The following is a 71663-nucleotide window of genomic DNA, read 5'->3' as shown; positions in this document are numbered from 1 at the left end:
ATTCTGGCCTGTCGGCAGAATTACCTTTTGAGATAGAGAAACTTAGTTTTCTTTTGCAACATCAAATCTGGGTAAACAAATGGATAAAAGAGATTAAACAAATAAATCATGTTAAGTGCCTCAGGAGAAATGTCCATCCATTGGAACAGGAAGAGGGTTAGTTTGATTCTGCACGGGGTGAGGAGATTGATTCAGGGCTGTAGTGGTGGCAGATCTGATGGAGGATATTTTCCCTTTAGAGATGATGTAAACATTGCAGAATTCAAGTGTTTCCTCGGAAATGCAGATCGTTAAATCTGCACTCTTGAATCTTCTGTGCCAGAAATTTATAAAGTATTTTCTTCATTTTTGATAGTGACAATGCTCATAAACTCAAACAGGTAATTACCTAGCAAAGCCACCCCTTGAAGTCGCGGCCATCACCAAATTTGTGATCAAGTTGTGCTTAACATACTCGCAAAGGGCTTTTGCAACGTTAATGTCTTCAAGTCAGACTTCATTAACTTGTATCCGTAGCAAATTTACTCTCAAACTTTCCCGAGTAATATAACTAAGTGAAATCTATTCTTTTTATCAAATGATAGGGGAAGCATCTGATCATTTACAGACAAAATCAAAGAGTACAACTTTGAGAAAGTCGATAGTACTTACATCCTTACGGGTGCAGAAACAATGGAAGGGAAGGAACAATTCCTTGGTTTGACTATCAATTTGGCTGGCCTTATATGATTGTATGTCATCACTGTCCGAAAAAGCAATGCGACTTCCCACTAAATCAATAGAGAATAGATATGTTGATGAGAGTTTGAAGGAGGAATATGCACGAAGCCATATGTGCATGGTTCAATACCACAAAAGTGTTGGCAGATACAATGAAGGATTTTACAGATTTGATTATCAACTACATTAATGTGTTCATCAGGCAAGTTGAGTATTCCATGAGATTTTCACATTTAAATTTTCACATGAGCATGTTGAATGACAATTAAAAGCACAACTTTCACGAACACTAATGTCCATATTAGGCCACCCCAACCCCCAACATAATTGGAAAAACAAGAATCTAAAATGTGTCGAAGTCTAACATGTTTATTATTGACTCATGTTTAACACATGCGATCCAAAGAAACTCATGCGTAATTTTGCATGAAGACACGATACCAAAACATTAGCATGTGTCTTTGGGGTTTATTATTATGATCATTAGCTCAATTTCTTGATTTAGAAGATTAATTTTTCCTTCATTTAAGAAATATCTCCAATGTTTTAGAGGCATTTGAATTGGAGATTTGACAGATTCTTTGTTATTCATAAAATTTAGATAAATATTTTTTTTTCAAAAGCTTGTTAGGTTCATTGTTTTTCCTACAAATGTGGGCTATATGTTGTCAAAAATCATCCAGGTCTTCGCATTTGTTGTCATTTTGGCCTACTTGACTTTGATAATTAGATCATGATTCTATGGTACAATTTTAATTTTTTATATGAAAATTTGAATATAGGAGATTCATCGAAAACAAAATTTGTAATGGGTATAAAAGGGATAGGAGCGGAGCAGGAATTAAAATATTTTATTTTTGTGTGTTTATATGTGTTTTATTTTTTTATTTTTTTAAATTTAAAAACATAAATCACATGAATTGAGTGAGAAAGGACGGGAATGGCTCATTTTGTAATCCATTATTTTTAAGAACTTTCAATAATATGTTCTAATATTTAGATGAATCAAATTTTCAATAAAACTAAACGAAAATATTTGAGTAGTAGCCAATATAATTGTAATTTCAATACTGTGAAATTATTTATGTATAATTTCTTAACAATATTTCACCACTTCACTTACTTGATTCTTCATATCATGAGCACAAATGAAAATATAACGTGTCTCATGTTTGGATCAAATCGAACTTTTCACTCAAATCATTACATAGATCGTGAAATAAGTTTTGATCGTATTTTATTTCTTTCTATTATCTCTTGAATAAAAAAATTTTGAGTTACCATATAAGTACTAAACCTTGCTAGACTTTTAAAAATCAGCCCTTTTACCAAAACTAATAAAAAATCAACTTTTTTAAGTAAAACACGTTTGACAAATACAAATCACTTAAAAGTAAAATTGATCACACTTAATCTAACATATCTAATTCTGTAAAATACCCTCGTTGAAAAGCTTTAAGCTGCTATTTTTTTATTGTCAATTTTTGACAGTAAACAATCAAAAAGATATTTTTGTAGATAGTTCTTATTGTATTTAAAAAACTTTTTGTTTCTCTGTAAATAATTTAATCAATCTGAATTTAGTAAGCAAAAATTTGAATATTGTAACAAGCAATTCTTGGTAACGGGTCAAGGAGTGTATAATTATAGATGTCAAACAATGTTCCTCGTTATGATGAGTTTCAAGAAAATAATTCGAAATTATTGAAGAGTGGGAGTATACCCTGTGCAGTACCAAACCCATGTATGCTAGTATTTTCAGCAAGTTTCTATTTATTTTTTTAGTGTTTTTCAGGTTTTAGGAGACAACCTCGAGCCTCGATAAAATTAGTGAAATAAAGGTGATCACAAGTATCACTAAATCAAGAAATTTAAACAGTACCAGATTATTGAATGCAGATTATAATTCCAATGAAGATATATCATGATCATTCCAATTATAATTAAAGGAAACAAATGTAGAAATTCTTTCCTATTAATTTCAACAGTATTGTTAAATAAGAAATCATCAGACAATCCTCTTGAAGACATCATATCACATTCACTTGTATAGGAAGAATAAAAATCATCATCTGCATCCTTCTCCTTAACTTCCTCAATCTTTTCAACGACCTTTTTTATATCCCACCTCGAATCCAAATCCGCTTCGCAACAATGTAATCCAATCTTCAATAGCTTTATCATTTCGCCTTCGCTATTTTTGGTTCCTGCTATGTCTTTATCGAACACTTTGTCCATGTTATAATCGCTGCTGTCGTCCCTGGCTAGTCAGGACTCGACCCACGTCACCAAATCGGCTTTGCTTTCCTTGCTTGTTGCAAGAAGTTTGATGGGATTTTCCCTGTGAGGATCTCGAGAATTAGTATTCCAAGTGTCCACACGTCGGTTTTTCGCATGGTCTGTTGACTCTGCATGTATTCGGGTGATTTGTATGCTGTTATGTGGTCCTGTGCATGTTGTTGATTGACTACTGGAATCAATGCATAGTCTGTGAGAAGGGGGTTGTAAGATTTGTCAAGAAGCACATTTGAGTTTCAACAATATTGTTAAATAAGAAATCATCAGACAATCCTCTTGAAGACATCATATCACATTCACTTGTATAGGAAGAATAAAAATCATCATCTGCATCCTTCTCCTTAACTTCCTCAATCTTTTCAACGACTTTTTTTATATCCCACCTCGAATCCAAATCCGCTTCGCAACAATGTAATCCAATCTTCAATAGCTTTATCATTTCGCCTTCGCTATTTTTGGTTCCTGCTATGTCTTTATCGAACACTTTTTCCATGTTATAATCGCTGCTGTCGTCCCTGGCTAGTCAGGACTCAACCCACGTCACCGAATCGGCTTCGCTTTCCTTGCCTTGTTGCAAGAAGTTTGATGGGATTTTCCCTCTGAGGATCTCGAGAATTAGTATTCCAAGTGTCCACACGTCGGTTTTTCGCATGGTCTGTTGACTCTGCATGTATTCGGGTGATTTGTATGCTGTTATGTGGTCCTGTGCATGTTGTTGATTGACTACTGGAATCAATGCATAGTCTGTGAGAAGGGGGTTGTAAGATTTGTCAAGAAGCACATTTGAGGACTTTAAGTGACCATGTGATGCCATCAGGCTTGGGAGTTCATTGTGGAGGCACAAAAGGCCTTTAGATACTCCTTTGATAATGTTCAACCATGGTGGCCAGTCGAGGGGTGGATGGCCACGAGTTCGATTACCTAGAACAAAAACTCATTAGTTAGACTAATGGAAGTCAAGATGAAGTACATTTATGACACATTTAGTACGTTGGATTTTACGGGATAGAAGAGATCAACAGACATGTTAAATGACTCTTCCTTAATCCAGTCCAATCCAGAGTCGAGAGAAAAATTTGTTACGTACTAAGATTTGCAAAATGTGATCACGTACCTTAGATGCATGCATGACAAATAACAATGTAATTGTTAAACCACTTCATCTAACAGTTTAAGCTCTTACAGAGGGCTACATATATATCATTTAAATTTTATTTTCAACCTGCCTCCTCATGAGTTAAGTGGAATTCATTTTTTCCTTAGTAGCAAACATGAACCACTTAGTTTAACCGCTTAAACTCTTAGAGAGGGCTCATGTGTTTACTATTTACATTTTATCTTCGACGGTGAGAAGTCTCAAAATACCATGGAGATGGAAAGCTAGGCTAAAATTTTCAACATAATCGAAAACCAAGAGCTTCTACTCTTTCCGATAATAGAAAGCGACAATCAAAAGCAGATTCTAGTGGCTCAACCTGCCTAAGCTTCTCATATGCTCATGGAAATCTGTTTTTCCAATACTATTCATATGCCTAAATCTTTTCACAACTATAACCTGGTCAACATTAAGTGCGGCTTTGTAAGACGACCCAAAAACTCTGTTTCCTAATATCTCTACTGAGGACTTTAGCAGAGATGTCATGTCGAAATGTTCTAGATCTTCCTTCAAGAAAGTGAGCTTCACATTCTGGTCAGATTTCTTGCTGCTTGTAGAGTTTTCTGGTGATGATGACCCTTGTTCCATTTTGTCTAAATCGACAACCGAGGTTAGCTTCCTTTGCACCAGGGAAAGAGTCGCCTCTTCTCGTCCTAATGTTTGTTTATGTCGGGAAAGGATTACGAAGATTACAATTAGTGTTCCAACAGAAAGTTTTGTTGGGGAAGAACTTGATTTTAATGGAGCGCCGCACATATCTTTGTTGCCTGTTAGCACAAAGGAAACTAGTTAAAGCTACAGTTTCAAATGATAATGTTGGAACTGTTGGAAAAAATGAGTGAGCTGCTCAATTTGGCACAATTTTCGATGGGACCCGTTAGTCCAATTTGGAATATCAAAGTTGATATGTGTTCTCCTCTGCGAGAACATCGAAGTCATGTATTTATTTATCAAAAATGAAGTTCGGGTGAATGATAAATTGGAGTTTAAAGTGGACCATTGGAAATGGTCTATGTTGGTGGGAAAAACTTTAGTTAACTTTGTTCCACATAGGAAAAACATGGAAGCCAATACCACTTTATATATGGCTATGCATTGAAATGGTGTGATCATGTGTAGAATAGATGTTTTCTCCACGTGCACGTGCAGGGAGGGTGCAAATCACGGACAGAAATAGCCTTAGGACTTTGAACTTGGGCGCGATCTGCGCACACGAATGTCGGACCGAACGAAGCAAAAACTGGCCAGTTTGGATTGTCTGCGTTTTGCAATTTTTTTTGTGGTTTTTTCAAATGACTTTTGAGTGTCTGAAACTCCAAAAATTCCAATGGTCGAAACCGAAGTGTAACTCCGAAAATTGCAATGATTAATGCAGAAACTAATTGTCAGATTCAGTCTATATAATTTCACTCAATATCCAGCAATTCACACACTGAAATTTTCGTCTGCAATTTCCAACGGTTTAAACTCAGATTCAGTTCTGTTTTCTGTTTTCCTTCCGTCTCCTCCTGTGTCCATTCCAGTAAGGTGATATTGTTCAAACACTCACCCAGTTGGCCGGAGTAGAACCGTGGTGCTCCGATTCTGCTGGTTACCGTTGTATCCTGGGAGACAGACGCTCAAACTAAACCTCTAGCACCACGGTGAGGGAGCGAATTTGTCTTAAGGAAACTGTGTTCGCACTGACATCGGGTTGAGAATTTATCTGCTATTTATTTAGTTTGTATTTTATTTTTGTAGATTTATTTATTTAGCTATTTACACATCTTATATGTTGTTTGTTAAATTTATATTAGAAATAGATTTCTAAAATAAAAATATATATAAAATACACGTTTTTTTTTTTTTTTCAATTCGTTATATGTGTGAAAAATAGATTTTACATATACGGTATTTCTATTTGTAAGTGAAAAAATTTGTGTTGTTTTAGTTAGTGTATGAATAAAAACACTTTATGCAAATTTTGTGCAAATATGATGAGCTTTCTGCAAATAAGGTAGGCAGCATATACGGTAAGTTGCAAAAACGATAAGCTGTCTGGCACATACGGTAAGCTGTCAAATACGGTGAGCTGTCTGGCATATACAGTAAGCTACCATATACAGTGAATTGAACTGCCAAATACGGTAAGCGTGAATTCGGTATCTAAATTACATATACGATATATGAGAACCCGATTCCACTCCATACACTACCAATTAAATATAACAACAAGAACACAAATACTCGTATTAAGGAACTATAATATCATGCACGTGCTAGGTTTGGATGAGAAAAATAAACCCGAGGGGACGTGTATATGTATATATTTAAGAAAACAGACCGTAAAATGTTGTAGCGTTCATCTGAGGTTATTGGGTATTTCACCCTCCAATTGATTGTTAGATACATTGAAAACGAAATTCAAGTACTAAACCTTCAAACTCATTGTCTTAAAACATCAACTCTATCAACTTCAACAATATCGTAAGAGATACCAGAATTTGACCCGAGAACTTATTTTGCGACAAATGAATTTTCTTGAGTGATAATGTGGCATCAAACAAGTTTTCGGGAATTTTCTCGGAAAACTTATTATTCGACAAATAAATGGTTTTCAGGGCACCCAATTTTGCCAAATTTGGCAACGATTCATCGAAATTATTGTTCATCAAGCTAATTGCCCTCAAATTTGTTAATTCGGATAGTGTATCAACATCAATGTTACCCCTTAATCCTATATTCTCAAGCTTGAGTCCCCAAACAATACCATGATCACAAAGAACACCTTCCCAATTCTCTTTATCCCCATTGCATGATGGTTTGCTGGGATCCCAATTGGATAATGCATCATTGTTAATCAAATTGAGAAGTATTTTTGCATCGGACTTACTTGAAGAGGACACAAGATGCAAGAAAATAATGACGAGTAGGAGGAGGTGACAATGAGAGTGCTCAGAACTAGAGAATAGTGGCTTCGTTTACATCAACCATCGTGGCATAGCACTGTGGTGGTGGTGGAGGTACGGTGTGCGCCCAGTCGAGAGACACCTAGAAATGAGAACTAACAGGTTATGTGGGGTAGATCGAGAATGCAGGAGAAATGAAATCAAATCTTGTGGGCATGCAAGGGACACGGGGGCACAAAAGGTTGCCAAGAATAGTGTGCTGTGTAATGAAGGTCCAAAATTTTGACAAATGGTAAGATGTAAAAACAAGTTGACAATGTCATCTCTTTGCTCTCTGCATGGGATGAGGAAATAGTGCTTGAGAAGTTTGTGGTAGGCCTTTGAATTCTCTTACATATACTTGGGTTATATAGACTGGGATGGTAAAAGGCCGAGATGGAGTCGGGTGGAACTTCCCGTTTGCCGTCCCCGTTCAGGACTTTCGGAAGGTCGGAAAGGGATCATGTTCCTTTTAACTATTTTGATTCTCTAATTAATCACCGTCTCATGCAAGTTAGGGCAACACTAGATAGGACGAGATAGGACATGACATGATGATGATCGAACATTTTGCCATCCTTTTTATATATATATAATGGAAAGTTGTCCATGGAAATTGTAAATAATACGTCTAAGTGTATAAGATGCAAACATGACCAAAAATAATTTGTAAATTAATTATAATTCACATAGATAGAGAACCATAAATCTAATTTTCATGTAGACGAGCAACACTTTTCGATCCTTAGATGCTAATAAATTAATAATGCAAGAAAGGAAAGGGTTTCAAAACATGGAATGTGCTATGGGTACAAAAGGTGTCTATTTTGGTGTCCAAAATGAACGCTCGGCGCCTCGGCATTGGTCGAGGCGCCTGTCACGTCGGGGTTCACAGGCGCCTCGACCAATACCGAGGCGTTGGGTGTCCATTTTGGATACCAAAATGGACATCAAAATGCAGGCGCCTCGGCATTGGCCGAGGCGCCGAGCGTCCATTTTGAACACCAAAATGGATATCAAAATGTACCACAAGCATTATTCTTTAAAGCATACAAGAAAATATTATCGTCCTTTTAATGAATTAAATGGATAGATACTAGTGTTTTCCTTGGGCAAAAAGGAAAAATGAACATTTTTGGATGTAATGGTTTAATAAAGCAATTTCTTTCACGCTTGTCATTGTAATTCCTTTTATTTTGGGAAAGCTAGGGTTTGAACTCCCTACCTTTCAATTCTTGCAGTTTTGAGGAGTCGGCCTTCAAATTCTGGTTCTGCGTCTCTACTTATTTAAATCCATTTCACAATCAGAACTTCCCCTTTGAAGATTGCATACCCAAAATCAACCGACCCCTAATTTTCCATTAGAAAATCTCTCTCAAAAATTCAATATTATTATTATTATTATTATTATTATTATTTTCTGTAAAATCCAGAGCTACACCGTTACCTACACATATATATACACACCATACACATCACAGACGAAGGTATTATGCTCATGTAGTCTTATTCTTGAATCGTTTTTCTGTATATCCCTTGATTATATGTACGAAATGCAGTAGGGTTTTGTACCAAATTAGTAACAAGGCAATATTAACTTTTTCAAATATATTTTGCACTGTTTTTTATGGTTTTGATAATCTGTGTTGAAGGAAATAGAAGGAAAAAGTTGACTCATGGGTACTTCGACAACTGAGGCCTTTCCCCAAATTCAGGTACGACTATTTATATATGTAAATTATGTATGTAATAAATCTTTTTTATAATACATGGGCAGTTCCAAATGTTGGAAAAAGGAATCTGATGCTTGTGTCAACAGTTCTTTGAATACAATACGATGGCTGGAATCTCTTTTATATGATACATTCCAGCATAAATCCCTTTTCTAGGAGTATTTTCCACTTATATAGCTTGCTTTTACTATTTAAATTCTCAAGCATAAAAGAGTCAATGTACTGTGCGAAATGTTATTGGACCTAATCTGCTTTGTTAAATATAACTCCTAGGGGAAAATATGGAATACATGCTCGATTGTCATAGAATCTGTTCATTACTTATATAAAGTTGCATATTATGAGCTCACAATCTGGGTATATTAAAACATATGTTATTCCTTTATATTGCTAGTTGCATTTAATAATTTTTTGACACAGAGATAAATGTAGGCCCATTTTGATGAGAAAGGGTTGGAGTTAGTTTCAGTAGATATGAATGGGATGAGTTGGAAAGAGTCATGGTTAATCAGAGATGATGTTGCTTTAAGATAATTGTTGCACTAAGAGATGAATTAATGCTAGTTTAAATATTGGGTTGAAACGGTCTACTGTGCAATCTGATCAAGTTTTCGGTCCATGGGACATTGGGGATCATGGTCAACTTTCAACTCTAAGTAACTATGATGCATTGCACGGAAACTGGTTGTGTGTCTATGTCCGTATCTTACACGTGTTGTGTCGTATATACTACAATTGTTTTTTCTTCTCCATCAGTCTAATATCTAGTTTAAATTATTTTACTCTAACAACTAGCTACTCGACTAATTTTAAATATTTCACGAACAAAAATCAAAACTAGAAAAAGAATTGATTTTATTAAAAGTTAAAAAGTATAAACATGAAGATAGAATAGGTTAATGTAAAAATTTTAATGAATTTAAGTTCCCGACGAGTCTGTATCCTAAACTTTTGAAAAATTACATGGTTTGTCCAAATTGCTTGTCAATGCAACATAGCTGAGTAGCATGAGGAAATTGTCTAGTTTATAGAAGGGATTGTGTGATTTAAGCTATTTATCTAGTCCTTGTGGGGGCTTCGATGTTATTCAATTAGCTACCATGAACTCGGTCTGTGGTGTCTTGATAGATTTTGAGTGGCAATTAGAGTTGGACAACTATGAGAAGAGATATGAGAGCCTTTTTTAATTAAAACCCTAGATTCCGTGGAAAGAATTTTCCGAGGATTGATTTTATTGCTCTATGATTTTTTGGAGGAATAGACGGACATGCTTTTTGGCTAGAGAGATCTTTTGAAGAAGATTGGAGGAAAGTTGTTTTTTGAGATGGCTATTATATTGCGTTGCTTTGGCTTTTATACACAAGGTTGAACTGTTGTGAGGAGAATTAATTTGGCACACTATTATCCCCTGTTTGGTTTGGGGGAAAAACAGATTTTTAGTATATTTTGATAAAAGTTGATGAAATGAGTGGTTGAAAAGTTGGTAAAAGTTGTGGGGCCCATGAAGTATGTGTTGAAAATGAGTGTGGAAAATATTGAGTTTTAGGAAATGGGGCCAAACAGGGGCTTAATCTTATGATTATAAAAGTTTTTTTTTTTTTTTTTTACCAGGGTTCTTATAGAATGGGCTTTGTTCTTGATGGTATTATTTCCCTTATCAGATTTTTTCAGTGGAAGGGAGATAGACAAGAGTGGGCGCGGTCCGGTTCGGTCCGGTTCTAAAAGGAACTGAACCGAACCGAATACCAATGAGAATTTTAGAAATGGAACCATTGGTTCCATTGTTAGCTATGGAACCGAACCGGAACCGAACCAATCGGTTCCGGTTTGATCCGGTTCTTTACATAAAGATGTCAAAATAAAATGTTTACTAATAAAAAATCTAAAGAAACTACCAATGTGATACTTTTAAAAAAAATATAGAAGAACCGAACATATTATACAAAGATTAAAAGAAAACTAAGTATACAAATTTTAAAACAATATGCAAATAATATAAGTTACTATTATCAAACAAATATTAACTTATATAAACCATCTAGTACTTCAATGATTAAACAAACTTTCATCAAAATGAAAACAAAATGAAAGTGTTTGGAGAGTAAGTCATGTATTTTACTGAAAAAATGCTAACTGAAGGGTCCCTTTTTAACATTTTCTTGAGCCTTTAGGTAATCACAATTCAGTATTTTTCTCAATTATTTAATTAAAAAGTGACATATGAACTATATACATAAACATTCGTTTCATTTCCATATGTCACTGCCTTTTGCTTATGTTGTTATACTACAATTTTTTTTTTTTTTTTTATTTTGTTTTACTTTGATGGAAGTTTCTTTTCACTTTAAGAGTAAGTCATATATATTACCAATTTGGTTTCGGGACAAATTGGAGAGTTAAGTCTTATATTTTACCAAAAAAGAAAAAAAATGCCCACTAAAAAAAATTCTATGAGAACCGTTCGGTTCCCCGTGGTTCCCATACTAGAACCAAGAACCGGACCGAAACCGATCGGTTCTTAATAATTTGTCCCGAAATCAAATTATTTTTTAGAAGAACCAGAACCGAACCGGCCGGTTCTAAACGGTTCCGGGAAAAAATGCCCACTCCTAGAGATAGATATTGATGTAGTTTTATTGGTAATAAGGTGGTTGATGACGTCATGTGGTTAGAGACGTAGTTAGCCATAATACTCAATTTTGAGAAAACCTGCCGTAGGCTAAACTGTACATTTTTAGATCGTCTATCAGAAGACAATTGTAAAGATGTTATTCGGCTACTCAGAGAATTCAGGCATGCTCCTCTTTTCCTCTTTTAGTTACTTCAGTATTCAATTTTATTGAGAGGATACTTATGGAGGGAAGTGATGGATACCATCAGTGTGTGGGTAGTGCTAGAGGATAATGGCATTTCTTTCATCCAGATTGTAGATGACATGTTTCTTTCACGCAGGTGTAGTTACTTGTTTAGGAACAACATTTTTTTTTTTTTTTTTTTTTTGGTTTTTTGCAATCATAATTTTGAGTCAATCTCAGGTCCGAGGTTAATATCTTCCAGGTTGAGCTTGCCATTAATAACATGCATGGTTCAAATCTGTCTACGGTGAGATCTCCCATAGATTGGGTCAATAATAATAATTTTTTAATTTAGTATTCCACTTAGAGATGATTATAGGCCACCGTCTTATGTGATCATTTTAATAGCCAAGAAGCTAGATGTTTGTAAAGGTTCTTGCAGTAACTTGGACAAATTGTATTGCATTTAAGATCCTCTCTTTTTAGTAGGCTTGCTTATTATATGCATTTGCCTCTTCTTGTCCGAGTGCTAATTTAAATGAGCTGACGAAGAGGCATTTTTGTAGGAGTAATTGATAGTCAAAAAGATTTTTTGTTGATTTTTAGTAGCCGGTCTATCTAGCTATGTCCGAAGATGTTTAGGCATTGAAAACTTGTGTACCAAACAGTTTCTTTGGCTAAGGTAGTGGTTGTAGCGCTTTCCTTCATCCTTGCTTTTGAGGAATGATGATGTTTGATGAATATATTCTCTTTCTTTTTCCTCCTTTATATTGATCATCCTGGTGAATAACACTTCAATTGGATTTTATGCCTTTTAATTATAGAGGTGGCAAATTGAGCTTATTGAAGTTAATATTCTTACTGATCAAACCTTGTACTTCGCATGGAATTAGATTTTCGTATTTGGGGACATCAGTTGATATAACTTGTGAACCCTTCTTGTGGCGACCCGAATCCTTAAACGATTTGGGTGTCATTAAATCATAAACTAAAACTAATTTAAAGAATATTCAACACAATCATATAAATTATTAAAGCATTTATCAAAATTCAAATAATGTAATAAGGTTAATAAATTAATGTCAAACGAGAAATATCTTAAAATATTTAAAATCAAACGAAATAATAATAGTTTGACAACGTAATATTTCGTTATTGAAACTTTTAACACGATAAGCCATATCCATGCTGACCGTCTCAGTCGTCAATTATCTGAAAAGTAGAGACATAATGAGGTGAGAATAATTCTCAATAAGCGTGGGTAGATAATGAATTCATATATGTATTTCTATGAAAATTTCATAACTTGCATAGGCGGAGACGAAAATTAAACTGAACTTATATGGTGCTAAATTCTTGTGCGTAGCGTTACTAAATTCTGATCCATTCTTAATAAAATATACGTAATATGGACCAAACATAACATAGACGTAGAAATATTACATACATAAACATTAGTCACCATTAACATAAAACACAATTTACCTTTTCACTGAACAATTCAAAATGATAAAAGGAGTTATTGTTGGAAAGAGATCCTTGAGCCGCATGTGGAGTGGGTTATTCACGTGTGATTGTATAAGTGTATGACTATATTTAATATAAATATGACGAGAGAGAGGAAGCGGAGGGACAATTATAGAGGTAGAAAGGGAGTGTGTAAATAGTCGATGAGGGTTAGTTTAGTGTTGGATTTGTCTCCAATTTATAGTGTAAATTCTTAACCATGCGTAGAAAAGTGAAAGGAAATAGCTAGATGTTAGACATGGTCAATGCATAAATGGTCTGATGTCATGAAAATGTTCAAATCAATTCCCATAGCTTAAAATTTGGTGTAAATAATGCATGTGGTCAAATCTTCCTTTATTTACATAGTCAAATCATTTACATTGGCTTGATATGGGGGTGAATAATGCATGTGGTCAATAAATCATCTTTAATCAAGATCAATTGGCATATTTACATATGTTTTACGTATGATTTCATTCAACTTCCAAAATAACTTTCTACTTAGGCCCTTAAATTATTGGTCAATAACTAATAAGGTCATTAGACTAGATCAATAATCAGTAAGGTCATTAAACTTTAATAATAGTGCACTTAAGTCCTAAATTTGAATCTAACTAGTAGTAAAAAATTTGAGACATTACACTTCTTATTTTCCTCATTGACGCTAAAATTTTCCTTTTTTATTTGCTTCACTATGCTAGAGTATACTTAGTTAAATGTTAATACTTGATACCAGTGTCTAAGAAATTTTACAGGTATTAAATGTTTTGCCTCTGTGGGGAACTACAAAAGCCTTGAGATGCTTTGAAGAGATACTAATAAATGAATTAAAAACTTTTTAAAATACAAAATTATTTCTTATAAAGACCGTAAAACCATCTAAAAAATCCATAATAGAACTTTTTAACGAGGTTAATTCTTTTGCAACTAGAAACAAAATTTTTAAATACATGAAGCAGTAGTCATGTAACATGACCACTAATTCACAACTGGGAACCAAACGAAATGAAACGATTAACCCACTATTTGGGATATTTTTTATTTATTTATTAATAATTTTTTTTGGCTTTGACTTCGAAATGAAATATAAGTCAGCCAGAAGAAAGAAATAAACAGTGGCAAAAACAAGTAAAATATAAAGAAGAAGAATCAATATGCGTGTTGCTAGTCATTATCTGCCAATAAAACGTTGCAACTTCACTCGGCAGATCACGTGTCAATTGTGGACTAGAGTGTTGGATTGGGTCAGGTTCTTCAATCATTCTCTTCTCTTATCTCCATTTTTTTTGTTTTTAGTTTTTCAGGGTTGAGATTTGAATAAAACAATCCAAAAATCCTTAAAATGTTTTAGTTTATGATAACTAGATCAAAAAGTTGAGGCTAGCAAAGAAATAACCCAAAAAAGGCAAGATAAAGGAACTCAAAACATAAATATAGGCACATGTGTCACTAAGTGCATGATTGGCAAAGCTTTTGAAGGTTGTAAGCAGGTCAAACATCACCTCTCTTCACACATTTTCTAGGACTCATAACTTTTGTCCACACTTCTATAGGACCCACAAATTATAATCTACAAAAAGATTTACCAAACATACATTAAGTTCATGGCCTAAGCCTAGTCAAACAGAATCCGAAGTGTAATCATTTTGAGTTTCTAATGAGCACCTCATACAAGGTACGCCTCAAGTGGAAGCTCTTGCTCTTTTGAAAATTATATTCTTTACTTGGTTTGAGGTAAGACACGTGTGGTTGCAAGTGCAAAGACTTATCAAGCTATCTTCTTCTGATATGTGCTTCACTACAAGAGTCGTGATCACCTATTTCTCATATAGAGAAGAATTTTTCCTATTACTTGGACATTCTTTGTTGTTTACACTGTGCAACAGGCTATATAAGTTTTGGTAGATTTGGCTCGCTACTCGTTGGTAGGAGCACTGATATAGGATTTTTCTTAACAGTTTTTGGTATGGGGTTTGTGTGTTTGTTGGGGGGTGGGGTTGGTTTCTTTAGTTCATATTATTACCTGAGTTACTTCAATAACATTGAGATGAAGATTACGTGTCAAGTTCTTATATCCTCATTTATTTGTTCAACATATAGATTCTGTTCTATTCCTTTTATTAGGACCTGTGATTAGATCACATTCTGTTCTTATATTGGACAGGAAGTATTGCTGGAGTTTCGTGCAGGGAAAATGCTTATGGAGGGAAACCGTGTTGTCCCTGATTCTCGTAAAGGATTTGTGCGAATAGGAAGGGTATGAGTGATTACAGAAATTGTCTCTGTTAATTTTGTCCTTGTGTTTATGTTTATTTTTTGAGTATTCTCCGTAAATTTTTCCAAGTTGCCTATGTTTGGGTTTGATTTACTTCATATTATAATTGTTGAATTCACATCCTTTTACTGGAACTGTCTCTCTTTGATAGGGAGAAGAAGGGCTAATCCACTTTCAGTGGCTGGATCGATCGGTGAATGTTGTTGAAGATGTATGCTGTTTCATGTCTTTATTAGGACAACGGAAACCTGACGCTTGTTCTTTTCCGTTTATCATTTATCTTGGTTCTGTTACATCTGATATTACTACTCTTATCTACTCTCATTTAGCTGCAACTTATTTCTTAACATAAGCTGTATGCAGGATCAAATTGTCTTCCCAGATGAAGCCTTTTTTGAAAAGGTACAACTTTTTTGGTCTTGTTTGCCCATTGTCGTTAAAAAAATATTTTTCTTCATATGTTCTGTTGATTCTTGATTTATCTGTTTTGTTCAGGTTAATCAATCTTCTGGAAGGGTTTACATCCTGAAGTTTCATACAGATGACAGGAAGTTCTTCTTTTGGATGCAGGTCAGGTCTATGATGTTTGTCTTTAGGCAATATGCAGATGATCTGAGATGCTATCATGCTAACACTTGTTACTTTTGTTGGTTCTAGGATCCCAAATCTGAAAGTGATACGCAGATATGTACCTCTGTCAATTTGTGCCTGAATCAGCCTTTAGGTACTCAAAAACTTGTCTACAATTTAGAAAGTCTGCTTTACATTTTTTGCACGCGTCTTACTGCTGCCTGTTGCATTATATGAACATTGGAAGAATTTAAAAGTTGGGAAATTGAGTTAAATGTGGATTTTGAGTAGCTCATGTTGCATAGAACAATATATATATTGCCCTAAATATATAGTAACAGATCAGAAATCATTTACCGTTTCCTCGCTACCCAAACTTGGAGGTTCGTCAAATGCAGATTCCTGACATGTAATATACATCAGTCACCTGTACAAGATTATTTTGAGTTAGTGTAATAATCATTTAATTTCTTAGTTCTTTGATATTTTATTGTTGTGGCATTCTTCTATCAACTTCGATCTAATTTAAGATTTGGTGGTTATTAGAGTTACCTGATGAAGAGGAGCCTGATGCTTCAGTTCCTGTACCTAGTTTAGAAGATATGGTTGAAGAAGATATTTCATCAAGGTAATATTGACAAAATAGAGAAGCTTGTATGCTTGTATGATGGTGAGCGTGGATAAGATCTTCAAGAGCGAACTTGTAATGCATTTTACCTGTTAACACGGTATTCATGATAATTTATGAATACCTCACTCTGTATTTTCCTTTTATTTTGATTAAAAATTTAGATGACATTGGGAACAAACCTGAAGATACTTCCCTGCTGATTCAATCAATTTCCCTCTCCCCTTCACCTTAGAACACCCAACCAAGAAAAGCAATAAATTAATCAAGTAATGAAGAAGAAGAAAAAACATTGTTCCAGTACCACCACAGACCTCAATGAAGAATGCTGTGATCAATTAGCTGTTTCTACTTTCATAGGGCTGGAAATTTGGTGGGTTCAAGCATGGGTGCTGAAGGAACTAGTGAAGTAACCTCTTCTGGACCTGTAAAGTTGGCGGATCTGCAGAGAATATTAAGTAACATTGGGTCTTCAGGTACTCTCTTTTGAGAACAGGCTGCTGTGTGTACTCTTGTTTTAAACTTGTTCTCAGCTGACAAAATGTTATATTTTTTATTTTAACATAGATGAAGCAGTAGATCCAGAGGCAGGTACGTACATCCATTGTATTATTCTTGATTAATACTGAACTTTTTGTAAAGTTGGTCTATGGGTTACCATATCACAACTACACTTGTAGTGACCTTGTAGCATAAAAATGTAGTTGATCATGTCTGGCATCTATTTGATTTGGCTTGGTAATAGTTCTATGTCAACACATGTATTTTTGAAGGTCTGGTAAATTTTCTGCAACATCAAGATGTTGGAGCTTTAATAATGTTTACATTTTAAGTTTACTCAAATTTTGTGGAGTCTTGTTTGTTTACTAATATTTTTTGTGCTCACTGGATTTCTGCGATTCATGCTATGATAATTTTTATTTACACAATCTTATATCACGCTAAGTTCATAACATAATGGAACCATGGATATAAGGATTCTATTCATCCATTGCATTCCTCTGATATTTCACCTTACACCATCCAACTTGGGTTGGTTTGACAATCACTTCTTTTCTACTGGAAATTGTTAAAGCTTCCTGGTTTTCTAGGCTTGGGATTAGGTGATATTTTGAAGCCAGAGTTTATATTACCACTTATTGATGAACTACCATTGGAACAACAATTGGTGTCATACTTACCCGAGGTAAAAATTTGACATTCATGTTTTTCCTTGAAGTTGTCAATTCTTTATATCTCCTCCAACACATGAGATTCTTGCGAGGTTGCAGGGTCAATGGACTTCTGAGGAGTTTATAGAATTGTTACAAAGCCCTCCATTTCGCCAACAATTAGATTCATTTACATATGTGAGGCTTCAACACCTAGAAATTGAGGCTTTCTTTTGGGCTATATTCTTTGGTGTTTGTTGATTAATCGCATGTATTCCTTTTTACTATAGGTGCTGCGAACTGGACAGGTAGATCTCACTCAGTTCGGAATCGATCCAACCAAATGTAAGTGATGAGGATTTCCATCTTATCCATGGGTTATAACTGCGGCTTCAACCCCTAGCTTTCCCACAAAAGTTTCGTTCGAGCCCTTTCCATTACTTTTGGAGAGTGAACTTTCTTCATATCCCTAGTCTTAACGAAGGAACATCTCTGTATATCCACATTCTTGCACTCGCCCTATAATTACTTCTAACGTGCTAACAACATTGTCGTGTGGACGATGAATATAATTTAGTGCTCTAAGTCCATTTACTTGGAGTTCCATCACTAAGATCATTGTATGCTTGCTGCTTCCAAATTTTTCTTATTTAATTTCAATATATTCCCTTATTGCAGACAAGTTCACCGTGCCTTCATTTCTTGAGGCACTTGAAGATTCTGTTTCCAAAGCATCCGAGTCTGACGAGTCGGGTCAATTGGGCAGTGATCTAAGATCTCGGACATGCAACCGTGGTGATCCAATGGATGAAGGCCAGTAGTACAGAAACTAGTTCAACATGTTTCTACTCATTTATTATACTGGTTCGTGCTCATTTTTACGGAACTATGGAAATTGGCTACAAAAAGTTTTCTTTCTGTATATCTGATTTTATCCGTGTGCTCATACCTGTGGATAAAGGTACTTTGTTGTAAAATCGATTGGTGGACGGTAATACTTTGTGGTATAATTGTTTTCTTTATTCAATCACCAAGATTTCAGATTCATGTTATCATTCATAAAGTTAGAACAAATTGAGAGAGAAACTATAGAATCGTCGAAGGGGAATATTTACAGTAGGATTAACCAGTCTTGAGCATACTACAGAGTCAAGACTTTCGTAGTCCACTAGAGAACGAGAAAAATGATAGCGTGAGCAACATGATATGCACAAAGATATGAGTCGATACTTTTCGTATCGAAAGGGACAAATTGTAGCATTTTATTATAAATTGATCATCAAAAATTTACTACGAGCATATCTTGAAGCTGAATCTTGTACAAATCAACAGGCTGAAGCTTTCAAGAATTCCAAGATTCTCTGGACATGGGATTGCAATGAAATCGGAACAATTGGATATAGGGAACATGTTCACACTTGTTTTGCAGGTGTACAGGCATGAGTTGGGTTGGGAAAACCCGATAAAGTTTATGTTAGTTTGGGTCGGGTTGGTTGGTTTGGGTTTCGGCCCAATTCAAGTTGGATCCGATTATTATTATTATTATTTTGTTGAATTTGGATAAATTTTTAAAGTTTAAAATTACTGGAAAATCTTTGTTTTTTTAAAACTTATTTAAGGATATTTTTTTATTTTTGAAAAATAATGTATAAACAAATTTAAAATTTATTAAAGGTTTTTTTTTCCCCAATGATTTATTCATTTCATCATCATGTTCTTAGTTTTTACTTTATTGTTAAATAACATTTCATTTGTACATAAAGTTCATGTGAATCAATATATATAAAGAAAATGAACGTTTATAAATTATAAGTCCTTATATTTTTACTATTATACTTCAGTTTTTTTTTTTTGGTCTTAGATATTAATTTTCTTAATTCATCTAGCTAGGTTGGATTTTAAATCATAAACCAAAATTCAATCCAACACAATCTCAAATATAATTTTTCAACCCAATTGAACTTAAAAAAACGTTTGGATTCATCAGATTGAACGGTTTGGATTAGATTTTGCCCATCCCTATTGCTTAGTAGCAGACTTCAACACCCAGTAGAGGGCAATACTTCATCTCGAAGATCATGTGAAGGACTGTATTAAAAGCACTTCCTTATTTCACGTTAGTTCTTTTGTTTTTTCAATTACAGTTCTCACTTTATTAGTTTGAATAGAGTAAAATACAGTTCATGGTTACAAATTGTTATTGATGTAATGATGCTTATTCTTTCCTCGTCGAGTACTTCTTACATGCTATAAGTCAAGGTTTTCGGCCCATTAGCATATTCTTTGCACAAGATACGTTTATTAGTTGATAATTACTTCGAAAATAGTATTAGTCAAGAAGGAAAAAAAATCAAATATGGAGGTACCAATGGTAAAATATTTTGTTAAATGAAAGTCAATATGTTATCAAGAAAAAGATAGTCTTGTTATTATTTGTAAATAAAAGAAAAATACGTGTTAGTCAAAAAGAAATGAAAGTCGAAAAGAGAGAAAAAGGGTTCAAATATATCTACGGAAATAAAACTTATTTTTGATATAAACTCAACTCTAATCAATCTAGCTCTAGAGTTGTGTCTCACAAAAAATTGTCAAAATATTTAGTGCTATTTCTGTGCTTTTATTTTAACCTAACGGCGTCCACTTCACCCCAGGCCCAAGCCCAAGACTTCAATCGACAAACGCAGGAAAATTAGGGCAGTACAATACCTTCTTGCAGAAGCTGACGGTGAGAAAAGTGGAATTAAGGAGCTAAGAAAATGGCAGATGAAGCAAACAGAAGCGTGAGTATACAAATTTCCTTTTTTATTCAACTCCCAATTTTATGATTTTCATTTCTATTTCTCGAAATTGAGTTCACATTATTGTTTGATTTTGTAGGCATTTCTTGAAATCCAAGGTCGCATGATCGAGACAACCGGAAAACTGAAGCAGGTTAGTATATGAACTCACGGTTATTGTATTATATAATGATAATTTCTCTTTAGTACTGAGAATTGAATATTTGTGTTATTATTTGGGCATATTTGTGTAGGTTCAGAATCAGATGCGAAATAAAGAAGGAGAAAAGAAAAGAGCGTATTTAACCTTGGAGGAGCTCAAACCATTATCCGATGATACAAATACGTATAAATCCATCGGCCGAACGTGAGTTTTTCGATAACCCATTTGTATTTTGATACGTGGGATGAAATTGTGTAAATTGATGTAAAGTTTATGTGGGGCAGATTTGTTTTGGAACCCAAGTCAGTTTTAGTGGAAGAACAAGAACAAAAGCTCAAGGATAGTGAAGCTGCTCTTGCTTCTTTGCAGGTCTGTTTAGATTTCTTGTTTTGATTATGCAAAGATTTAGTTTTTAGATTTTTTTTTTTTAATAAAAGAACTTAATTAACATAAATATGTTAAGTAATCTAAAACAAACTGGGATTAGCTTGTAAATTCACTTGTCTAATTTATACTAACAAGTCCGATATTATTTAATCAACATCAACATATCAAATTGCAAGTAGTTGTATGTTTTAAGTGAACATTCGTTCGTTGTTGGTTACTCATATTACTTTTAATGATAATGTGATATGTAATTAGGTACTAACTAGAAACAAACTCCAAGGAAGAGTTTCTTTATGTGAAATTGAAGTCCGAAATTTTTTTCATTTTCAAAAATGGGATGCAAATTGTTTTGCAAATCTGATATTATGATTTTTGACAGTTAATTTGAAAAGTCACATTTCAAAGAAATTGATGTGTTAACTGCATGAAAAACAGTGTACAATACAGAGAATGACAACACCCTTAATATTCTCATTGAATAATTATAGCTGCAATTTTTAGTTACAATATCACAGAAAAATTATTTATGATACATGTTCTTTAGATAAATATTATAGAGAGGAACAAATTCGAATTTTGAATTCATTCATAAGCAAGGTTTTGCAAATTACTTTTAAATTTATATTAGTCTTGCTATACATAATTCAACTATATATTGCACACAAACAGTCATTTTTACTTTATTCAGATATGTAATTGATTCAAAATATGTTTTATTGATCCTTTTTTTATTTTTATCAATGACTGCATTGTTTTAATATTTCTCCATATTTTTTATGGTGTATTTTTAAAACTAATTCCTAGTGATAAATATTCAATAGTAAGGTACGTTTATCGATAGATATAGCGTTGATGATTTATTCATGTCTTCAGTTGATGAACATTTTCTTTACTCATCACTTTATCTGCCGATAAATTTAATTATCAATTGAACTTGAGTTATGGACAGATTTATGTGTCATACACCAGTATCTGTCTTTGTAATAGTTGTTTATGACACCTAGACGCATTAGAGAATTAATTCAAAAAGAAATGGATGTGGAAAATCAATTCAGAGAAGTAGGACACCAAGATTTTGGGGACATGTCACTTGGAAAAGTTTAAAATTATGTATTTATAAACTATATAGCTTTATTTTTATACTATTTAATTTCGCTTAGTTATTTTTCAATGAATAACTACTATTTTTTAGCTATGATTTTACATTTTGCAAGTGAAATCTTCTGAGTATGTGGAATGACTGTTTGTTTTACTTGGATAACTTTGGATTGTACTTTTTATTACTGTTGTCAACAATATATAAAGTTCATACAACCAAAAGTGCATATAGTAGATGTAAAACAAAGTTGACATGAAGTTATACATATTTTCTTACATTAGTTTTGACTGTTCACAGAAATGAAAAATGCTTCAATGATTAATTAATTTCCTGAGTGTGTGTGAAAATTGCAATTTGCTACTTGGCGAAAATGAAATTGTGAGGGAATTCTACAAATATGATGAAAGTCTAATGGTAGCTAAGCAGATTTGGTTCTTTTGAAAACCCTTGGACTATTCATTCGCTTCCACTTTGAAACTCTTTATTTCAAGGAAAATTTTAATGGTTACGTCTTTTTGTATGCACATCAAGTTCCTGCCTGTCTGATATGATCAAAAATTGTTACTGTTAACTGTTATTATCTCTATGTATCATTTTTTTTTTAATAAGAAATCAAAATTTATGTTTTCAGTTGCAACCTGAACCGTTTGCCTACAGTTTTATCATATCAAATAACTTGAATCAGACTTTTTCCATTTCACTTACTCCCAATTTTTTTAATCACTCATTATGCTGCTGCTTGTTACTTGGCATGTTCAAGTGAAACTTAAAATTGACAAGGATGGACTCACTTTAGCATTATTTTTACACCATGTGAGTAACAACTTCATCCAGTTTGCCGATGATAAAAATTTGGAACCTGGAGACTGGTAGAACTGGAGATTAGAATACCATTCTATTGCTAGACGAAAAGAAGTGCAACGGGAAGATATATCCTTTTATGCTTATTTAGGCACTATTTTAGCCCCTGTTTATCTATCATTTAAGTAGAAAAATGAGTGTTGGAATGGTGAATTTTTGAAGAATGTATAGGTGAAAAGTAAGAAAAATTTTGGGTTTACTTATAAGATAGTTTGTCGTGAGAAAATGTAGTTGAAAATGAGAGTGAAAAAAAAAAATGGAGTTTTGAAATAAGACAAACGGGGGTTGTTCTGTTTGGTCTTCCCCTTTGGGGTTCTTCGGTTTTAGTAGCAAATTTATATACGTGTTTGTACGAATGATCTGTAATGAGCATTGGTCCCGTTTGGGAACTTACATGTTTTGTTGCCGTTGGACAGACGTCAAAGGAGTACTTAGAGAAGCAGATGGCCGAGGTGGAGACGAACCTGAGGGAGCTTTTACAACAAGATCCCGGACTTGCTCGTCAGATAATGTCCATGTCTGTATAAGCTCTGTGAAATTCTTCGTCTCGTCTGTTTGTATTTGATTTTCACTTCTTTACATTTTAAGGAAATTGTGACGAGTTTTAACTTGGTTTGCAAGTTGGTACCCATTTTCAGTCTTTAAATCCTCCAGAGGATATATGTTCAGTGATTCTATATCATCGTGATTGTGCAGTTCAGACATTAGCAAGGATTCTTGATAATTCTGAAATGTTGAGCATGATTCGTTGCTTTCGATGAACTCCAAAACCCGGTGGAGGAGTCTGCCGGGTTCGAAGTTGATATCAGATGAAACAACTTCCAACACCACACAGGAGAACCAAAAAAAAGAGTGCCGTCTCAGCAGAATGAGACGGTCAAAAGGACCAACGAGTGAGATGGTTGTTAATAGTACTTCCCCCGTCTTTGCTTTGAGTCACAACATCCTACCATCGTACTGATGTCTACTAAAACCTACAGGCTGGTGCTTGTTAGAATCGCAAAATTTACATCTGATTAAAAACCCTCTCGACTAAAGATTAGCACTACATCTGAATAATTGAACAGTTGATAAAAATTGTGAGTTTCATCGAATAACTGATTGAAGCAAGATTTTAATAACTAGTCATCATACTCTAAAGACTTCATCATACTAACAAAAATTGTTGTAAATGCGAAATTACCAATATATCCTTTTGTTTACTATCCCAAGGATTCTCCTGGTCGGCAAAATGGGGCACGAAGGGGTAAATTAGGAAGCGTGGGGTATCATAATATGAATTAAAAGCTAAGGCAGAATTTAGGGTTAGCTGCTTGGGAGTGAAGAACGAGGTTTACGGAGAGAGTGGGAATTCTGTAAGGGTGGTTGCCCCTATCTCTGAAACCGAAGATTTCCACCCAAAAATTGACAACAGCCCTTGAGAAATTAGAAACAGCAAATGTTATCTGTGGAAAATGGAAATATATTTACCCAATTATTCTTGGATTCGATTCCACTATAATTCCAACCACACACACAGAGATGGAGAGAGAGAGAGAGCGATGAGCGAGTTTGGTAATCTTATCGATCTGATTATGCAGAGAGGCTGTGACGATGATTTTGATCCTCCTAAGTTGGAAGAGTCAGGCTTTGAGATGAATGACCCGTATCTTGGTGGGGCAACCCGGATGGCATTTGATTTTATGCAACCGGGGATTATGCAGCCATGGCGCGGTTATATTCTCCTTGCTTGCCTGATCGATCAAACGAATAGATCTGAGCCTCAATTTAATTTCTACGTTTAATTAAGAATTCAACTAATATCTTTTTAGGAGAATAATTTCCCCATTTTTCTTTTCTAATTTTCCGCCCCTACAAGTATTCTTCGTCCCTTTTTTTTTTAAATTTTGTTTTTTAAAAATAAAATGAAAATTAATGAGGATCAAATGAGGACGTAATTATGCTTCTTATTTAATTTTGACTTGATAAAATCATATGTTAAATCATCAATACTGTTAGGATTTAAACACTTATTATATCAATCTTACTTCTGGAGATTTTGAGGGGAGAGATTATTTGGAGGTTTAGAGAAAGGGAACCGAGCATTTCCTTTCCTAACAGAAGTCTTATTATCCCTAACTGTCGGGGTTGGTCCCATATGGGGCAAAAAATAAAAAATTAGGTTGGGACCCATGCATGTGTGTTATCTGGCACGGGTGCACATGCAGCATGCTTGTTAGAGAAAATAGGATGGAGCTTCCTTTTATTGTGGGGAGAAAACATTAACCCACAATATACACTATGGGGATTGGGGTCGTTTGAGCCCCATTACTTGTAGATTATAATGAGATGAATAGTATTTTTTTAAAAAATGAATGGTTAAAAATTTTTTGATTTACGTTTAATATTATTTTATTGAAGATTGTATGATTAAAAATAGGAAAGAGAAAATTTTAATTTGATGTAATAAAAAATAGGAAAATGCTATACAACCATAACACTTGACACAATGCCTGACCAAATGACGTGGAAAGTGGGAAAATTGAATTTTAAAAAAATACCACAATTCCAAATTTAAAACCACACGCAACCCCAACTTCATTTATTACCCCTCACCCATTTCACCCCACCACCAGCGAAAAATCAAAAACCCAGCCCGTCCACAGTATTCTCCCCCCAAATTGCAAGAAACCAATTCAGGAAAAACTTATATCCCTTCAAACGGCAGTGTCAACCTTTCTCCAGCCATTCTTCAGCTCGTATCGTCCAACCTCTGGTCACACATTGGACTACGACCTCCGAGCAAAATAGGTACTGTAAGTTTTGAATGATTTTTTAGAACTTGCGTCTCATGAAGAGAATGATTTTTTCCCTTTCTTTATGAAATCTGTTAAAAATTCCCTTCTTGTTTTGGGCATTTGTTGTTCATAAAAGAAATGCACTTCTCACTAATTGAATGATTTCATTTTCCTTTCTGTACGAAATCTGTAATAATTTTCCTTCTTGTTTTGGGCATTTGTTGTTCAAAAAAGAAATGCACTTGATTGAAATTTTTTTTTGATAATTTCACTAACTACTCCAGAAAGGGAAAGTTGAAATGGGTTGTTGTGAGATGTAGGGTAGAAGAAGATAAGGCTGTGGAAATGTGGATGAAGAATATATTTTCTAATAGGGATAAAATTCAAATTGTAGCAAAAAAGAGGTTTTGTGAACGCTAAATTTTATGCATCGATAAAATTTCAGATTGTAGCCATTTTTTTGAATGCACCGTCCCCAGTTTGAGTTAAAGCTCAAATCAAGTTTTCAGTTTTCCTAGTTTAACCATACCTGTAAAGTTTTTTAGTTGATTAATAATATTTTCATTTGTTCTCTGGCATATTCCAATGGCAGGAAAGTGTAAAGATTTCTTGCATCGTAATGATACGCACTGGAAGAGCTTGTGCAGAAGGGGATAAGAAAGGAAAGGAGTCGGCTTGAGTTATATAGCTTTAGTATGAATTAAAGTCTTAGGCACTTATGTATGAATATGTTCAATAGGTCATAGATCAGGCTACTGCCGAATCTCGCGCAGGCGCTGGGGTATTGTTCCATGAAGAATAGCTTAATTGAAACTCTTTTATAACATAAAAGATGTGTGCGAGAGCCAAGACCCATGATGAGAATTTTCTTTTAGCTTTTTAGTGAGTGTGTAGTGCATTCCCATTTATAGTATGTGCTCTCTGATCTATTCAGTTTTTAAGATTCGGGCTTGTTATTGTCTTTATTGTACTATGTAAGTAAGCAGGATGTAGACTAATATTCAGAGAAATGTCTTGCATGCAATTAGGGTATGGATGACCATTCCAACTTTTTGATTACGCCAATAAATTAAAATGTGGAATCATGGTTTAACTAAACCCAATTGAGGACCACCCCAAGTGGAATCATGCAGTTTTTGTAGGCATCCCCTCAATTGTGTGAGGAACACGCCTCGTAATACTGCCTAAGCTATACACAGATTTTGCAAATCCCTGGAATGCATAAAATGTATAACATACATCTCTTAAGCAAAGAAGAAACTGGATATAGTCTACAAACAAACAAGTTATAAATCATTTCAAAGCCAAGGTAGACACAACACGGTAGAAACTGCAAATTTATAAAATTTTTCGAAGCCAACTTCTCTTGTCATTCTTTTCATCAACTCGTATGGCATTCTTGTTCATCCACTATCATAGATTTTCTCCATCCTTGTCCGGTTCACGTTGAAAATAATACAGCATTGGGTTACATACTGTACATTACGAAATAGATTTAGTACACAAACTACAAAGACTATGGATTACAAATACATATACTCGACCACTTTATTACCTTGAGGATTGAATATAACATTTCTCGAAAACGGATCGATGAAAGTTGGGGATTGTAAGTGTTGCATAAATTGAAGACTTTGGTTTCCACCCTATATGAAATAACAATATTAGGACAACGGTAATGTATCGAGGAAATTAAATAAGGAAAACTTGCTAACCGTTAGGAGTTGAGAATACGATAACGGTATCGGCATGGAATGTTGTGATTGTTGAGTTGCATGAATGATGGGTTCACTGTCCCTTAGATTACTGGGCCGTGCCTTTGCCCCCTTTTCTTTCATTGATTTCGAACCACCCTACATAGAAGATGTCTTATTATCCACTATATAAATTCAATAATAAATGTATTATGTAACAAAAATTTGAGAAATACCTTCCCTTTATTTGAACTCGATTCCAATGCGCTCTTATTACGCAATTTCTTAGGTGGGCCCTTTCGATTCGCACATACAGGATCCCGTATGTTGCTGTTACCACTCCCCTGTGATGTTCCACACTCAGAATCTATTAGAGTAATATGCGGGGATAGGACATTACTCGACATCAATCGCTTTTTACACTGATCTTCGATCCACTCCACTATAGCACCAGACTCAACTTCATCATCCGCAACCATGTTTGCTAATGAGGCAAATGATTGACACATTTTATCATACCTCAACTGTTCAGGAGTACTAACCAACCCATTGTAGTTCACTACGACCCTTGTATAGGCTCTACTCACGTCTCTCCGCCATCTCCGTAATATATAACAATCCGGCAGTGATTGGACATTATTACGAATCAATACTGCGATTGCATGCTTGCAAAGTATTCCTCGAAACTCAAATAAGTGGCAACTGCAAATGATTTCACAATTTTCTCGATGAAATGAGACGGAAAATATTTTTTTCTTAGTACGCTCGTCATATATGATATCCTCGAGTACCTCATACGTCGTCCCGAAACATCCATCAGAAGAAGATATCAGGTCACAATAAACCTTACCAGTGAACTCATCTTGCACTTCCTTAAATTTTGTAATAGTGTAAACTCTCTGGAATTGCTTCTCCATCTTATACCTTGTTGCACACGGTACCATTTGCGAGAAAGACTTGAAATCTGCTTGGAACTCTTTCTCGACCTTACTTCTCAATGCTCGTTCGTATTGTTCAACAAATTGCTTCAATGAGGTTTTTGAATGTACATACCCATCAAAAAATGCATTCATACTCTCACTTCGTTGAGTTGTTGACATGCCCGCCCAAAAAGTAGTCTTCAGGTAGCAAGGAACCCAACGATCTCTATTCTCGTACAATCCAGACAACCATTCATTATCATGCAAATTATATGATTCAATCATCACTCTCCAACCCTGTTCAAAATCTTCAACAACTTGAGAATCATACACCAATCCGTGTATAGTAGAAAAAATTGAATCTTTGTCCTCGTGGTATCCAAACTTTTCTGGCAACTTTTTCAATATGTGCCACAGACACCATCTATGTTTCGTATTGGGAAATACTATCTGAATTGTATTTTGCATTGCCCTGTCTTGATCAGTAATTATCCCATTTGGAGCTTGACCGTGCATGCACTGCAACCATGTCCTAAAGAGCCAGACAAATGTATTTGTATCCTCGTTTGACACCAAACCACATCCAAGAAGTATTGATTGTCCATGATGATTCACCCCAACAAAAGGAGCAAAAGGCATGTCATATTTATTAGTAAGATATGTAGTGTCAAAGGTAACAACATCACCGAACTCCTTATATGCTTGCCTACTCCTATTATCTGCCCAAAAAATATTCTTCAACCGACATTCTTCGTCTAGATCTATATTAAAGTAAAATCCTGAGCCCTGTGCTTGCATATTCGAGAAGTACGATTGTATTGCTGTTGCGTCTCCTTCTCCAAGTCTTAATCGCCTTGTCTTTTCAACATAGTTCCGACAATCCTTTTCCACACAAGTCATATTCTCATATCCTCCTGCTTCAACAACTGCAGAGTTGTAACTTTTGTGCAATAAAATTCCTGCCATATCATTTACTTCAAGTCGTCGTTTAACATGAGCACTCAATTCTCTATTGCATCTATATAGCCTAGACTTTGAAGGACTAATTTTATGGTTGTGGTCGAGATGTACTGTATTAATTCTCCAAATCCCACACATATCTGAACATGCAGTCAACCGGGCATTGCATCCACTCTGAATGGTTGCTTGTGGCTTCAAACAACCACTTGTATTACTAAATCTTTTCCCTTCTTGGCTACAAACAAATGTAACATATCTTAAAACTCCATTATCATCCTTTCCAGAATTCCTTTTTCTAACTGGAAAACCGACACCATATGCATATTTTTTGTAAAATTCGAATATCTCATTCTCATCTTTGAACTTCATGCCTACCTCAGGCACAATCGCACCATCTCCGCCTAACATTACATCACCCTGTAATTTCATATTGTCCGTAACATTCTCATTATCGGACTCCACCAAAATAATGTCGTCCACAGCTTCAATAGTTTCTTTTCCTGCAACAATCCATGATAATGTTAAAACAACTCCCAATGAAATAATTTCATATTTAGTATATAGTACTCAGTCATTGTTAGTTATAAAATTTCATGCACACTCAAACGAATTATGGTTAGAGTATACTTGTTCACACCCACATTGCGAGATGCCATCCAATTTAGCAGTGAATCATAAAGTCACGTCCTTCATAAAAAAATAGATTTCGACCAGTTTAATAAAGGATTGTCATGTCACGATGGTCGCGATTTCGACGACATTTTCCCCTAAAAAATTACCATCCATAAAAGAACCAATATATTTCGAATATTTAACCACGGGCCAGGTGTTGATGAATAAAACAAGCAACATTTCGAATATTCAACTAAGACATTTCTCCTCAAAAGAAATTACCATACACTTTAGAAATTTCACATTGTTAGAAAGATGAATAATACCTTTTCCTGACATTTCTACAACTGAACAACAATGGTCAGGTGTTGATGAACAAATGGGTCGTTAATTTGAGCTAGCAGCCAAAACAAAAATTTTGGGCTTTTTGGTTCGTACAAAATATATCCTTCCTCTGCTCGGAGGTCGTAGTCCAATGTGTGACCGGAAGTTAGACGATGGGAGCCAGAGAAAGGTTGACACAGCCGTTGAAGGGATTTAAGTTTTTTGCTAAATTAGTTTCTTGCAATTTGGGGGAGAATACTGTGGACGAATGGGCGGGTTTTTTATTTTTCGCGGGGATGGGGTGAAATGGCTGAAACCTGAAAGTAATAAATGAAGTCAGACTGTTGCGTGTGGTTTTAAATTTGGATTTGTGGTATTTTTTTAAAAATTCAATTTTCCCACTTTCCACATCATTTGGTCAGGCATTGTGTCAAGTGTTATGGTTGTATAGCATTTTCCTAAAAAATAATGGAGCCAAACAGGGGCTATACAGTGCACGTGAAGTGTACCAGGCCTAACTTTTTTCTAAAGCAAAAAATCTTCTTTTACGCACTGACAGATTGAGGTACTGCAAGCTTTTGTTTGACAATCATTCCTTTTTTCACTAATTAATTTTCAACTATACATAATCATAATAAATATTCTCCACGTAAATCTTTTTTTTTTTTTTTTTAAAACTACAAATTCTACCAAATTTTACTTTTTTTTTTTTTTTTTTAAACTACAAATTCTACCAAATTTTACTATTCAAAAAATAATTTTTTTTCAAAAGAAATTCTGTCACAGGGGAGCTAATACACACGGACAATGTAAAGTAAGTTGGAATCAAAATAGCACCCTCAACCATAAACGGTAAAATGGGAGTCAAATGAAATGAGGGTTAAACTAGAATTTGGGGAGAATAAAAATAACAACCTTCACCAGTGAAATTTGGGTTAAGCTCAGGTGGAAAGAATTGAGGGTAAAGAGAGATTAGGAGTTTCTCAAGTGTTGTTGCCTCTTCCTTTTACCCAATGATTTCATCCTTTAATTAACTCGAAACCTCTTAACAACCCTTAAGTGTGGCATATAGAAAGGAATTCCTGTGGCTACTCTTTTTCGTCAGCTCTTCTTGCTCTCTGTTACACACATGCTGCTTTTGGCGATGCTCTGTTGTTCGAAATGCGAATACATTAAATTAGGCTATTTATAAATTCTTCGCAAACGGAGGCTTGAGCATATGTTTGGCTAAGCTTATATTCTTAAATTAAGTGACTTTTAAGAGTTTGTGAAGGTTAAATCCACCAATGGCCATTCAATTTCATACTTACATTAGCAATCCAATTTAATTTTATTTCATCATAGTCACTTAACTTCATACTTAGTTTTAGTCAAGCCATCTGATAACTTCATTTACAAATGAAATTGGGTAGTCAATATGATACTTTATTGACAAGGCAATAAAGTGTTAGATTATTTGTATCTTGGCGGGGCAACCCAAGTGGCATTTGACTATTGGGATTATTCTTCTTTCTCACTTGCAGCTTGTGATTTTTCAGTCATGGCGCAACCGTCCTCTTGCCTGACACAAAAACATATTGGCGGGGCAACCCAAGTGGCATTTGACTATTGGGATTATTCTTCTTTCTCACTTGCAGCTTGTGATTTTTCAGTCATGGCGCAACCGTCCTCTTGCCTGACACAAAAACATATTCGAGCCTCAATTTTATTTTTTTTACTCATAATAATGGGCTTTTGCTATGTGTCAATAGGGGATATAAGTGTGCCGTGTCAAACCAGCTCCCAACTTAAAACTTGAAGCTTGAGCTCAGCTTGTGCAAAATAGTTAGGGGTTTTTTTTGGCCCAAGCCAAGTTTTTATTCGGCAAAAAAATCTAGATTTAACTTAAACTTTCAGCTCGGATTCTATCGAGCCAAGAAAGCTCACATTCTTTTTTTTTTTTTTAATAATAATGTAGAAGGCAGCGTGTTGTTACCTTTTGCAGGCATCATGCAGCTCTCTGTAGCTTCATTTTTACAATTATTTTAAGAGTCCACTAATCACGAGCTGATCCGTGTGGCTCGAGGCTCCTAGAGGGTTCGAGCTCAGTTCTACAGAGCCTCGAGCCGAACTGAGCCCGAGTCGAGCTGACAAGCCAAATTGAAAACTCTAGTGTCAATTGCCAGTCTGACACCTCGATGTACAGGCCCCTCGTAATAGGGAGGGCCACAATTTTTTTATTTGTTGTGGACACCCCAAATCAGGTGTACAAATAGCAAAATCTAATAATAATAGTAATAATAATAATAATAATAATAATAATAACATTTTTTTTTATTTTTTTTATTTTCGTGCTTTTCGTCATATAGAGTTTTATTTACCATACAAGATCCCCTAATTGCTGGACAGCTGGCAGCAAAAAATGTAATCAGATGGGGGTAAAAAGGTAATCTGGATCTCATTAAGCCCCTGTTTGATTAACATTAAATTAAATTACATTACATTCCATTTTTCTCTCTCTTATTTTCAACCATACAATCTTCTATAAAATAATATTACACGTAAATCGAAAACTTTACCTTCTTTTTCAACCACTCATTTTTCTAAAAAATACTATTCCCCCCATTACCATTTTCAGGTAATGGGGGCCAAACAGGGTGTAAGTAACAAGCCCTTCAGCAGTCAGGCAACAGGTTAAGCTCAGAGGGTAGAATGAGGGGAGAAGATTGGGGATTTGTTAAGGGTTGTTACCCCTTCCTCTTCGCCAATGATTCATCTATCAACAACTCACTAACAACCCTTTAACATACATACATACATATGGAAATCTCAAATCTATGTGTATATAGAGAGAAAGAGACAGAGATTCAGCCATTGTTTGGGTACTATATGTAATGGGTTATGGTTTAGGGTTTTTACAAAACTTTTTCCACATTCCGCTCTTCCAAGTTTGGTGACTGCGAATGAAATTTACCCTTCAAGTATTTTCCCTACTTGGCAAAGCTTTTGAGATTATGAGTTTTGAGTAATGCTATTATTTAGCGGTATGTTTTGAAGTAAATAAAGTGGCTGTGACGATGTTTCTTGATTCCTCTGAGCTTATGAGTCGGACAACGAGACGATCGGCCCCGTAACTTGGCGAGGCAACACGGATGGCATGTGATTTTTCTGATCACATGCAACCGGTGATTTGCAGCCATGGCGGATTGGACTTTCTCTCGTCCGACAATAACAGATCTGAGCCTCAACTTATTTACTACATCAAGACTTACCCACTTCGGCACTGCCGGCAATATCTACATTTAAAAAAAAGAAAATCTGGAAAAATATTATACTGATTGTGTTTGTTGAATTTTTGTGTAGAATTATTTTCGAATTTTATGACTTTTAAGTTCCATGACTTGTCTAATTACTAATTACTTTATATAAAGAATTCAAATTTTTTTCGTTTTCAGTTTTTGGTGGATGTAACTAGTCAGATAAAATTTAAGAAATTTAAATAAAAAATTTGGAACAGTGTTGACCTTGCTGTGTTAATTGGGTTGAGCAGTCGTGGGCTTGGCGACTCAGCTCGTTTGCAATTGACCCATGATTTGCTTGGGCTTATCCAAGGACAGTTTGGCCATGTCCTTAACCCTTAGGATATTATTATTTGGAATTGAGCTACTCAAACAAGTAGTTTTGACAATGAATGTTGACAGATCTGACGTGACGAATTGATAAGTGACTTGAACGTTGAAGTAGACGTGATTGAAAGAGTTGGAGATAAAGTCTATTCAATTTTGCTAGAAAAATAGGCTCATTGACAATGCTTTTTGATAGACATATACTTGACATATTTTCATTGGCTGTTGAAAGAAAAATTAAATAGAGAATTGCCAATCAAAAACTGTCAAATCAAATCCTGGAAAAAGGTCCTGTCATAGAGATGGCAATTTGAACCGTTAAAATCGAAACCGCGGTTAACCGAATCGAATGGGGCGAAAAAATCGAACCGATGGTGTAATGAGGCAGATATGATATTTGATTTTAATGAACTGGTTCATGGCGGTGCGGGTGTGGTATTTATGCCGTCGAACCGAAACCGAACCGAATACCCGTTTGAAAAAAAATATTCTTTTATTAGGGATGACAATATATAGTGATAAGGAAATTGACGAAGATGTACATTTTTTTATTTAAATCTTAGTTAAAACCATTCTGGATTAGATAGTATCGTTATATTCTCTGCTTACATTTCTTATTTACTATATAGGAATCAATTTTGAGTACTAAACTCTGCTAGTAAGGGTTGTGAGGAAGAATGAAGATTAAATACGAGTTAAGGTTGAAACTTTTGAATTATTGAGCATGAATAAAGTATCTATAATGCACAAGAATAAAAAATGAAAGAAAAGTTTAGTATTGTTATATTCATAATATTGTTTATTAAATTTGTATTTTGCAATTGGAATTTGGGATAATATTTGCATTTTCCTTTGGAATACTGTGTTTTTGTTTTCATTGACACTCTTTTCATAAATTGTTTTATATCAATTTGACGAATGGACCTATAAAAAATAATTTCTTTCGTGGTTATTAACTGAACCAAACAGAGTCGAATCGAGATATGAACCGAACCGAACCAATTTACATGGTTATGGTGCGGTTATGGTATGTCAAAAAATTTAACGGTTCGGTGATGATTTTGGCCGAACCGAACCGTTGCCATCCCTACTCATCCTGTTTCTCCTACTTTTTCTAAGTCTATTTATAAAAGTAAAAATGGTTGCCCAATTGCTCACGTGGACGATAAATGAGCTGAGAGTTATTGACAGTTCGAAGATTAACATGTTCTCTTATTTGTATCCAAGAAGCTCATAAATTTTGTAATACCCCAAGGATCATTGCAATTGACATGAGCAATACATATATTGGTTTTTATTTTCAATCTCGATTATTATTTGTTGTCTTGGAACTGATGAATGGAGAGTAATTTATACTGAAAGATTTAAGAACCTCAATAATATTGAGAAAGACTGTTTGTATTCTAAGAATGACTGTTCATCTTTATGACGATTGAATTTTTAAAGTTTCTATGGAGAACTAAAGAGGCCATACTGGTGGTTGAATTAATTTTGATTTTGAAAAAATGTTGAATTATTAGGTCAAGGTATTAACTGGGGTTATTCTTCCTATTCATAAATTTGACTTATTTGACAAATAATAATAAATTTTAATTTAAATCAATTCAACGCTTAATATGAAGTTCACTAAAAGCATGGGAGAATTTGCTATAACTATTCGTAATCCATATATGATATATCATATAATAGTACTATTTATCTTCATCAAAGATAATTATCAATTTATGTGATAGGCGATGTACCCCAGAATAATAAAAATTATAAATTAAGCCTTCGTTTGACCTCCATTAATTTATATTCTTTTACATTTCATTTCTCTCTCTCTTATTTTCGACCACATAATTTCTCATAAAATAATATTATACGTAAATTTTAAATTTTTTCTTCTTTTTCAACCATTTATTTTTTTTTTAAAATATTATTTCACCCATTTTCATTTCCACAAAATGGAGCCAAACAGAAACGATAGTGCTGGACAGAATTTTGAATAGCCAACTCCAAATTAATTTCAAGTCTCAAAAAAGGTCACTGTTAAACAAACACGTCCTCCAATCGGTGTTGTGGACTGAAATCACAGTCACAACTATGTCCTTTTGCAACCATCAAACTGTTGTGTAAGTCAGTAAAATAGCACACGACAAGGGTAAAATTGTAACATTGGGGGCAGTATAAATTGAGAGATAAAGGCCATTGAAGTGTTAGCAGCTTGGAAGGGAAGAATGAGGTTCGCAGAGAGATTGGGAATTCTTCAAGGGTGGTTACCCTTCTCTTCTCTTTATGGCCGATGATTTCGCCCCAGAAACCAAAATTAACAGCCCTCTACAAGAAATATTTGCTTTGGCTTCCTCTTAACAATTCAACCTTGTTACGAGGAGTAGTTTAAGCCCCTGTTTGGTTTGGATAAAAATCAGTTTTTTTTGTAGATCCGTATTTAGCCTCTGTTTGAGAAGAATTTATAAATGATTTACAATACAGAATGAATGGTTACCAGTTTGATCCTCAAATTATAAGGCAGCGATGATGTTTCTTCAATCTTCCGAGCTTAGATCGGACTTTGAGATAATCCGACCCGTATCTTGGCGTGGCAACCCGGACGGTATGTGATTTGGATTTTCCTTTTCATATGCAACCGGTAATCTGCAGCCATGGCGAGGTTTTTTTCTTTTGTCCGATCGAATAACTGATCTGAGCCTGCTTTCCCTATTTTTCTATTTAAACATTTTGTTTTCAAATTCCGATTATTATTATTATTATTATTTCATTAGATTCTAACATTATGCGAGAATGCTATAAAATATACAATAGACTATAAGATGGGTTTCGATCGGGAGGTAATTCCTTGTTTGATAAAGAGTGTGAGGTTTGTGAAGTTCTTCCAATATTAGTCAATGGAATTTTGATTAAAATAAAAATAAATATTAAAAATATTTTAGAGTAAAAATAATGGGTGATTATTTAATGCATGAGTTAATAAAAAACTCCACATTAACGTTGATAAAGAGTGTGAGGTTTGAGAAGTTCTTCAAATATTAGTCAATGGAATTTTGAATAAAATAAAAATAAATATAAAAAATATTTTTAGAATAAAAATAACGAATGGTCATTTAATGCATGAGTCAATAAAAAACTCCACATTAACGTTGATAAAGAGTGTGAGGTTTGAGAAGTTTTTCCAATATTAGTCAATGGAATTTTGAATAAAATAAAAATAAATATAAAAAATATTTTTAGAAAAAAAATAATGGATGGTTATTTAATGCATGAGTCAATAAAAAACTCCACATTAATGTATTAAATAATTGCTTGTGTATAACACGTAGAGTAATTGTTGTAGTAACATTACTCAATTACTTTATTGTGGAATTTTGAAAACTTGATTTCCTTTAATTTTCTCTATTAACATTCATGGCCATTAGAAATGTTAGGTTGATCATAGATTCGATTCATGGCAAATTTTCCAATAAAACATTTTAAAATGGTTTGAAATTTTTTCAAGGGAAGATCACATAAATCCTACATATAAAAATCATATTTCAAACTTAACAAATTTCTTAAATTTTTTCTAAAATCGTAAATGAAATTATTAAATATTTAATAAAAATATAATATAATTAATACCCCACCCCACTCCACCCCTCGCACCCCATCCCGCCAAATTCTAAAATTTAAATTCAAACAATTTTCTCTCTCTCCACCCCATCCTTTCTCTAGCGACTACTGCAGTGACAATTTCGGCGACACACACCCACCTTCGACAACTTCTCCAGTGACTACTCCGGCTCAGGCGAAAATTCCGATGACCCACACCCCATGTCCGGTGACAGTTCCAGTTTCGACGACCACTTCGGCGATAATTTCGACAACCTCCCGACGATTGCTCCGACGATCATTTCAATAACTGACATCATACCTTTTTTTTTAAAGCAATAATCTGTGACTGATTTCATTAAATTTGAGACTTGTGACCAGTTCTATTAAATCTATGACCTATGCATATGATCAATTTCAAAAGTAAGAAATAAATTTTGATCGCACACTATTGAATTAATTTGTATAATTTTATAACAAATTATTGAATTAATTGAATACAAATTATTTTTTGTAACAAATAAAAGATTTATAGGTTACAAATCTAATCAAAAAATTTATATATTTTATTCATTGGTCACAAATTCGAAAAATTTACAGGTCACAGTTTTTTTTTCTTTTATTTCTTTTTCAATGACATCTAACCACTTCTATTAGATCTGTGACATGTGCACATTATAACGTATGAAATTTGACTTTTGACTCGTGAATACCTGTGACTCATAACATAAAATGTGATCTGTAAATTTGATCTGTGACTTTATAAAACGTGACATGTGACCTATTAATATTGATTTGTGACCCTTTATATTGATTTGAGACTATATAAAATGACAGTGACTCGTGAACTCAAATCTGTGACCTTAAGGACCGCTCCAACGTACTTTTTCTTTTTGTTTTTTAATAGGCGATATTTAATATGATTTTTGACCTAAATTGTTATGTGACTTGTAACATAAAATGTGACTGGTAAATTTGATCTGTGACTCCACATAACGTGACCTATTACCTGTCAATTTTAATCTGTGACCCGTTTATATTATTTTGTGACCTATACAAAATAACAGTGACCCGTGACTAGTGAACTACAATTAATTACGATCTATAACCAAGTCACAATTAACACAAGTCTGGTCACAAGCAGTCACAACAACAACAACAAAATACGACCACCATATAACCATCGCCTACACCACACCACTACAACCACCAACATCATTAATAACAAAAAAACAAACACCACACAACTGCTCCCTGCACCACACAACAACAATCACCAACAAAAAAAAAAATTCCACTAGCACACTACCTGTTGCACCACACCATCAAACATCAATAATAGAACAAAGGGGCCTCCGTTGCTTGCAATATAATAAAAAAAAATCACCACCATTGTTGCCTACACCACACTACCGAGAAAACCCACCATCGCCACCTGCACCACACGACCACAACAACCAACGATAAAAACCAACAACAACTGGCACCACTACAACCTTGATGCATCGTCACCGTCATCGCCACTGCCAGCATGGTAACACCTGTACCACAACCACCACCTCCACCACCATCACCACCCACCCATACATCAATCTACAGCCACTGAACAACCCACCATCACCTGCACAGAGGCAAAAAAAAAATGTATGAAGAAAAACATGAATACCAAATCTGAAAAGAGAGAACTACAGCCGAAATGATCACCACTTCACCACCGCTGGAGAGAGAATTACTCGCCGCCACTACTCCATCACTTCTGCCCATTTCCACACCACAACCTCATTTATGGCGTCGAGCGCTTTGAGCAGAAGTAGAGGTGTTGCAACTCGCAAGAGAAACCATTGCTTCTGCAAGCAACGGCGAGTGGCGCTAGAAAAAAGTAGATGGTTGGATGAGAGGGCGACTGTAGAGAAATTGATAGAGAGAGACAGGATAGAGAGAAGGTGAAAGATGGTTAGGGTTTGAAATTGGGAATGAAATGGGGGTGGCGTGGCTGGGTGTTACGTAGAATAGGTTTAATTAATTTTTTATTAATTATAATTATTAAAATCTAATGCACCTGAATGTTGAAATTTAAAATTAATCTCCCTTGGTGTTGAGAAGTGATCTTTAAACCTATGTTTTTACGTAATTATCCCTTTTTTCAAATCAAGTCACGTTAATTTTTTGATCATATAAATCGATTCTTCCAGTTTATTCATTTAAAATCACATTTAGCAAAAAATAATATATATCGAATAAGTTAAATCATAGACGTTAGTTTGTAATTTGTCGTTGGTTTCGCCTGTAAGATGATTCCATCGTTAGCTTTTTTTTCTTTTTTTTTTTTCAACTAGGCAATATTGCCCCTGAAATTACCACTATACCCTGAGAGTATCACCCTACTCTACGACTAATACGCCGGGTTAAAAAAGGCAAACAAGTGCACCTCTTAAAACCGACTATAAATCACAAACCAATTTCCTTGAAATTTCCAAAATCTCATTAGTTTAAGAATGAGGCTACTGGTTTATGCAGCGAGGAAGGGAGTCTTCTAGGGTTGTTACCCCTCAAATGCATCCAGCGGCCGATGATCTTACAACAAAATCTCAACAACCCTTGTCAGTTCATCAAGATCAATACAGATCTCTTCCCAGTGACTTGGATTGGAGACCAATGCTGCAATTTTCCCTTTATTTTGAGGCTGTGATGATTTTTTCAATTAAAAGATCAGATTTCGAGCAAACCTGTATCTTGGCGTGGCGAAATTAGATTATTTATGAGATGGCTCTCATAAATCAAACTGATTTCTGCAGCCATGGCGGGTTAGCCATTTGTCTCTTCTGATGATAAAAGGCGAATCTGAGCCTCCAATTTCTGCTTTCATATGAATTTTTTTATTTTTTATTTTATCATAGATCTTGGATTTACTTCTTTCTAGAGTGAAGGAAATTTTGCTTGTTTAAGCTAAATAATACAGGCACGGATTTTGCAGCTTATCTTTTTGTCTATGTATCTGAAAAGGAATTATATAGTTCCATTACGATAATGGCAAAATAACGTCAATCCATTGACACAGGAAAATAGTAGGAAAATATTACAACTGCCGATAAAAAGGCAAAGAAATAGGAGAAGTAGGATTTCCCAATCTCCCTCTCCCCTTATTCTTCATTTCTGAGCTTGTGATTTTGCGGAATAAGTGAAGAACATTTGTTATTTCCTTTTTATCTTTGTCCTCGTTTGACTTCCTTTAAAATTCATCAATTTAATTTAAAATTTTCTTTTTCCTATTTACAATCATTCAATTTTCAATAAAATAATATTTTATGAAAACAAAAAAAAAAATTCATTTTTTTACAACCATTCATTTTTTTAAAAATATATTAGTCTCTCGTTATAAATCCAAATAATATAGGCAGGCTTTGTTTCACTACTTTTTTTGTTCCTTGCCAATTGTTAAAAAGAGTTGGAATGGAAGGGGTTTTGTAGTAATTCAGAACACTCTTTGACCTGACAAAAATAGGTAATGCTACATGTACAACAATTGCACACTTAAGAGGGAGCACACAATGAATAAAAAAAATTGTGAGCCCCTTCTCATATAATGTAGGGATATTGTCAATAGGGATTATCAATTTCAATTGTACAACTAACAAAATTGAACAAAAATATATCCAATTAAAGGTATCTCTAGGCTTCTATTTGTCAGCAATTAAGCACTCGTTTGGCCTTCATTTTTTCGAATTAAAATGGATTAAATAATATTTCTTTTGAATAATGAGTAGTTGAAAAGGAATAAAAAATTTTAATTTACGTATAATATTATTTTATAGAAAATCGTGTAATTGAAAATAGAAGAATAAAATGAAATTTAGTATTAATGAGGACCAAATAAGGACTAAAATTTAAGTTTTGATCTAAATTAAAGTCAATCATTAAATTTAATTGCATATTTTGTAAAATTCACAGTTTTTTAACCATATTTTTATTAATTTTTGTTAAAATTAATTAAACGAACGGAACAAAATGATACATGTTAAAAGTATTTACTAATCTAGTCAACAAATCAAGTACTGATTCTTATTTGATTTTCTTGATTCAATTTTAATTTTAATTAATTCAAATGTTTAAACGTCTTGTTTTCCTTACATATCCCTACTTTGTTACGTGTAAAAGCTATATATATTACAGCGCAATACAAACTGAAACAATAGAAAAAAGTTAATTATTTTAAACACTATATGCTCTGTTTTTGTATCTTTCAAAAAGGGTTGGGTAAAAGTGATAAATAATTTTAATAAAAAAAAAAAAGTGATAAACATATCCCTTGAAAGAAAAAAGTGATAAATAATTGTGCTAAAAATAGTTTTGAGGCTCAGATCTGTTTAAAGTCGGACATGAGAACGGCGGCCACGCCATGGCTGCAAATCTCCGGTTGCAAGTGCAATAGAGAGTTTAAAAACCCTCAAATCACACGCCATTCGGGTTGCCCAGCCAAGATACGGGTCGGGTCATCTCTTTGCCCGATTCACAAGCTCAGAAGATTGAAGAAATATCATCACAGCCCCCATTATTGAACTCGGAAACATTACCAGTCACTGAAACAAAGAGTGGTTGACACACACTTACGAATAGGTTTGGGACGTTAAGCGCTAATTTCCAATTTTTCATTTTCTCTTTCTCTCTTCGTGCATTTCTAATGTGTATATATATATATAGACAGACAGAAATGCGTCGATTCAAGGGTTGTTAGTGAATTTTTATGGAGAAATCATAGGGTAAAGAGGAAGGCGTAACCACCCTTAAGAAATTCCCAATCTTCCTCTCCCCTCATTCTTCCCTTCTAAGCTCAAGCTTTTAGTCTGTGGCTGAAGCTTTCTTATTTATAGCGACCCGATGTCCTTTTTACCCTCGCTTTGACTACTTTTTTGCAGCCAACCCAACTATCAGGAGAGAGGATGGAAGGGGTATCCTGGTAATTCTCGATATCTTAGTTTTTTTATTTTCTTCTAATTTTTAATTGGGAACAGAGGAGTATGTACTATGTAGGGTGAAAAATGTTTTTTTTAAGTAATTTTTTAAATGAAAAAAAAAAAATCATTGGGTCCCAATCTTCTCCTCTTCCCTCATTCTTCCTTTGAGGGCATTTCCCGACTTAGTCTTTACTAGGGTTCGGCGCAAGTGAACTATAAATAGCAGCCGAATGTATCAATATTCAGTAAGTTTAAGAATGAGGCTAAATCTTAGAGAGGAATGGATTTCTTAAGGGTGGTTACCCCAAAAAAAAAAAAAAAAGATACTGAAAATGTAAAATTGAGATCTGAACATAAGTCTGCTCGTGAATTGATTTTGTGATCAAGGATGTTGGTTTATGATTTGGATTTTACTTGTTCCTTTTATTTTGAACTCGGATTTCTATCTCCCTCATTCTGGGTTTCTTAAATCTGTTCGAAATTAATTATTTATTAACCGATTGATATAAAACAAAATGAAATTTTCTGATCTTAAAATTCAGAATATTTTCTGTACTATGTTTTCCCAAGCTCAAATTAAAACTTTTATTCAGCACATTTAATTTTTATCACACTATAAAAAAAAAAGCTATTTTTTAATCATTTATTGTCAATTAATTTCAACATTTTACCCCTATAAAATAATTATTTTACAAGAAAAAATTAATTATATGTAAAAAAAAAAATGTTTATAATCACAAATGTGGGATGCCAATTTTTGTAAATTGAAACTCAGAAAGTTATTTATTATTTTTCATAGAAAAAAATTCTTAAATTGGCGATAAATTACTAACCTTTTATTTCTGATGTGGCAGCGGTAAAATGTAACAAAAATATTATGATTGCCTAACATGGGCCGGAGATACATTAAAAAACACCAATAATACCCTAATTTCATATCCCATTACCGATCAATCCACCTGGCACACGCCGAAGTCCAAATCCTCTTGTCATTTTTAGCCGGCTATTATTAGGAAAAAAATATATATTTTTGATTAATGATTTTTAAGAAAATGTATAGTAATAAAAAAAAGTTTTGAATATAAATATAAAATATTTTATTGTGTGAATATATGATTGAAAATAAGTATATAGAAAAAATAATTTCAAATAATGGTCGTCAAACAGGAACTCGGTGTTCATGCCGCAAGCATTCAGAAGTAAAAAATTCATGATACTAGATTTTATTGTGACTTTATTTTTATTTTTAAATTGAGAGGGAGAGAGAATATTTTTTATTTATTTATTTTTTATAATCATTGATAAAGTATGAAAACATTTAATAATCAATAACATGAAAGGCTTGTTTGAGCCACATTATTTTTCAAGAGTGCATTTTTTAATAATAAATTAATAGAGAATGTGTGGTTAAAAAATAAAATAAAAAATTTGAATTTACATATAATATTATTTATTGAGGAATGTGTGGTTGCAAAAAAAAAAAAGAGAAAAATGTATTTTGAAAAAATGGAGATCAAATAAGGGCTAAGCCTGTTTGGACGCCATTAATTCAATTAGAATTAATTTTTAAAAAGGTTAAACCCTAACCTTAAGGGTCCACCACCACCCCTACCATGGAGCATCGTGAGGAAGGTAAATCGCAGGTTATGCCTTCAAGGGTACAGGGTGGAAGGCTGCTTGTATACTTGCACTTACCCAAGAGCCAAATCCATATTTCAGGATTCGAACCCTCGACGTAGCAGCCTCAAGCAAAGCTGAATTTCTCCACCCTCCCCTTTTACCACTTGGAGATATGCCCTGGGGACCAATTAGAATTAATTTTTTCCATCACATTAGGTAGGGCCTCCATTGTAAGATTTGAATGAGTGTATTTATTATTTATACATAATTTCCCATTACTACTCTTCACTGTCGATTGTTTTTTAATGATTTTCATGATAAACCTTATTAGGTAATTTTATTTTATTTTTCAATTTTTATAATAAAAATGATGGCAACCCAAATTATAAGTGGGGAATTCTTATCCTCTTCGAGGCTGGTCTCAAGGGATCAAGCCCAACAAGAATTTTTGTCACTTCTAAAGGTATGTTTAATTATCAATATTTTTCATGAAAAATATATTTTTTCACTCAAATTCCTACTTTTATACTGTTTAATTGATATTTTTTACATGAAAAATATTTTTCTATTTTTAACCGTATAATTATATTTTTCTCAAAATCAAAAAAAATAATTTTGTTTTTCAAAAAATTCACTCTCTTTCTATCCCTCATCTTTTCAAACTCTCTTATCTACCCACAAATAAAAATCGAACAAATGTAATATTTTCTATGTTAAAAATTAAATTAATCAAATATATTTAATTAACAATTTTCATACAAATAAATTCGAGACAATTGAATGTATTTTATTTCCATGCAAATTCCATACTTACAATTAAAGGTACCCTAAAGCGTATAAATCGCCATTGAAAGCCGAACCACACTTTTAAATTAAGGTTTGAAAAAATCTTAAACATTTTAAATAATTTGACTAAATCTAAATTTTCCCAAATTATTTTAAACGATTTTGTTTAAAAATCGATTAACCGAACCACTTGCACCCCATTACACTCGAGACATGTATGATATTAATTTTATTATTCACATTTAAAAGTTTTGCACTTTCTAGCAAATTTACAGTATCATCAAACTGGCACATTTGTCCAATTCAACACCGCTAAACAATAAAAATAAATAAATCCTCCACTATTTTCCAGAAGTAAACAAAAGCTGTTTCATTAAATTAAATTGGAAAATCACACAAAAAAAATTACAGCTACCCAATAAAATACTTAAAAATGAAAAAATAAATATGCCGATATCAAAGTAAAAAATAATAATAATAATAATAAAATAATAATAATAATAATAAAGAAAAAAAGAAAAAATAAATTAATTACCATCCATTTCCCAGAAATAGATACTTTGTTTAAATAAATGGGAAAAAGGAACTTGTGAAACCAATTTCACTACAGCTACCCATCGAAATCTGAATCCCTAAAAAAGAATATCTTGTGGCTCAGATCTGTATTTTGATCGGACAAAGAGAAAGGCGTACCCGCCATGGCTGCAAATCATCAGTTGCGTGCGCAAGAGAGAGAGTATAAAAAACCTCAAATCACACGCCGTCCGGATTGCCTCGCCAAGATACGGGTCAGTTTATCTCTTTCCCCGATTCATTAGCTCAGAAGACTTAAAGAAAAATCATCACAGCCTCTTTATTTGCCAACAGTTACTCCAAATATTGCAGTGGAGATTGACAGAGATATCAATAGGTTTGGTACCGCAGTGCAATTTTCCCATCTCTACTCTTTTAGCCCTTGTTTGAGAGAGATTATACATACATATATATATACATTTGAAGGGTTGTTATCGATTTGTTGATGGAGAAATCATTGGGCAAAAGGAAGAGGTAACCACCCTTAAGAAATTCCCAAGCTTCCTCTCCCCTCATTCTTCCTCACTGAGCTTTCTTTTCTAAAAAAAGGTTGAACCCAACACTGAGCTTTTTTTTCTTTTGTTAGGCGGCGAAGTTATGGAGATCCGGATTACCTTTTTCTTTTGTTAGGCGGCGAAGCTTTCAGCTTTGTATTTATGGAGATCCGGATTACCTTTTTACCCTCGTTTGACTTTTCTTTTGCCGACTTGCCCACAGCTAAGTTCACCCACGGGTGAGTGGGATTCGATTTGGACGGTTTGTGCTATATTTTCAATTCAGACCATTTTTAGCGGTTTGAAATTTTTTCAAACCAACTCAAATTATTTAATTATTCAAACCAAATCATAATTTACGGTTTGGTTCGGTTCGGTTTTAATCCACGGTTTGCCTTTCGACATTATAATAATGTATTGAACATAGTTAAATATAAGTGTAAACAAGAACTAATAATGTTAAATATTAAATTATATTCATATTTACTATGAAGCACATGAATAAATTATTTTCAAAATTAATTGCTAAAAGATGTTAATAGAACAAATATATATTTCTTTATTTTTATTTACTCTTTATTATTTGACATTCATATTGTTATATAACGGTTGGTAAATGTAAAGTTAAATTCTATTATTATAGTTTAGTTAAAATTCCTTTTCATTTTGCTAGTGAGATGTAAAGTAAAAGGTAATAGTACTAGTTAGGGAACTTTAACATTTTTCACACAATCAATACGCTTCGTCATTCATTCTTTTCGTATAAAAAAGAAGTTCATTAATCATTTAGACACACAAATAATCATTTTTCTATCTAAACCACAATTTACAAGTGTATAGTAAGTTCAAAAAAATAAATAAAAGAAAGAACAATGGAAAATGGCCTGAATAAAAATCTAATACTAATCGAAAGAGAAGAGAGAAAGAGGCGATTCAGGTAAATATTATTAGATTAAAGGTCAAAGTGACTGGTGATTCGTTTAGCGGTGGTAGATAAGCGTCAAATGTTAGGGAAATGAGAGCTTATGTTAGGATTTCTGAAACTTTGGACGTAATTTACTGATGTAGTTTTGTTAAATTATGATTTGGATTGTTAAATACGTGTTTTTTTTTTTTTTCCATTTCATATGATTTTGGAATAATTTTAGTTTAGTTTATATATCAAACGAGGACATGTATTGTAAACCTATTAAATCATATGTCAATAATAATGAACCTAATTTACTTTCTATAATTATTTCAATAGGTTAGTTGTAATTTGTATTGTTAAATTGGTATTTTTTTTGAAAAGTGAAATCTGTAAAATTTTTAAGATAATAAAATTAATTTTTTAATTAAAAATTTTAAAAACGGTTCGGTTTGATTTTGTGTGATTTTTGAAAATCAAAACCTAAACCAAACCATTTTGAAACGGTTTGGCTCAGTTTGAGGAAAAAGAAATCACGGGTCCACGTGGACCCTAACCAACGGTTTCAACTCAACGATTTCGGTGTGAATTGCGGTTTCGCGATTTTTTTGTGCAGCCCTATCACCCACCATAGTTATTAAACTCGACCCTTAAAAATATTTTAAACAATTTTGTATATAAAATTTTCTCTTTTAGATAAAATTTAAATTTGAAAGTAATTTGTCAATAATTATATTTATATCTTTAATTTTTTTTTTTTAACTCATGTTAGTAATGATGATTACGATTTGATATTATACCCTTGTTGGAGTCACATTATTTTTATAAAAATGTAAATTTGAATAGTGTATTGATGAAAAATGTGTAATTAGAAAAGAAGAAAAAAATTTCAATTTGCATGTAATATTATTTTATTGAAAAATATATTATTAAAATAATATTAAATCACTATTTAAGGATATATTTTTTAAAAGAACGTGAGTCAAACATGGTCTATAATTTTTTTATATTATATTTATAAAAATCATATTATTTAATCTTTTCAATCAAGCCATTTTTTAAAAACAGTTGTATTATGAATTATTGCCCCGTTTAATCCATATTAATGTAAAAATGAGAATGAAAATATAGTCATTACAGATCCTACATAAGAGATAGAAAGTCAAATATAATGACTTGATATGATAAATAAAGATCATATTTTTTATTTTAATTGACAAATAATGAAAGACAAACAGGGCCTATAAATAACTCATTATGTAAAGAGATAATAAAAAGTTGGTCCGATTGGTTTGACACGGGACCTTCTTTGTTGAAAGTTGAAGGTTCAATTCTTTGAAACCTACAAATTTAATTTCAACATTTTGAAATCCAATAAAAAAATCGGTCAATCGGTTTGATTTTTAATAAAAATAGGTCGGTTGACCCAAGCTTTGACAAGTTCACACTTTGATAATATAAACCAACTTGGCCTGCCTATTGGCCAGGTCACGAGTTTCACGGTGGTCGGCCGGGTCGGTTTTTATAAGAATGTTTCCAATCCTATACCAAATTTGTACCAAATTAAAAATTATTTTCAACCCATTACACCAAATTAACAGTGTTTAATTATTTTCTTCAATTTTTTTATTAACAATTTATTTATCTGAAAAAATATTTATTTTTATAATTTACTACTGCATAAATTACTAAATTTGTAATTACATTTCGTTTACGAAAATATTAATTTCGTTAATAAATTTTAAAAATATAGTACAGTTAATAAAAATATCACAACTAAGAAAATATTACCATGTTATTAAAAATAACATAGTACATTTCGAATCCCGAAATTATGATATGACAAATTCGACCTAGTATCATAATTTAATTATCGAAATTCATATATTCATCCCACATTCCTTGATTATTAATGATCAGATGATTAAAATTTTATTACAAATAATAATAATAATAATAATAATAATAATAATAATAATAATAATATGTATAATGTAAAATGACACATACCTTTGATGTCATTTGGTGATAAATGAAAAAATGACAAAAAAAGACTTTATCAATTTGGTACAAAATGGTGCAAGTGATTTTGTGCCAAAATGGTGTAAAATTTGGTTTTGGGTTGGAGAGGGATTTCATCAAATTTTTGATGCAAAATAGTGAAATGGTGTAAGGGTAGGAAATGACCTAACAGCAAGGTTCTAGAGTGCATAAGCGTCACAATGCGTATCGATCGAATATCAAGCATTATAAAAAGGATTAAACTATTTATACACAAAGATTTACACAATCTTTTATACACACAATACATTATGGACACCATTAGGTGAATGTAGCATGGTCCCTATAAAAATATACGTGCCTTTAAATTACTAATATTTTAAATATATTAAACTAATAAATAAATAAAATAAAATAATGAATTATTTAAACTTTATAAATATTTTTCATTTTTTTTTAGAAAAAACCCTTAATATTGTCTAAAATTCTTCATATTCTTCAATTTTTTTAATAAAAACACAATGTTCAAAATCATCAGTACTATAATTGCTTGGTAATTAATTTCTACAATTAGATTTGACACGAATATCTATTTATAAAATCCTAAATATTCTCTAACTCTTTATTGAATTGAATTCAAACTCCTCTTCATTCAAGTCATCTACCATGTCATTCAATGTAAAATCATCTAGATTGAGCTCCCTTATTTCAACTAGGGATTTTCTATTACCTCTTGTGGATGGTTGAATATCATTATTAACCCCCACTTGTCAACTCAACACAACCATCAACAATTCAAGATTGTTTATTACTTGCATTACAAACTAGTAAAACTAGAAAGATTGAAGGAGGAGGCTTATGCTCGACGTAAATAGTTTGCAACTCTACGAATAATTTGTTTTGATTTTTGATTTTTTAAAATGTGAATACCCTACAAATTGTTGTATATAATTCGTGGATTTAGATTATTTGGGTTAATTTGATAATTGTTTGGCTATTTTTTTTTTAATTATAAAAGTGGATTGGACTTTGATAAGCTAATTTTAATAAAAAATTTAATGTAAATGTGGGCACATTTTGGTGTTTTAGCTTGCATATACGGTCAACAAAATAAATTGACGCATAATCACATCCATACCCTATATTCATTGACCACGTTATCACGTTCATATTCCATATGCGAGGCGTTTAGAAAATGTATTGAGCATATGCTAGTATATGCAAAGCATATTTAGCATCTTAGAATTTACTTTGTGCGTATTTTAGAATATTTGTTAAGAGTGACAAGGCGAGGGGTACTCTAGTAATCCACATTTAGGTTCCTACTTCTTTTTCTTCCTTTTTTTTTTTTCCTAATAGTTATTTTTCATGATTTATATAATTAATAATGATAATATTAGTTTCTAGAATGACCCAAATAAATAGCAATTGCAATTTCTCAAGATTATACTATCACGCTATTAAAGGCTGTTAACCATCCACGTTTTCACCACAACATACCTTAATCAGCAAGCAAAAAACCCCTTATAAAACGCTGCCGAAAAATAATTCAAAAGATCCATAATTCCAAAGCTTTTCTCATTTCTGTTTACGCAAAATCTGAAGCAATGGCTGAGAAGAAAATGGGCGTGGTTAAGGGTTTAGATTTAGCGAGGTACATGGGAAGATGGTACGAAATTGCTTCATTTCCATCAAGATTTCAGCCCAAAAATGGGACCAATACAAGGGCAACGTATTCTCTGAACCCTGACGATGGAACTGTTAATGTTTTGAATGAGACATGGACTAATGGTAAAAGAGGGTTCATTCAAGGCACTGCTTACAAGGCTGATCCCAGTAACGATGAGGCTAAGCTTAAAGTGAAATTTTACGTGCCCCCATTTTTGCCCATATTTCCCGTCACTGGGGATTACTGGGTTTTGTACATTGATGCTGACTACCAGCACGCTTTGGTTGGACAGCCCAGCCGGAGCTTTCTCTGGGTATGGATTTTGACTTATATGAGTTTTGTGCCTAATCATACGATCTATTTTTGATTTGTTGGCATCATCTATGATCTATACCCCAGTTTTATTTAATCCTGCAGTAATCGTTGATGGTAGATTAATCTTACAGGAACCATTGTTCTTATAATTTTCTTGAAGCTTATTAGATAGTTTACTCTATTTATTATAAGCACTTAAAAGCTTTGTCGATACTATATTTTGTTTCAGATATTGTGCAGGAAGCCTGATATGGATGAGAAGACATACAAGGAGCTTGTAGAGAAGGCTAAAGCTGAGGGGTATGATGTGAGCAAATTGCAGAAGACACCACAGTCTGATCCTCCACCAGAGAGTGAAACTGCACCCGATGACACTAAAGGAATTTGGTGGATTAAGTCCATTCTGGGAAAGTAGTACGAAGCTTCAATTATTCATTAGTCACTCAATATATAGAATAAAGGGCAGAGCACATATGCCTTACTCTTGCCATTAGACGTTGGAAGTTTCTTTGTTCCTTTCTCAGATAAAAATGTCATAGTATTCAGGATTGTCTTATTGAATACCAAAAGGGTTTTAGTATATGAGAAAGTGGTTTTTATTTGGTCAAATTGTTGTTTGGAGGCCACTTAAATGTGTCTATACTACATTGATGTTACAGCCAACTCTAGGAAAGCTTTTATTATTTTGTTTACTTGTTGCCCAAGCAGAAAGAAGCTTTGATTGGAGGAGAATCATAGTAAATTAAACATCTAAAAACTCTCAACAATCACTATTGTATCAAAAAGGAGAAAAAAAATTGGAAAATAGTGGATAAAAAAGGTATAATAAATTTAAGAAGGTTAATTATAGAAAATTTACCGAAGTTCATACTTGAACAGGATAGAGAGAATTCATTTTGGACATTAAAATTTTTTGCAAACACATGGCTACATTGTTTGGTCACGAAATAACATATAGCTCCTGATTTGAATGAAAAATCTGATCAAAATCAAAATCAAGAATTAACTTTAATCATACATTTCATAGGTCACAAATTTCCAACCACACAATTCATTAACCTTTATCAAAACGTATTAAAAATCAAACCAAACATGGCCTTAGCAAAATTTTCATGTTAATTACCAATCTTAACTTTATTTTCTCCAAAAGATTTCATGATGCTTGTAACTTTTCTTAATTAAATCCATCTCGTCTGGAGTCACAAAAACCTTTCACATGATCTACATCCACCTCTAAATATAAGCTATCCATGTCTACGGAGTTCTCTAAATTATAAATTATACATTACATTAATCAAACACCAACGCAACAAATTTCTTGAAATCCATCTGGGAAGCCGGGGCGGGGGCGGGGGCGGGGAATAACGAACAAAAACAAAATAAGATCTTATGCATCACATCATAAGTACGATCATAACTCATGTAAATACAAAGCTTGCTTATGAATATAATAGAAACATTGTTAATTCCCCAAAATTATCTGCAAACCATAGATTCCATAGTAGAGAAAAGTATTACCAATCCCCTTTCTGTCTCCAAAATCATTTACAAAATGGTACAACATTGATTGGTTTTCTTTGCTTGTTTGTAGAACATCTGTTTCAACAGCACCAAGGAAATTCAAGCGTCAGCGTCACCAAACTATTAAGTTTTCAAATCAATGGTAATTAGAAAAATATTTGATCACAAATTCTGAATAAAAAAATGAATTCTAATCCAAGATTGGTATTACAAAGGAAGTGCAAATAATGTACACGTTTTACGAGCTTCTTATAAGAAAGGTAATTTATCAGAAATGTGCTCTGAATAAATGCATTGCATGGTAAAAGATTACTGAGGCAAATTTCAGCAACTTTAGTTACATGAAGTTATTTACAACTCTACGAGTATTCAAAAACTCTAAACACGTGGTTTCTCATTACAATATTCAGCTCCACTCCACATAACTTAGTCTCAATGAGTTCGAGGTCAGTTGTTAACTCTTTTACAACTTTTTATTTTTGCTATTGAACCACAAAAGAAAATGTGTGATATTTCTTATGGAAATAAAACTCATTACCATTAACAATGGCTATTATAAAATATTGGGCAAAGCAAAGTTTTAATATACATTCTCAACTGCTAGAACTCTTAAACACCGCTATTAGCCAACTCATAGAAAGCAGTGGCAGGACTGGCCAAATAGTTTCCTCCTCAGCTTGCTTTTTAATTACGCTGACTATGAATTTTAATATGAGGATATGTCAAACAGTCAAAGCATAGTTGCCCATCCAAAGAATTTCTACCAAAAGAATAAGGAAAGAAGATCCATTGACAAATGCTTAGTAGTTAAACTATGACAACCGTGTCATTTATGTATTATTACTCAAATTTTTGAAAAATTATTTCTAAAAGCTGGAAAAGGTGTGTTCTTGAATATTCATTTAACCATAGCCATAAAATATCAGTTACATATACATACCTGAGAAGCAGCACTAAGATCTGAACTCTTATCGACCAAGCTATCCAGCTTCTCACCTCGAGCCAGGACACTGTCGATCGTTTTATGCTGAATCAAAAAACAAGATAAAGAATTAGCACAAGTAATAATGCAAAGTTAACAAGGAAGAAAGAAGAAAATGAAACAATGGAAGGATTATACGCCAACTTGAGTCGTAAATTGAGACCCCAAAAAAAAGAATCAGCAATATAGCTATAACATGCACCTCTAGTAATCTTGCAGTAGCCCATAATCCATCTATAAGATAATGTCATATCGTTGGTCAACCCAGTAAACAGAAAGTCGGATATTTAGAAGGCAACTCAATCAATCAAAATAGGAATGGTAAGCAAGCCATTTACAGAACTCAACCTAATTTCATTTTTGAAAGCTTCATAACAGTCAACAATCAACACATCTTTTAGTCCCCGTTTGGCCCCCATTTTTTGGAAATAAGAATGGGTGGAATAGTGTTTTTTCGAAAAATGAATGGTTGAAAAAGAAGAAAAAATTTTCGATTTACGTATAATATTATTTTATGAAAGATTGTGTGGTTAAAAATAGGAGACAAAAAAATAAAATGTGACGGAATTTAATTTAATGGGGGCCAAACGGGGGCTTATAGCTTAAAATAGAGAAATTACAAATAATCCATTTATATGATGTCACATATCTACATCAAATAGGATATTACTGATTTGAGCTCACTTATCTGTTCAGTTGGGTGTATTCAACCTTGGCTTTCTTTCACTTAATATGTTTGGCTAAGCTTAAAAGGTGCTTGAAAGCACCGTTTCTACATACGTCCCAAAAATCACCTTTTCAGGCTTCAACCTATTTTGTCTTGTCTATTCCCCCCCTTTCAGATATAAGGAGCGAGAAATTCAAGCACTGTTTCTACATACGTCCCAAGAATCACCTTTTCAGGCTTCAACCTATTTTGTCTTGTCTATTCCCCCCCTTTCAGATATAAGGAGCGAGAAATTCAAGCACTGTTTCTACATACGTCCCAAGAATCACCTTTTCAGGCTTCAACCTATTTTGTCTTGTCTATTCCCCCCCCCTCCCTTTTCAGATATAAGGAGCGAGAAATTCTGAAATTTGGTGGGCAATGCCTCTAGCTTCATATGACAGAAGAGGGCCATAACTAATAATTAATAATCATCTCAACCACCAAACCATCCCATCATGATCAGCCTTGAACCCCGTTCTTCAATAAGCTAATTTCCTCGGAGAATAGAGAGACAAATGACATTGTCAACTCTAAAGCTGGTTCACACAAAAGATACTGACTGTATTTACACACATAAAATCACATGGCAGGTAGCTGATACGTGTCGCTAGGATGAAGTAATCATGACAACACACAGACTGAGCCCTCGATGATCAAGTCAAAATCTTACAAGTAAAAGCATAGTTAGAGCAAACCTATTAAGTCCTGAATAAGTATGAAAGCAACTGAACAATGGCTAGCGAAGAAGTATTATGCTCAGAAATATAATAAAATCTCACAATCCTAAACGTGATACAAGACTTTTATTTCTTTGTTAGCCTTTTTTCAAGCCAGCTCACGCGCACCTAGACCAATCCCACGAGACCTTAAAGTTTACAGCCGGGTGCTCACATCAGTGGCCCTAAGAAGACTCGAATTGGTGACCATTGGGGAATAAACCCAAGGTGTGACCACAGAGCTAACTTTTAGAATTTTTCTTTGTTAGACTTTCCCTCCCCATTTAGGCAAGATTGGAAAGGCTTTATAGTTTCAACTCTTTCATTGTCATCAAGCCAGTAAATCAATTTAGAACAATAGTCTGAATGATATAAACTGAGGAGCAACACAAAAAAAGAGAAAAAGGGTTTTAAATATGGAGGAAACAAGTAACTCACAAGAATAATTTTGGTTTCATCCAGTTCCCTCTGAATTTTTAACAGCTTATCAGCTTCAGCAGGGTCCTGAAAAGTCCGTGCATAAACAAATTAAATTGACAGCTGTAAGATACATAACATATGTGGCACCTATTATCTTATTAAGAAAATAGAAATGTCTCCATTTTCTATTTCAATAACATAACATGAGATCTTATATACCTGAAATTTAGTTAGAGCATCATTTAAATAGGGCCATGCTTCAGTCTTATCAGCTTGCACAGTTTTCCAGGAATCGCCGAAATTCTTTTGGTATTCATCCAGAACCTGACAAATATTAATCCACAGAAACTTGCATATTAATTATTATTCACAGTATCTCAGCAAAATATAATATTTGACCAATAAGGTACAGCTACCTGGTTGAGCAATGAAAATGCACTTCGAACTGGGTAATGGTCATCCATTAAACCCAATACACATAAGCCATTTTGGTTGTATGCATGTACCTTGTACTCTATTGCATGAAAGAAACAAAGAAAGATGTCAATCTCTAGCATGCAATTATGTCATAGAGAATTAAACAGAAAAGGATAAACCTTTCAAGCAAGCAATTCTGGGGTCTACTAACTCAATCAAATTTTTTAAATAAACTAGAAACTGAAATCAGTCCGAATCTACCAGATATGGCGTGGGAAAAAATCTACTGGTGTTGGTACTTAGTAGATTACAAGAACCATCCAATTAAAATATTCCCAATATTCATAACAATACAGTAGTACGTATTCAACCGAACAACGGGAGCCCTAAAAGCAAACTATATATCAAACCTTTCAATGAAAATCAACAAAACGTCTCTAATAGACTTCAAAGACTCAGAAAGATCCCTGCAAATCACACGTCACATTCCAACATTAGATTTCATGAATACACAAGTTCATCAACAACCATTTCCCCCATGAAAGCTGAAGCAGTTTTACTCCGATGGCCAATTGAAAATCACACTCATAAACCACAAGACCTCAATCGGCAGTTAATCACTTATCATGATCGAGAAAATAAATTCAAATTATTAGTAAACTTTAATTACAGTTACCAAATACAGAATGCACTTATTCAAAACCATAACAGATTTAACATTCCCCCGAAAACAATCATATGACATAAGGTTATCTGCCCTGAGCATCATAAAACCAGTATTCGCAGGGAAAAAAATTCTACAAAACTAGACATCAAAAGTCATCACTCATTTTTCCTATTCCAATTGCAATGGCCCATTTCTTGCAACTTCCTGTCATATCTGTATTCCATCTCTCATTTTTAAGTTCAAAACTTCACATAGCAACTCCTATGAAATAAATTCTCTCCTTCATATGGAAGCCTATTGAATCATTAATCTACCAACACAGAATCATAATCACCGACTCCTCAATAAATAATCCTACGTTGTTTAACTACACAACCCTAATATAAATCAAAATAATAATAGAACCACATCGGTTTTTTCATTAAATTATCGTAAAATATCTGACAACCATTGCATATTTCTACCCCTAAAACAAAAATAAAAATTAAAAAAAAAATCTAAAAATTAATGCTCAAAAAATTCCAAACGTATGAATTCAATCAAAATCGATCAAAAACAAACTAATAAATAAATAAAGAAATTTAAAAAAAAAATTCTGAAGAAAAAAAGGAGAAGTGTGCGCTGCAATTAAAATTAAAGCTTCCACCACATAATCTCAAAGTTATGAAATCTCATGTCTAACACCAGCAAAGAGCTATTGGAACAGGATCATGCACAATCGAAATAAACAGCAATTTTCAAGAAACGTGAAATACCAAAAAAAAATATAAAATAAAAAAAATTACATTTTCTTTAAGGAAAAAACGTAGAAATAGGTATCGGACCTTCGTGCTGCACCGACTGGCGTTCGCCGGGTGGGGTCCGCTTAGCGACTGTCCGAGCCACAAAGACAATGAACTCTTTAACGCTGGGGCGCTGGAAGAACCCGAAGCGGGAGACATCCGATGCGTTGGCCAAAATCACCGGATCCGAACCCTCCGGGCTGCATTTTAACACCAACAACGCCGTGATCTGCATCCTCCCCCTTTTTCCCGAGTCTCTATCCGTGTATATATATTCTATATATTTATATATATAAGCAACAAAATAAAAAAAAAAAAGTTGCCTGTATCTCTAAAATTTTTAGTGCTCAAATATGTGAGAAATGGAAAACCCAGAAATACGGGAGAAGGAACAAATTTCGTCTGGCTTTATACTCGTCCGTAATATCTATTTTCCTACCCAATTTAATGTAAAAATGTTTGTATTTTTTATTTTTTAATGTATGAATATGTATGCTAAAAAACGCATCTTGACGTGAAGTTTGATCACCGTCTTGATAATGGGATAAAGGCCGAGACACTTTAATAGATTCTATATGGAAAGCATACGGTTTCTATGGTCAGAAAATTCCATTCGTTGTAATTACATGTAAATTAGATGATCGTATTTAATAGTGTAATTGTGTTCAGGGTTTGTTTAAGCTTTATTTTTGTTTAAAAAAAAATGTATTTTTGAATGTGTGTTAATGAAAAATGCGTTGTTAAAAAATAATAAAAAATTTGAATTTACATCTAATGTTATTTATTGAATAATGTATGGTTAAAATGTGATCAAAGCAATACGTTCACGTGTAATGTTATTTATTGAATAATGTATAGTTAAAATGTGGTCGAAGCAATGCGTTTTTGAATAGTGCTTTGACCATATTTCAACCGCACATTATTTAATAAAATAATATTACACGCACATTCAAAGACTCAATTTTGCCGCTTAAAATAAGTTAATTGTTTCAAAAATTATTAAACTTATACCATGATCATGAATTGTTCACTAAATTTTAATTTGCTTCGGAACTTTCACTGTTTGCACTTCATCCATCGTTGTCAAAAAATGGTTAACAACTCGATGATGTGGCAGACGGAATTGTGACGTGGCCAATAACAACCATTAAAATAACGTCAACGTAGATATAGAATCCAAATCATACAAAAATGTGTCCCAATAATCAAAGGTTGATTCTAACATTATATTACCAATAATCCACAACGTCATCGGAAGTGTTAACGGTTCTAATATTTCATTTTTTGCAAATTTTATCTTAATCTTTACTTTATGTCACTCACAGTCTCAAACTTTTCAAAAATATGCATTTGAGATCCAAATAGACGGAAAATCATTAGTTGACCAATAAAATTGAACTTCGACCAATTTTGACTAATTTAAAAAGGTAAAAGAATAATTTTGCTATTTAACCATATAAAACAATTAAAGGGTAATTATATTACCACTACAAATTTTAAATCCTACACCACACTTTTCTTATTTACTTAAATATCCTTAGGTAAAATTACATAATTAGGGTTTAAATATACCTTTTAATTAAATAAATAATTGTTACACCACAAACGTAAAACGTAATTTCTTTCTTCCTTTTTTCTCAACATCTCATTGCTCAAGCAATATAGATAAGCTTTATAAAGTATAGTGTAATTAAGAGAGTATTGATCTAGAGTTTTTCGGATCGATTAAGAAAAAGCTAGAGGGAGCGACGAGTCGAGTCAGTGTTGCCTTGGTGGGCTTCTATTTCGTTTAGACGAGAAGGTTACTCTTCAACCTCCACCTACAACAGTGGAGGAACAGAAAAATGATTACCAACCAATTATTTCTATTGTAGCGAAATTTGTTGGAGAACTTTCGTGTTGACTTATGCTTTCATACTGTGGGCTCCTATAGGAAAATTTGCACCATCAGTTAGTTCTCAGCCATCTTTCACTTACAGAATTCAACCTGCTTCAAATTGGTACCAAGGCATCTCATGTTTAGTTGGTTGGAAAGCAAGTTTACATTGAGAAGAGAAGACCAAATAACAGCGTCGCAGAGATTAAGAGATTTTTAGAAAATGAGGATTAACATATGTGATAAATACATCACAATATTCTATTCTTAGTTTTCAATTATTTTTTTATTGGATTAGAAGTATAATTGTAATTTATTTGTAGTGTATTTATTAAAAATATATTTTAATTGTGGTGTAATTATAATGTGGTATAGGAATTAAAATTTGTAGTGGTGATATAATTACCCACAATTAAAATAAATAACTAAAATAAAATAAAAATAGAAGATAAAAAATATTCATTCCCTTTTTCACGGGGTAATTTTGAGAATGGCTGGAAAATTCTTCCTATTTTTCACAATGGTCTCTTTTGTTAAAAGTACTATATTGCCCTTACTATAGTTATTTACAAGATGTATCCTTTATCTTTAAGGACTTGTCAATCAGGACTTATATCTATATTTTTCAATCTTTTGAATACCTTTAAATATTCTCTATATCTTGATAGTTCTTCAAAGATTATAGGTTGTCCTTTCTTAGTTATATATTCTCGAACTAAACCTTCTGAAATTTCTTCTTGTATATTTTTATGTTTAGTTATAATATCTTCTACTTTTCTTATTTCTTTATAAGTTTTCACAGAATCAAATCCTATAATATTTTTACAACTATAATCTATATCTCTATATATTTTTTCGATTTTTTCTTTACCAACAGGGAATATATCATCCGATTTTTCATTTAATTTTAATAAAAACGAAACATCTTTTTCATCTAAAAATAAAATAAAATTATTATCACCATTAACAGTGGAAGTGGATGCTTGTGAATTGTACATCAAAATAATTAAAGCATGAACATGTAAAAACAAGTAAATAACTTACAGTAATCAAGTGGAAATAAACAGGCTTTCCCTCCAGTATGCTCTTATAGATGCTTTGTATGTACTTAATCAATCTTTTGAATCAAGTAAGGTTTTTAAATGTTTTTGAAATCATTTGGGTCCACAACTGCTTCCGCAAAAGGCTTTTCAATTAAGGTTGCACTTCTCATTCTAGAAAACTAGCCGTGTTTCCACAGACGCTATCTCACAGTATCCAGAGTCTCTGTTTTCACCTCTATCCAAACTCTTTTCAGAATCAAGTTCCTACTTGGAACGAAATTTTAAAAGATAACTCACACACAAGGTGCTACAATTTTGTTAGAAAACTGCCTTTTTTCCCCAAACCATTCATCAAAGACGGGTACTTTGGCATGACTAACATCCATTCAAAATCAATGTTTTGAAAATCTTTTAAAATCTCTATCTGTACTGTCGAGAAATCATGAGAAATTTAACGAAATCCTTTTATGAAAGCTTTATTGAACATAACAATTTTTACTTTGATATTCATAAACTGAAATTGTACATGCTTACAAACTATATTTACATACCTTTGGTACTCACCTTATGAAATTTAAAACTCCATAAGTGATTACCTTATTACACGCTTTCCTATCTTCAAGCTATCTAATATTTTTTCTGAATACAAGTAGTGTATACAGATTACAAAAGATTTCTCTCAGTTATGTTTAAGAGATAAGCTATTTGGAGATGTCTTCCTCCTTCCTTCATGCCCCTTTTTATAGGAGATTTTGGAATCTTATCTTGGACAGGTGTTTTCCATCTTTCTTTGTTGGGTAGTTAGGCTATCTTATCTCCACCGAATTCTTCATTGTCTTCTTGTTGGGTGGACCTCTTCTTTTGAAATTAGATACCTTATCTTTTGAGTTTGTCTGCCACTTGTAACTATTGGTGAGGAGTAGTTACAATTGTAGAGACTTTTCTTGTATTATCTTCTGTCTTTTAGTAGCTACAGTTTTTTTTAATAAATTTCTTTATTAAAGTAGTGATAAAGGGCTACTTTAGTCACCATTACTTTTCCATTTTTGAATCAAAGAATTCTGCAGGGAATTCTTCATCATTAAGGGATACTTGACTCATATCTTCAACTACACAGTATTCACAATGGTGATCACTGTAATTCCAAAGTAATTTGCATAATTCTTTAGCCATATCCTCTGATCCGTGCACTTGGTTGGATATAATTGCAGATAATAGATGATCGAGATAACAAATATCTTCTTCTTTGGTATCCATTCTTGCATTGGAATAAATAATATGATCTTCAAATGGATAAACCCATATTTTTTCTTTCTCAGTAATTATCTGAGTTACATGTTCAAATATCTCTTTATACCCTTTTGCTCGCCTGTAGGGCATCATATTTAGAATATCTTGATATCCATTTTTAACAACCTTTTGATTGGTTGGTAAAAAATGTTGATTTGTGATTCCCATTTTGATCACATGGAAAGATGGATGCATATATTCAAGAAGAGGATCCCATTCCATGGTTGTTGAATGGAATTTGATATATATATTTGTTGTTTTAACAACTTCAGTATATCTTTTAACAGCTTTCCTGATGTTGGCTGGAAGCTGAGCTATCTCTTTGAGATCTTTGCTAGGATATATACAGAGTATATTTCCTATCTCAAAGCAATTTCGAACCCAGTTGGCTGGTGCTCCTAGATAAAAATTTATGTTGTTGTATTTTGAATAGTGGAGAGTCTTCATCCACTTTCCAATCTCCAGATACCAATCTGATAAAATATTGAAAATAACAATAAAGAGTGTTACTTCTTCATGGTTATTTTTTCTGGAAATTTTTGCTTCATGGCATATCTTGACAATATCTTTTGGATCTATCCTTTCAATAGAAAGTTTAGATTGAGTTTGGCTCTGTGAAGAGCTACCTTCTCTTTTGATATCTTGAATATCTTTATTACCAGTAATAGGTTTGAGTATTCCCTGTGAAAGGGTTCCTATTACCTTCTTTTCTTTCCCTTTATCATCGGGGAGAGCGCTAGTATTCACAAGTCCCCGCGAAGGGATACTAGTCTTGGTACAAGTAATTTCTGCCTCAAGGGCTATATTTTTACCTCGAATGCTATCTTGGATATTTTGAATTTGGGTTTCCAAATAGGAAACTTTTATCTCAAGTATTTGGACTTTTGTCCTTAGATATTCTAGCTCCATCCCTGCTAAGATAATCAGGAAGAAAGTTAGCTTTTCCTTTAATATATTCAATATCAAACTCGAAGTATGAAAACCAAATTTGCATTCTAATAATATATCTATTGACAATAGATGGATCAACATTATTTTTCAAAAATGCTTTAACTTGAGTATTGTCAGTTCTAATCAAGAACTTTTTTGGTAGTAAATAATCTTCATATTTTTGAACTCCTCTTTTTACAGCAATGAGTTCTTTTCTGTTCGTCTCATATCTTGTTTCAACTTCTTTGAATGTTCCTGATGTATAACCTGCAAGTATTTCGGGGCAAGAACAGTCTTTTTCACATTTATATTTTTTATGATTCTTTTTAACCTTTAACACTGCTCCCCAATAATAATCTGAAGCATCAGTTTCCAGGATAAAGAAATCTCCTTCTTGTGGTATTACAAGTTTGGGCAACACCTTTAGTTCTTCTTTAACTTTCCTTATATTTTCATAATCTTGTTTTTCCCAAGACCACATTGTATTTTTTCTTAACTTTGGAAGAAAATAATTTTTTAATTTGGCACAATTTTCAATGAATCGTTCAGCATAATTTAATATACCAAGGAAGTTTTGTAATTGTTTTTTATCTTTGATTACTTCAGGAAATTCTTGAAATTTTTCTCCAATATGGGATTGCAATTGCAATTCTCCTTCTTTGATAAATAATCCCAAAAACTCTATTTCTGTTTTGGCTATCTCAACTTTCTTTTGAGAAAGTGTAATACCATGTTTTTTCATAATATAACAGAATTTCTCAAGATGTTCAATATGTTCATCAATGTTACTTGAATGAATAAGTAAATCATCTACATATGCAATACAAAAATGAGTAATTGGTTTGATTACCTCATCCATTCTTCTTTGAAATATCTGTGGTGCATTTTTCAATTCAAATGACATCACATTCCATTCGTATTGTCCTAAAGGATTGAGGGTACTAAATGCAGTTAGTGGTTTACTTTCTTCTGTAAGCATGATTTGCCAAAACCCTGACTTACAATCAAATTTTGAAAATATCTTTTTGTTATGTACTTGTTTAATAAGGGTATCCTTATTTGGTAAGTAATATCCATCAAACTTAGTAACTTCATTCAACTTTTTATAGTTTATCACCATTCTGGCTTTTCCTCTTTTTATCTCGCTATGTTTTCTAACCATAAAGGTTGGGTTGCTATGTGGACTTTTACTAGGCCTAATCTGGCTTCTAGCAATTCTTTTATCTGATTTTTAAATTCTTTTTGATCATCAACACTATATTTCATAGGTTTGACTCTTACTATATTGTCTGGATTGATTAATTCTATTTTTACCTTTACTTTGTCTGTATTCCATTTTTCTAATGGATTTTCAGAATATGTTTCAGAAAATTCTTTTTTCAGTTTTTCCAACCTATTTTCTGTTGTCATTTTTAAGACTGTAACTGGTTTAAATTTTTCTGTACTCCAACATCCACCACGCTGGGTTGAGGAACTCTGATATTTTATATCTCTATATGCGATTGTAACAGCTTTATTTATTTTTGGTGTAAATATTTTATGTGCACAAGGTGTTGTGAACATATACTTATCAATATATTGTGTAAATGGTGCATATTTTAATAGGAAATTTTGTCCTAATAAAATATCACATCCTATTGTGATTGACATGTATATTGTATCAACAAATACTTCTCTAAAGGAAATTAGAAAAGTACTTGCGTAGCATACTTGTTATATATTACCTTATTTCCACCTGTTGTTGTAGCAGTAACTATCTTCTTTGAATTGTATTTCCAGTGTTCAGATGGTAGTACATTTGGTAAGCATAAGCTTATTGTACTTCCTGTATCTAAGTAAGCATGAAATTTAATTCTACAATAACTTTTTATATTGAGTGTAATTTCAATATATGGACTCATGAAATTAGTACTTATTACTCTTTCCATGATAACAATGATTTCATATTTTCATCTATTCTTGGTATAATAATTGGGTTATCATTAACTGTTATTTTTAAATATCCTTGACAAATTTTATAAGGACTATATTTCTCAAGAAAGTTCATTCCTAGTAGAATAGGTGAACGATCTACTCCATATAACTCATCTTTGTATAAAATTATTTCTTTAATATATTCTTTCTGATCCTCTCCTACAAGTATAAGAGGGAATTTAACATATTTTCTTATTTCAAGATTATTTTCCAAATAATCCTTAAATATATATGGTTCTGGTATTTCAAAGTCTATTAAATGATTAACAAACTTGACATTTACATGACTTTTATCTGCTCCAGTATCTATGAGGACAAGGAGATTCTTCTTAAATCCTTCTTGGTTTACATATATTGTCTTAATGTAATATTGTGAACTTGATGGTTCAGCAATACTTAAATTCTTAAGTCTGCTTATCCTAGAGTCTTGTCTCGAGGGAAATCTTGCAATAAGATTGTCTCCTTCTAAGCTTACACTATTTCTTCTTATTAATTTTCCTTCAAAATTAATTTCTTTTGCTTGTTTATGAAAATTAAGCATTATTTGTTCTGGTATTGTTACTTCATGTTCTTGGTATTTTCTAGGAGGTATATATTGTGCTACTTCCTCAAAATCTTTATATATAATAATATTATCAGTTATCTTTCTTAGATTCTTATGATGGCTAGTACTAAAAGCAAAAATTGATTTTATGCTTATACTAATAGCCTTACTTCTTCGTAACATTTTTAGGTTTCCAATTCTATAGTATAGATTGAAACTTTGGTCAATATTTTCATCATTTAATGATATCGCATAATTTGGTTTTACTGTAAATATTATCTTTTGATAGACTAAGTTTCCTACAACTGTTCCTAATAGAGCAGCTATAGGATCTTGTAAGATTCTATTATCCATACAGTATATTTCTATTGGTATATTCATACCTTCTCTAAAGAATCCTTTTACCATAATTTGGACTCCTACTAATTCAATACATTTTAATTTGTTTCTTACGTTTTCTGGGATTTTGAATAGTTTTCGTTTTACCCATTCTTTTGTAATTATAGGAATTCTTGCTTTTCCTATAATATCTTCTATATTGATAGACATTTCTTTATAATTCATACTCACAATTATTTTATTTACTCTTGGTAAAATTCCTAAGAATCTTTGATGGAATACATCTTTTTCTTGTAAATCTAATATCTTTTTAGTAATTCCTGCATATTTTTTAATATCAAAAGTAATTTCCTGATTAATACCTTCTATAGAATTTTCGACTTCTTCAATTGTTTCAATTTCTAATTCTGATTGTTGTATCTCCTGATTCATATATACTATCTCATCATAATTTTCTTCTGATGAGGATGTATCTAATTCATAAATGCTACTGCATTCACTGCTTAAATCTTCAAAATATTCAATTGGTTCTATGTCACTATCTTCTTGAAATTTTTCATAAATCCTAAGAGTTTTTATATTTTGTCTATCTTTCTTTTTAGGACATTGAGGGGCAATATGTCCTTCTTCATTACAAATAAAACATCTACATTTTTTAATATTTCTTGGTTTAGATTTCTTATTCCAATTTCTTTTCTTGAAATATTTTTTATATGGTTTAAAATTCCTTTTATTGAATTTTTTTATAATTTTTGAATTTTCTTTTGTATTTCTTATATGGTTTATATTTCTTCTTATGGCATTCAAATTGTTCAATTTGGTCATTATCTTTATAACAACATAATGAATCTTTTCTTATTTTGTAAACCTTCTTATTTTCTAGTGCTTCTCTGCACCACATACCTATCATTCTTCTTTTAAATTCAATTCTACTTCCAAAACTATCTATTTTAACACCTTCCTCTTCTCCTAGAGGTAGTAATTTCTCATATTCTTTTAATAACTTAATTCCCCATGGGAATGGTAACTTTGTAAAATAAGATCTTAATATAGGTTTATTTTCTTGATAATCTCCTTGATTAAGTATATAGTATAATTCTTCAAATTTACAAGTATATCTTTCTAATTCACACATATCACATATCTTTAGATTTTCCATTGCTATCATTCCTTGATTATATTCATCCTGTTTTCTTTATTCTTCATTAGAAGTATACCTATCTCCTAAGAATTTTGTTCTTAAGATTTTTTCAAATCTTTTTAATATCTCCTGTATATTTTGTTCATTTAGAGTATTTCTATTATTTAATACCTCAGTTCTATTTGTTCCATATTTTATCCTTTAATAGTTTCTGATAATTTTCTCCACCATTCAGAAACGATTCCTCTGAATGTATGTTCTATAAATCCAAAAGTTGTATATGTTTCCCATTTATTAAATTGTATTGCTAAATCTGTACTTTTCATCCATGTTTCAATAGCCTTATTTTTATCTACACAGTCTAAATCTAACCATACTCCTGTAGTGTGGATTGGTTCATTATAGGATTTCATTGGATTTATTTCTTTTATGGATTGTTTTCTTACATTTCCAGTGTATCTTTTCTGTGTTTTTCTATATTGGTTGATACCATCCTTAAGTGGTATTGTAGTACCATAAGGATAATCTTGTTCTTCATCACTACTAAATTCTACTTTTATATTCTGACTTGAAGATGGATTAGTATTCATCTTTATATTTTCCATTTTTTCAGTTAATTCTTTTAACTATTTTTTTATATTTTTCATACTCTTCTTCTGTAGATTCTAAGAATTTTTGTTCTATTTCTTCTACATCTATTATCATATATTGTTTTTCTTCATGTTTTTTCCCTTTATTTTTTTTTGTGTTATCCTAAAATTTTGAGGTGGATTAATTATAATCTTATCTTTTCCTTTAAGACTCTTATCTAAAAGAGCGTTTCCTACTTGTAGATTATGTTCTAGATTTTCTAATCTTTTATGTATATCTCCAAAATTTTCATTTGTGGTGTTTTTAGGCAAATAAGGATACCTAGGTTTTTTATGTTTTTCAACTTTTTTCAAAAATTCTTCAATTATATTTTCTTCATCTACTATATTCATCATAATTTTTGGTTCGTAACATGGCTCTGATACCATTTCGTCGGAGTGTGCAGCGGAGGGGTTAATATTTTTGAGCCAATTAAAATCTTTATAAGTATCTAAAATGTCACAATAAAATTTATAAAATTCACTATTTTTCTTAATACTTTTTCTTTAACGATTTTATTTAATTCTTTAATTCTTCTTCTCAGATTAAGAATTAATTTATATATATCATTTTCTATTTTGATTGTATTATTATCTATAGAAATATTTTTATTTTTTAATTTTGGATCTAAATATTCTGTAAAGAATCCTTTCAGTTCTTCTTCTAAATAATTTAATTCACTTTCTGTTGCATTTCTTAGATCAATAAAATTTTCTATAATATTTGGATTTAAATTAATTAAAGATTTTTGGTCTATATTTTCTTGAGGACCTATTTGAAGGTTTTTATACATTGTAGTGGTTTTGGTTGCAATTTTTCTATAAGGGGTACTTTTGGAAAGATGATTGTTTAAAGACTATTTTTCAAATGTTTTCATTTCTTAGTCTATTTTCAAAAACCTTCCTTTTATTTAGGCTGTTTGGATTTATTTCCCCCTTCTTCACAACCCCACCCCCAACCCAAAACCACCGTCCAAATCCATAGAAAACCGAAGAGAGATACCTCACGAGAGAGATGAAGATTGAAGAATATGAATAATTGCCAAAAAAAGATTAAGAAAGAGAGAGTCAGAGCAAGGAAAAATCTGTTTTGGTTGGGAGAAAAATTGCGGTAGCAATAAGTAAATGAACACATTAATAATGGATGAAAATGAACACTTAAAAAACAGTTTCATAGAAGCAGGGGAATTGATTTTTTCTACTCTTTCACTTCCTTCTCTTCTGCCAGAACACCAGCAGCAATAAATATTTTAGAGAGAGAATCGGAAATGAAACCACAAAACTTATTTACTCATTCGCAAAAGTTTTCAGGAACTTGAATCGATGAAATTTCAGAATTACCAGGCACACAAAATTGAACTTAGATTTACTGGATTTGGGTGGTGTTTTTCGTCGAGAAAAGGTGGTGGTTTTGGGCAGTGAATTTGGGCGATGGTGTGGCGTGGAGTGGGGTGGGGTGGCGTGAAAGGAGATGAATAGTTTTTTTTTTCCTTTTATTTTTATTTTGTTTTAGTTATTTATTTTAATTTTTTTTATATGGTATCCTTTTAACCTTTTAAATTGGTTAAAATTGGTCAAAAATTAATTTTATTGATCAACAAATGGTCAAATCCGTTCATTTGAACCCCAAATGCATATTTTTAAAAGGTTTGGGGTTGTGGATGACACAAAATGGAGATTAGAGTAAAGTTTTTAAAAAAGTGAAAGGTTAAGGACTGCTGCGACAATTTTCCCTTAAAATAAACTGAAATTATCAGTGAAAAAAAGAACAGTTGGTAGGTGGATTGTTCAAACACTGATCTTGAATGTTCAGCAGTTGTACGTGGCTACGCGCACCTCGTTTTCGCTGTTGAATCTCTTCTCACCGCCGTCTAAACACAACGATAGCCACTTTTCCATGGTTACCTTCGTCCGGACCGTTGTCGTTGGCAACATTGTAATATCCTATTCTCTCTCTCTTACAGACATTCAGTCACTCACATATTCTTACACTTGATTTACATGCTTCCCCATATATGCGTATGCATGTTAAGTTTAATTGTAATCATGCTAAGAATCGAGAATTACCAAATAATAAATTAATAAACCAAATTCATACCTGCGAAAGCTATTGTTGATATGAATAGTAGTTGTAATAGTAGCCAAGATCTTCCACTCCTTACTCCTCACAAAAGTATTAGCTATCAATGGGGCAAGCTAATAAAAACATATGGAGAGGAGAGGGGACCTAGCCTTTATATATAGGAAATAATTTGAGCCGTCCCATTACGACTAGAATTCTAATTAGGGTTTATTTCCAGCCCACATACTTTAAACTACCACATAAAATTAATTACAACCCGTAAGGTGTAAAAGGCCAAATTGATCACTTAATAAATTTGGCCCAAACACAAATATCATTATGAGCCATACATCTAACCTGTAAAATTTGCAATCCAATGTGAAGCCCACATATGGAATAATTAATTATTCCAACATTCTCCCACTTGGGCAAACATTTGATTGCCATAGCAAAATTTTAACACCTGGGTTAGACTACATAGGTGGCCACAAAAGTATAGCTCCAATGATGACACCTTACGTAACATGATCTAGTCCAACAAGAATATTAACACCGAACATGGAAGTCATTACACCAATTTAAGAGATGTAAGACCATTCTACAGCTACAAATGTCAACATCCTTATCAATATGGATCCCCATCCTCCAACCAATGTGGTAGTATGTGGTATGAACTTAGCACCAAATGTGATAAAAAACTGTGCTAACTCATATCGGTCCTCATAATGCTTCAAATCAAAATGAAGCCACATGTCTCTAAAAGAGACTCATTTTATGTCTTTATACGTCATATTTCAAGATATCAATAATATAAAAAAGACATAAGTCAAATGCATGCTTAAAATAGTTCATGAATAGTGGAAAATTTATTTTATTATTAGAAAGGGTTGTACTCGAAAGCATATGGGTTGCCTACGTACCCAGCAAAGGGATCAAGCCCAAAGCGTAATTCTTTACATAATTAACTCTAACTAACCAAAAACATCAAATGTTTCCACAATATCCATATTAGTAACATGTGTCTTCAAGACTTTTGGAGCGAGTCTCTTAGTCAAGGGATCTGCAATCATTGCCTCTGTATTGATATGTTCTATTTTCATCTGCCCTTTTTTGACTCTGTCTCTAACGACCAAAAATTTGATGTCAATATGTTTTGATCCACCAGAACTTTTATTATTCTTTGAAAAGAATATTGCTGCACTGTTATCACAGTAGATGGTTATCGGTCTTGAGATGGAATCAACAACTTTCAAGTCAGAGATGAAATTTCTTAACCAAACGGCTTGGACTGTAGCCCCATAACATGCCACAAATTCAGCTTGCATAGTAGAAGATGCCACTAGAGTCTGTTTAGCACTTTTCCAAGAAATGGCACCACCAGCTAATGTAAAAATATAACCTGAGGTTAATTTCAAATCATCTTGATATCCAGCAAAATCAGAATCTGAATATCCTACTACCTCAAGATGATTTGTACGCTGGAATGTAAGCATATAACTTTCAGTTTTCTTCAAATATCTCATAACTTTCTTAGCTGCTTTCCAATGCTCTTGTCCTGGATTAGACTGAAATCTGCTAAGGACACTTACTGCGTAGGCTATATCCGGTCTAGTGCAAACTTGAGCATACATCAAGCTTCCCACAGCACTAGCATATGGGATCATCTTCATAGACTCCCTTTCTAGCTCATTCCTTGGACATTGAGTTTTATTAAACTTATCTCCTTTTATATTAGGTACATCACCATGTGTACAATTCTACATATTAAACCTTTCTAGAACACATCGCATATAAACTTTCTGAGAAAGTCTCAATAAGCCACGATTTCTACCACGATATATTTCAATGCCAAGTACATAGGAAGCTTCTCCAAGATCTTTCATCTCAAAATTAGCAGACAACATTTTCTTTGTCTCATGAAGCAACCCTAAGTAACTGCTAGTAAGCAGAATGTCATCAATATACAGTACAAGGAAAATAAAATTTCTTCCACTGGTTTTAAGATAAATGCATTGATTAATAGTATTTTCACCAAAACCAAGAGATGTCACAACCTCATCAAACTTCAAATACCACTGTCGAGATACTTGCTTGAGACCATATAAGGATTTGTTTAACTTACACACCAAGTTTTCTTTTCATTTTACATTAAAACCTTCAGGTTGTTTCATATAAACCATTTCAGAAAGATCTCCATTCAAAAATGTTGTCTTAACATCCATTTGATGAAGCTCCAAATTGTAGTGTGCCACAAGAGCCATGATAATTCGAAAAGAATCTTTTGATGAAACAGGGGAGAAGGTTTCAACATAATCAATGCATTCTCGTTGAGTGAAACCTTTTGCAACTAATCTTGCTTTCTTTCGTTCAACATTTCCTTTTGAATTTAATTTACTTTTGAAAATTCACTTGTTATTTACAGCCTTAGCATCTGGAGGAAGTTCAACAAGATCCCAAACTTTATTCCTTTCCACGGAATTCATGTCATCTTCCATGGTAACTATCCAATTATCTGCATCACGATTTGTCAATGCTTGGTTATAAGTTACAGGATCAACAATATGCCCAATATTAAAATCGATCTCTAATAAATATGCAATATAATCACTGGGCAATGCAGATCTTTTTTCCCTTTGTGATTTCCTAACTTGTGGCTCAGGAACCGATTCAATCGTTATTTGAGGAATTGGAGATTCTTTCTGGTTCCTCGATTCTTCATTAACAACTTCAATTGATTGAGAACCAATTCTTTCCTGTATGACAGGAACTGAAACT

The 71663-nt window shown here is 33.0% G+C and overlaps 6 protein-coding genes and 3 pseudogenes across 9 annotated transcripts; 3 read left to right on the top strand and 6 right to left on the bottom strand.

Annotated features, from left to right (window-relative positions):
- The window catches only part of LOC111404789, a 5385-nt pseudogene extending 4545 nt beyond the window's left edge, over positions 1 to 840 (bottom strand).
- Positions 841 to 2285: 1445 nt separating this feature from the next.
- On the bottom strand, positions 2286 to 3254 carry LOC111404788 (annotated as a pseudogene).
- A 23-nt stretch (positions 3255 to 3277) lies between these two features.
- LOC111404787 lies at positions 3278 to 5692 on the bottom strand (annotated as a pseudogene).
- A 787-nt stretch (positions 5693 to 6479) lies between these two features.
- On the bottom strand, positions 6480 to 8097 carry LOC111404786 (pollen receptor-like kinase 4). The gene is made up of 2 exons (XM_023033544.1): positions 8041 to 8097; positions 6480 to 7128 (listed from the first exon to the last, which is right to left on the bottom strand). Exons 1-2 carry the CDS (start codon positions 8095 to 8097, stop codon positions 6607 to 6609), a joined length of 579 nt encoding a protein of 192 aa, XP_022889312.1. The 3' UTR covers positions 6480 to 6606.
- Positions 8098 to 8208: 111 nt separating this feature from the next.
- LOC111404206 (26S proteasome regulatory subunit RPN13-like) lies at positions 8209 to 18809 on the top strand. Of its 2 annotated transcripts, none has more exons than XM_023032978.1 (14): positions 8209 to 8588; positions 8754 to 8816; positions 15303 to 15395; positions 15565 to 15624; positions 15777 to 15815; positions 15909 to 15983; positions 16071 to 16137; positions 16530 to 16611; positions 16972 to 17087; positions 17179 to 17202; positions 17703 to 17797; positions 17883 to 17960; positions 18053 to 18107; positions 18441 to 18809. In XM_023032978.1, exons 2-14 carry the CDS (start codon positions 8778 to 8780, stop codon positions 18581 to 18583), a joined length of 966 nt encoding a protein of 321 aa, XP_022888746.1. In that variant the 5' UTR covers positions 8209 to 8588; positions 8754 to 8777; the 3' UTR covers positions 18584 to 18809. The 2 variants fall into 2 exon arrangements, with proteins under 2 accessions (XP_022888746.1, XP_022888747.1); XM_023032979.1 differs by having other exon boundaries at positions 8259 to 8588; positions 8761 to 8816.
- A 1588-nt stretch (positions 18810 to 20397) lies between these two features.
- LOC111404205 (prefoldin subunit 1) lies at positions 20398 to 23753 on the top strand. Its single transcript, XM_023032977.1, has 5 exons — positions 20398 to 20542; positions 20640 to 20693; positions 20794 to 20906; positions 20987 to 21071; positions 23466 to 23753. The coding sequence occupies exons 1-5, from the start codon at positions 20519 to 20521 to the stop codon at positions 23574 to 23576; spliced, it is 387 nt and encodes a 128-aa protein (XP_022888745.1). The 5' UTR covers positions 20398 to 20518; the 3' UTR covers positions 23577 to 23753.
- A 3198-nt stretch (positions 23754 to 26951) lies between these two features.
- Positions 26952 to 30351, bottom strand: LOC111404785 (protein FAR1-RELATED SEQUENCE 5-like). Its single transcript, XM_023033543.1, has 4 exons — positions 30339 to 30351; positions 27757 to 29900; positions 27542 to 27679; positions 26952 to 27038 (listed from the first exon to the last, which is right to left on the bottom strand). Exons 1-4 carry the CDS (start codon positions 30349 to 30351, stop codon positions 26952 to 26954), a joined length of 2382 nt encoding a protein of 793 aa, XP_022889311.1.
- A 20004-nt stretch (positions 30352 to 50355) lies between these two features.
- Positions 50356 to 51509, top strand: LOC111404204 (temperature-induced lipocalin-1-like). 2 transcript variants are annotated; one of them, XM_023032975.1, is made up of 3 exons: positions 50378 to 50394; positions 50429 to 50844; positions 51076 to 51509. In XM_023032975.1, exons 2-3 carry the CDS (start codon positions 50470 to 50472, stop codon positions 51259 to 51261), a joined length of 561 nt encoding a protein of 186 aa, XP_022888743.1. In that variant the 5' UTR covers positions 50378 to 50394; positions 50429 to 50469; the 3' UTR covers positions 51262 to 51509. The 2 variants fall into 2 exon arrangements, with proteins under 2 accessions (XP_022888742.1, XP_022888743.1); XM_023032974.1 differs by having other exon boundaries at positions 50356 to 50844.
- A 708-nt stretch (positions 51510 to 52217) lies between these two features.
- Positions 52218 to 57534, bottom strand: LOC111404202 (VAMP-like protein YKT61). Of its 2 annotated transcripts, none has more exons than XM_023032973.1 (6): positions 57103 to 57534; positions 55611 to 55708; positions 55414 to 55518; positions 55213 to 55278; positions 53308 to 53394; positions 52218 to 52487 (listed from the first exon to the last, which is right to left on the bottom strand). In XM_023032973.1, exons 1-6 carry the CDS (start codon positions 57293 to 57295, stop codon positions 52467 to 52469), a joined length of 570 nt encoding a protein of 189 aa, XP_022888741.1. In that variant the 5' UTR covers positions 57296 to 57534; the 3' UTR covers positions 52218 to 52466. The 2 variants fall into 2 exon arrangements, with proteins under 2 accessions (XP_022888741.1, XP_022888740.1); XM_023032972.1 differs by having other exon boundaries at positions 52218 to 52442; positions 57103 to 57526.
- Positions 57535 to 71663: the final 14129 nt, after the last annotated feature.

The sequence above is a fragment of the Olea europaea genome, chromosome 11 (genome assembly GCF_002742605.1).
Source record: "Olea europaea var. sylvestris chromosome 11, O_europaea_v1, whole genome shotgun sequence".
Classification (NCBI taxonomy): Eukaryota; Viridiplantae; Streptophyta; class Magnoliopsida; order Lamiales; family Oleaceae; genus Olea; species Olea europaea.
Note: the sequence above shows the minus strand (reverse complement) of the source record. Positions and strands in the feature narration are given on the sequence as shown.

Excerpts from the sequence above, each read along its gene's own strand:
- LOC111404786 (XM_023033544.1), bottom strand. The coding sequence starts at position 8,097 with ATGGACGCTCGGCGCCTCGGCCAATGCCGAGGCGCCTGCATTTTGATG. Across the intron at positions 7,129-8,040 it reads GCATTTTGATGTCCATTTTG|CCACTATTCTCTAGTTCTGA; the intron begins GTATCCAAAATG and ends ATGTAAACGAAG.
- LOC111404206 (XM_023032978.1), top strand. The coding sequence starts at position 8,778 with ATGGGTACTTCGACAACTGAGGCCTTTCCCCAAATTCAG. Across the intron at positions 15,816-15,908 it reads ATGAAGCCTTTTTTGAAAAG|GTTAATCAATCTTCTGGAAG; the intron begins GTACAACTTTTT and ends TGTTTTGTTCAG. Across the intron at positions 17,203-17,702 it reads AGCAGTAGATCCAGAGGCAG|GCTTGGGATTAGGTGATATT; the intron begins GTACGTACATCC and ends CTGGTTTTCTAG.
- LOC111404205 (XM_023032977.1), top strand. The coding sequence starts at position 20,519 with ATGGCAGATGAAGCAAACAGAAGC. Across the intron at positions 20,694-20,793 it reads CAACCGGAAAACTGAAGCAG|GTTCAGAATCAGATGCGAAA; the intron begins GTTAGTATATGA and ends ATATTTGTGTAG. Across the intron at positions 21,072-23,465 it reads CTGCTCTTGCTTCTTTGCAG|ACGTCAAAGGAGTACTTAGA; the intron begins GTCTGTTTAGAT and ends GCCGTTGGACAG.
- LOC111404785 (XM_023033543.1), bottom strand. Across the intron at positions 27,680-27,756 it reads CGAGTTCAAATAAAGGGAAG|GGTGGTTCGAAATCAATGAA; the intron begins GTATTTCTCAAA and ends TCTTCTATGTAG. Across the intron at positions 27,039-27,541 it reads CGTATTCTCAACTCCTAACG|GGATTTGCAAAATCTGTGTA; the intron begins GTTAGCAAGTTT and ends TATGCATTCCAG.
- LOC111404204 (XM_023032974.1), top strand. The coding sequence starts at position 50,470 with ATGGCTGAGAAGAAAATGGGCGTGGTTAAGGGTTTAGATTTAGCGAGG. Across the intron at positions 50,845-51,075 it reads CCAGCCGGAGCTTTCTCTGG|ATATTGTGCAGGAAGCCTGA; the intron begins GTATGGATTTTG and ends ATTTTGTTTCAG.
- LOC111404202 (XM_023032972.1), bottom strand. The coding sequence starts at position 57,295 with ATGCAGATCACGGCGTTGTTGGTGTTAAAATGCAGCCCGGAGGGTTCG. Across the intron at positions 55,519-55,610 it reads CATTTTCATTGCTCAACCAG|GTTCTGGATGAATACCAAAA; the intron begins GTAGCTGTACCT and ends AATATTTGTCAG. Across the intron at positions 52,443-53,307 it reads ATCTTAGTGCTGCTTCTCAG|ATGTTCTACAAACAAGCAAA; the intron begins GTATGTATATGT and ends CTGTTGAAACAG.